Source organism: Bos taurus, chromosome 29 (genome assembly GCF_002263795.3).
Source record: "Bos taurus isolate L1 Dominette 01449 registration number 42190680 breed Hereford chromosome 29, ARS-UCD2.0, whole genome shotgun sequence".
In the NCBI taxonomy this organism is placed as follows: domain Eukaryota; kingdom Metazoa; phylum Chordata; class Mammalia; order Artiodactyla; family Bovidae; genus Bos; species Bos taurus.
In genome coordinates this window covers 38,499,112-38,571,200 of record NC_037356.1, presented here as the reverse complement: position 1 = coordinate 38,571,200, position 72,089 = coordinate 38,499,112, and the positions used below count along the sequence as shown (strand labels likewise).

The following is a 72,089-nucleotide window of genomic DNA, read 5'->3' as shown; positions in this document are numbered from 1 at the left end:
GAGTTTTCCAAATTTGCTGACATATTGAATGCAGCACATTTACAGGTTCATTCTTTAGGAATTTTAAACAGCTCAGCTGGAATTTCATCACCTTCCCTAGCTTTAGTTGTAGTGATGCTTCCTAAAGCCCACTTGACTTCATACTCCAGTATATCTGGCTTTATGTGAGTGAACCCAGCATCATCCTTATCCCGGGCATTATGACCATTTTTATACAGTTCTGTGCATTCTTGCCACCTTTTCTTAATCTCATCTTCTTCTGTTAGGTCTTTGACTTTTATGTCCTTTATTGTGCCCATCTTTGCATGACGTGTTCCTCTGGTATCTCCACTTGTTTGAAGAGTTCTATAGTCATTACAATTCTCTTGTTTTCTTCTAATTCTTGCACTATTCACTTATGAAGCCTTTCTTATCACTCTTTGCTATTCTCTGGAAGTCTGCATTCCATTTGTTATATCTTACCCTTTCTCCTTTGCCTTTCATGTCTCTTATTTTCTTAGCTATTTTTAAGGTCTCCTCAGGCAGCCACTTTGCCTCCTCACATACGTTTTTCTTGAGTACGGTTTTGATGACCACCTCCCGTACAATGTTACAAACCTCCATCCATAGTTCTTCAGGCTAACAGAGCTAATCCCTTGAATCTATTTTTCATCTCCACTATATAATCATAAGGGATTTGATTTAGGTCATAGCTGGATGTTCTAGTGGTTTACCTTACTTTCTTTAATTTAAACGTGAATATTGTTTGCTTCTGCCTAAGCATTGCTTCCAGATCACCACCTACCACTCTCAGTGGGTGTGGAACAAAAACACACAATTTGAGGACTGTTACCTTGGGTTTGTGCTTGGCTTTTCACATGCTTAGCTGTGCGAGCTTGATCAAGTCTCTTAACCTCAGTTTTCTCATCTGGAAAATGGGCCCCATGATGGTAATTCCACCTTCTAGATTGTATGTGTGCCTGTAAAGAGCAAATAACCTTGAGAGGGCTTTCTGGGTTCCTGAGTCTGGAACAAATATGAATTATTCTGCCACCTGAGAGAAGAAAGTCTTCTGTGTAGACGCTATGGCTGCCATCCCCAAGGCTAAATGTTGATTCAAGCCAAATGACATATATTTCTGAACCCTGACCCAGAACTCTGACTGAGCCCATGCTTTTTTTTTTTCTGGGCTCCCACAAGAGCTAATGATTACTGGCTCAGATTACTCCCTTCCTCAGCCTTAGCAGTCATCCTTTGCTTGTCATCTACTTATCCCCTGAAATCACACTGCAAGGAAAGTCATAAAGGCTCTTGGTCTCTTGTCAGTTTCCCACATCTCCAGCGTAGCAACAAGTAGCTGTTATGGCTACTTGTCATAGCAACAAATATGGCAACCTGCACATCCAATCTCAGCCTGTTAAATGAATCTTTCCCTATTTGGGCCTTCATGTTTAAATTACCTATAGTTGCCTTAGTAACCTCTTATGCTTGCTGTTTAATGACGAAATATATGTGGACTTGATCTAGTTTTCTTTCCCAAGCATAATTCCAACCATGCAATTAAGTAACCAAACATTTAGTCATCTAACTACCCACAGGAATTGACAAAAGCAAGCCACCCATTATGCATTTCTTGCTTGCCCCAAAACACCACTGAAGTGATCTGCTGAAAGAATGTGATACATTGGCATCTACACTCCAGAAGGGACACTTTTCCCCTGGATTTTTCTTCCATCTAGTGCAGAATGTCTACAATAAGCCTGGCCCTCCAGCAGCTTGTCACCTAATTTTTGCAGACTCAGCCCACTCCAGAAACCTTTCTAATCCCTCAGTAAAATCTAGAGAACAGACTCAGTCGAAGTTCTCACTCCTGTAGAAAACCGTTTTTTTTTTTTTTTTTTTTTAAAGAAAACAGTATTTGGTAATACATCCAAAATCTTGTGCTCCTTGCCTTGGATTCAAGGACCTGCACCAGAGGATGGGAAGCCTCCTCTTCCACCTAAATCTTTCACCACTCCCACCAGGGCCACAGGCTTGACTGGACCCCAAAACGTCTGCCTGCTCCCTGGTGTCCTCTATACCTCACTTCAGTTCAGTCTCTCAGTTCAGTTCATTTCAGTCACTCAGTCGTGTCCAACTCTTTGCGACCCCATGAATCTCAGCACCCAGGCCTTCCTGTTCATCACCAACTCCCGGAGTTCACTCAGACTCATGTCCATCGAGTCAGTGATTCCATCGAGTCAGTGATGCCATCCGTCCATCTCATCCTCTGTCGTCCCCTTCTCCTCCTGCCCCCAATCCTTCCCAGCATCAGACTCTTTTCCAATGAGTCAACTCTTCACATGAGATGGCCAAAGTACTGGAGTTTCAGCTTTAGCATCATTCCCTCCAAAGAAATCCCAGGGCTGATCTCCTTCAGAATGGACTGGTTGGATGTCCTTGCAGTCCAAGGGACTCTCAAGAGTCTTCTCCAACTCCACAGTTCAAAAGCATCAATTCTGCAGCGTTCAGCCTTCTTCACAGTCCAACTCTCACATCCATACATGACCACAGGAAAAACCATAACCTTGACTAGACGAACCTTTGTTGGCAAAGTAATGCCTCTGCTTTTGAATATGCTATCTAGGTTGGTCATAACTTTCCTTCCAAGGAGTAAGTGTCTTTTAATTTCATGGCTGCAGTCACCATCTGCAGTGATTTTGGAGCCCCCCAAAAATAAAGTCTGACACTGTTTCCACTGTTTCTCCATCTATTTCCCATGAAGTGATGGGACCGGATGCCATGATCTTCATTTTCTGAATGTTGAGGTTTAAGCCAACTTTTTCACTCTCCATTTTCCCTTTCATCAAGAGGCTTTTTGGTTCCTCTTCACTTTCTGCCATAAGGGTGGTGTCATCTGCATATCTGAAGTTATTGATATTTCTCCTGGCAATCTTGATTCCAGCTTGTGTCTCTCAGTCATGTCCAACTCTGCTATATTATGGGGTGCAGCATGCCAGGTTTCCCTGTCCATCACCAACTCCCAGAGCTTGCTCAAACTCATGTTCATCAAGTCAGTGATGCCACCCAATAATTTCATCTTCTGTCTTCCCCTTTGTCTTCTGCCTTTAATCTTTCCCTGTGTCAGGGTCTTTCCTAATGTGCCAGTTCTTCCCATTAGGTGGCGAAGTATTGGAGATTCAGCTTCAACATCGGTCCTTCCAATGAACAGTCAGGACTTATTTCCTTTAGCATGGACTGGTTTGATCTCTTTGCAGTCCAAGGGGCTCTCAAGAGTCGTCCTACACCACAGTTTAAAAGCATCAATTCTTTGTTACTCAGCTTTCTTTATGGTCCAACTCTCACATCCACTCACGATTTCTGGTAAAACTATAGCTTTGACTATACAGATCTTTTCTGGTAAATAATGTCTCTGATTTTTAGTATGCTGTCAGGTTTTTCATGGCTTTTCTTCCAAGGAGCTAGCATCTTTTTTTTTTTTTTTTTTTTCACAACTGCAGTCACTACAGTGACTTTGGAGCCCAGGAAAATAAAGTCTGTCATTGTTTTCATTGTTTTTCCAGGTATTGCCATGATGTGATGGGACTGGATGCCATGATCTTCTTTTTTTTGATCTGTACATACCACATCAATATCATTCGAAAGAAAAAGAAATGGAAAAAGGCAAAATGGTTGCCTGAGGAGGCCTTACAAATAACTTAGAAAAGAAGAGAAGCAAAAGACAAAGGAGAAAAGAAAGACATACCCATCTGAATGCAGAGTTCCAAAGAATAGCAAGAAGAGATTAAAAAAAAAAAAAAAAAGCCTTACTAAGTGATCAGTGCAATGAAATAGAGGAAAACATTAGAAAGGTAAACACCGGATATCTCTTCAAGAAAATTAGAGATAGGGAGGGAATGTTTCAGGCAAAGATGGGCACAATAAAAGAGATACATGGGATGGACCTAACAGAAGCAGAGTATATTAAGAAGAGGTTGAAAGAATATATAGAAGAACTGCACAAAAAAGATATTAATGACCCAGATAACAACGATGGTGTGATCACTCACCTAGAGCTAGAAAATCCTGAAATGAGAAGTGAAATGGATCATCAGAAGCATCACTAAGAGCAAAGCTAGTGCAGGTGATGGCATTGCAGTACAGCTATATCAGATCTTAAAAGATGATGCTGTTAAAGTGCTGCACTCAATATGCCAGCAAATGTGGAAAACTCAGCAGTGGCCACATGACTGGAAAGGTCGTTTTCCTTGCAATCCCCAAAAAGATGATTTCAAAGAATGTTCATCTACCATACAGTTGCACTCATTTCACATTCTACCGAAGTAATTTCTCCAAGCAAGTCTTCAACAGTACATGAACTGTGAAATTCCATATGGTCAAGCTGGATTTAGAAAAGGCAGAGGAACCAGAGATCAAATTGCCAACATTCGTTGGATGATAGAAAAAGCAAGAAGATTCTAGAAAAACACCTACTTCTGCTTTATTGACCATGCAAAAGCCTTTGACTATGTTGATCACAACAATCTGTGGAAAACTTACAGAGATGGGAATACCATACCATCTTACCTGCCTTTTGAGAAATCTGTATGCAGGTCAAGAAGCAACAGTTAGAACTGAACATGGAACAGTAGACTTGTTCCAATTCGGGAAAGGGGTACGTAAAGGCTGTGTATTGTCACCTTGCTAATTTAACTTATATGCAGAGTACATCAGAGTACAATGCACAACTGGATGAAGCACAAGTTGGAATCAAGATTTCTGGGAGAAATATCAATAGCCTCAGGTATGCAGAAGACACCACTCTCATGGCAGAAATTGAAGAAGAACTAAAGAGCCTCTTGATGAAAGTGAAAGAGGAGAGTGAAACATCTGGTTTAAACTTCACATTCAGAAAATGAAGATCATGGCATTTGGTCCCATCACTTCATGGCAAATAGATGGGGTAACAATGGAAACAGTGAGAGACTTTATTTTCGGGGGCTCCAAAATCACTGCAGATGATGACTGCAGCCATGAAATTAAAAGACGCTTGCTCGTTTGAAGAAAAACTATGACAAACCTATACAAATTTTTTTAAAAGTAGAGACATTACTTTGCTGAAAAATTTCAGTATAATCAAAGCTATGATTTTTCCAGTTGTCATGTATGGATGTGACAGTTGCACCATAAAGAATGGTGAGTGATAAACAATTGATGGTTTTGAACTGTGGTGTTGGACAAGACTCTTAAGTGTCCCTTGGACTGCAAGGAGATCCACCCAATCATCCTAAAGGAAATCAATCCTGAATATTCATTGGAAGGACCAATCCTGAAATTGAACCTCCAATACTTTGGCCAACTAAAGTGAAGAACTGACTCATTAGAATAGACCCTGTTACTGGGAAAGATTGAAGGCAGGAGAAAAAGAGGATGACAGAGGATGAGACAGTTGGATGGAATCACCAACTCGATGGACATGAGTTTGCCCAAGCTCCAGGAATTGGTGAAGAACAGCGAGCCCTGGCATGCTGCAGTCCATGGAGTTTCAAAGAGTCAGACATGACTGAGCGACTGAACTGAACTGAACATATCACATAGCAAATACTATTTGTAATGGGCATGTTCCTCCAGCAAGACTGGGGGCTCCCTAAGGCCCCAACACATATCCCCGATCAATCAAGTTTGCACCCATGCACAGAAGTCACTGCTTAGCATTCACAAGGCATTCAGTGAGTTCTGATTGCAGGGAGACCTCCATTTTAGTCGACATAAAGGAGTAAAGGACACATTTATCCTCCTGTCTCAAATAACTCCAAAGTAGAAAAGACAAACGAAAGAGCATTGTTTTACATCAAACATCTGGCAGCAGAGAATGGATTTCTGAGGCGGGGAGCAAACAAGGAGAGTTCTACAATTGCCCCAACTCTAGAAATAGTTTCCAGCACATACATGGAAGGTGTACCTAGGCGGAGACAAACAGTCTCCCCGAGAAAAAAAGATTTATGACTCTATATAGTTAGAGTTCACAGGAGAGAGCTACATACAGATAACTGTAGGAAGGTACAGGTGATACCCTTCCAGTTTTCTGCAGAGAGTTTATAGTACTGGTCTGAATTATAGGGAACAATCCTTGAGTCTCAAATTGCACAAGTCTAATTGTGTCCCCATCCACCAGCATGGAAATTACTAATTTTTAAAATATAAATTTATTTATTTTAATTGGAGGCTAATTACTTTACAACATTGTATTGGTTTTGCCATACATTGACATGATTCCACCACAGGTGTACACGTGTTTCTCATCCTGAACCCCCCTCCCATCTCCCTCTCTACACCATCCCTTAGGTCATTCCAGTGTACCAGCCTCAAGCATCCTGTATCATGCATTGAACCTGGACTGCTGATTTGTTTCACATATGATAATATGCATGTTTCAATGCCATTCTCCCAAATCATCCCACCCTCTCCCTCTCCCACAGAGTCCAAAAGACTGTTCTATACATCTGTGTCTCTTCTGCTGTCTCGCATACAGGGTTATCGTTACCATCTTTCTAAATTACATATATATACCTTAGTATACTGTATTGGTGTTTTTCTTTCTGGCTTGCTTCACTCTGTATAATAGGCTCCAGTTTCATCCACCTCATTAGAACAGATTCAAATGTATTCTTTTTAATGGCTGAGTAATACTCCATTGTGTATATGTACCACAGCTTTCTTATCCATTCATCTGCTGATGGGCATCTAGGTTGCTTCTGTGTCCTGGTATAAACAGCGCTGTGATGAATATTGGGGTACACATGTCTCTTTCAATTCTAGTTTCCTCAGTGTGTATGCCCAGCAGTGGGATTGCTGGGTCACAAGGCAGTTCTATTTCCAGTTTTTTAAAGAATCTCCACACTGTTCTCCATAGCGGGTGTACTAGTTTGCATTACCACCAACAGTGTAAGAGGGTTCCCTTTTCTCCACACCCTCTCCAGCATTTATTGCTTGTAGACTTTTGGATAGCAGCCATTCTGACTGGTGTGAAATGGTACCTCATTGTAGTTTTGATTTGCATTTTTCTGATAATGAGTGGTGTTGAGCATCTTTTCATGTGTTTGTTAGATTCAATGCAACCCCTATCAAGCTACCAATGGTATTTTTCACAGAACTAGACCAAATAATTTCACAATTTGTATGGAAATAAAATAAATCTTGAATAGCTAAAGCAATCTTGAGAAAGAAGAATGGAACTGGAGGAATCAACCTGCCTGACTTCAGGCTCTACTACAAAGCCACAGTCATCAAGACAGTATGGTACTGGCACAAAGTAGAAATATAGATCAATGGAACAAAATAGAAAGGCAAGAGATAAATCCACACACCTATGGACACCTTATCTTTGACAAAGGAGGCAAGAATATACAATGGAGAAAAGACAATCTCTTTAACAAGTGGTGCTGGGAAAACTGGTCAACCACTTGTAAAAGAATGAAACTAGAACACTTTCTAACACCATACACAAAAATAAACTCAAAATGGATTAAAGACCTAAACGTAAAACCAGAAACTATAAAACACCTAGAGGAGAACATAGGCAAAACACTCTCCGACATAAATCACAGCAGGATCCTCTATGACCCACCTCCCAGAATATTGGAAATAAAGGCAAAAAGAAAACAAATGGTACCTAATCAAAATGAAAAGCTTCTTCACAACAAAGGAAACTATAAGCAGGTGAAAATACAGCCTTCAGAATTGGAGAAAATAATAACAACTGATTCAACTGAAAAGAACTATTCTCAAAACTATACAAGTAACTCGTGCAGCTCAATTACAGAAAAATAAATGACTCAATAAAAAAAAATGGGCCAAAGAACTAAACAGACATTTCTCCAATGAAAATATACAGATGGCTAACAAACACGTATCTCTTTCAATTCTGGTTTCTTCGGTGTGTATGCCCAGCAGTGGGATTGCTGGGTCATATGGCAGTTCAATTTCCCGTTTTTTAAGGAATCTCCACACTGTTCTCCATAGTGGGTGTACTAGTTTGCATTCCCACCAACAGTGTAAGAGGATTCTTTTTTCTCAACACCCTATCCAGCATTTGCTGCTTGTAGACTTTAGGACAGCAGCCATTCTGACTGGCGTGAAATGGCACCTCATTGTGGTTTTGATTTGCATTACTCTGATAATGAGTGATATTAAGCATCTTTTCATGTGTTTGATAGCCATCTGTATGTCTTCTTTGGAGAAATGTCTATTTAGTTCTTTGGCCAGTTTTTTGACTGGGTCATTTATTTTCCTGGAATTGAGCTGCAGGAGTTGCTTGTATATTTTTGAAATTAATTGTGAGATGCTTCATTTGCTATTATTTTCTCCAATTCTGAAGGCTGTATTTTCACCTGCTTATAGTTTCCTTTGTTGTGAAGAAGCTTTTAATTTTAATTAGGTACCATTTGTTTTCTTTTTGCCTTTATTTCCAATATTCTGGGAGGTGGGTCATAGAGGATCCTGCTGTGATTTATGTCGGAGAGTGTTTTGCCTATGTTCTCCTCTAGGTGTTTTATAGTTCCTGGTTGTACATTTAGGTCTTTAATCCATTTTGAGTTTATTTCTGTGTATCATGTTAGAAAGTGTTCTAGTTTCATTCTTTTACAAGTGATTGACCAGTTTTCCCAGCACCACTTGTTAAAGAGATTGTGTTTTCTCCATTATATATCCTTGCCTCATTTGTCAAAGATAAGGTGTCCATAGAGGCATGGATTTATCTTTGGGCTTTCTATTTTGTTCCATTGATTTATATTTCTGTCTTTGTGCCAGTACCATACTGTCTTGATGACTGTGGCTTGTAGTAGAGCCTGAAGTCAGGCAGGTTGATTCCTCCAGTTCCATTCTTCTTTCTTAAGATTGTTTTGGCTATTCAAGATTTATTTTATTTCCATACAAATTGTGAAATTATTTGTTCTACCTCTGTGAAAAACACCGCTGGTAGCTTGAAAGGGATTGCATTGAATCTATAAATTGTTTTGAGTAGTATACTCATTTTCACTATATTGATATTTCCAATCCACGAACACAGTATATTTCTCCATCTATTAGTGTCCTCTTTGATTTTCTTCACCAGTGTTTTATAGTTTTATATATATATATATAGGTCTTTAGGTTCTTTTGGTAGATATAGTCCTAAGTATTTTATTCTTTCGTTGCAATGGTGAATGGAATTATTTCCTTAATTTCTTTCTATATTCTCATTATTAGTGTATAGGAACGCAAGGGATTTCTGTGTGTTGATTTTATATCCTGCAACTTTACTATATTCATTGATTGGCTCTAGTAATTTTTTGGTGGAGTCCTTAGGGTTTTCTATGTAGAGGATCATGTCATCTGCAAACAGTGAGAGTTTTACTTCTTTTCCAATTTGGATTCCTTTTATTTCTTTTTCTGTTCTGGTTGCTGTGGCTAATACTTCCCAAACTATGTTGAATAGTAGTGGTGAGAATTAGCACCCTTGTCTTGTTCCTGACTTTAGGGGAAATGCTTTCAATTTTTCGCCATTGAGGATAATGTTTGCTGTGGGTTTGTCATATATAGCTTTGATTATGTTGAGGTATGTTCCCTCTATTGCTGCTTTCTGGATAGTTTTTTATCATAAATGGATGTTGAATTTTGTCCAAGGCTTTCTCTGCATCTATTGAGATAATCATATGGCTTTTATTTTTCAATTTTTAAATGTGGTATATTACATTGATTGATTTGCGGATATTGAAGAATCCTTGCATCCCTGGAATAAAGCCCACTTGGTCATGATGTATGATATTTTTAATGTGTTGTTGGATTCTGATTGCTAGCATTTTGTTAAGGATTTTTGCATCTATGTTCATCAGTGATATTGGTCTGTGGTTTTCTTTTTTGTGTGTGGCATCTTTGTTAGGTGTTGGTATTAAGGTGATGGTGGCTTCATACAATGAGTTTGACAGTTTATCTTCCTCTGCAATTTTCTGGAAGAGTTTGAGTAGGATAGGTGTTAGATCTTCTCTAAATTTTTTTAAATTTTATTTTATTTTTTAACTTACAATATTGTACTGGTTTGCCATATATCAAAATGAATCCACCACAGGTATACATGTGTTCCCCATCCTGAACCCTCCTCCCTCCTCCCTCCCCATACCATCCTTCTGGGTTGTCCCAGTGTGGTAGAATTCAGCTATGAAACCATCTGGTCCTCAGCTTTTGTTTGCTGGAAGATTTCAGATTACAGTTTCAATTTCTGTGCTTGTGATGGGTCTGTTAAGATTTTCTATTTCTTCCTGGTTCAGTTTTGGAAAGTTGTACTTTTCTAAGAATTTGTCCATTTCTTCCAAGTTGTCTATTTTATTGGCATATAGTTGCTGATAGAAGTCTCTTATGATCCTTTGTATTTCTGTGTTGTCTGTTGTGATCTCTCCATTTTCATTTCTAATTTTATTGATTTGATTTTTCTCCCTTTGTTTCTTGATGAGTCTGGCTAATGGTTTGTCAGTTTTATTTATCCTCTCAAAGAACCAGCTTTTGGCTTTGTTGATTTTTGCTATGGTCTCTTTTGTTTCTTTTGTATTTATTTCTGCCTGAATTTTGAAGTCTCTTTCCTTCTACTAACACTGGTGTTCTTCATTTCTTCCTTTTCTAGTTACTTTAGGTGTAGAGTTAGGTTATTTATTTGACTTTTTCTTGTTTCTTGAGGTATGCCTGTATTGCTATGAACCTTCCCCTTAGCACTGCTTTTATAGCATCCCACAGGGTTTGAGTTGCTTTGTTTTCATTTTTATTCGTGTCTATGCATATTTTGATTTTTTTTTTTTAATTTCTTCTGTGATTTGTTGATTATGCATCAGTGTGTTGTTTAGCCTCCATATGTTGGAATTTTTAATAGTTTTCCTCCTGTGACTGAGATCTAATTTTACTGCATTGTGGTCAGAAAAGATGCTGGGAATGATTTCAATTTTTTTTTGTTTTTTCATTTACCAAGGCTAGATTTGTGGTCCAGATGTGATCTATCTTGGAAAAGGTTCCATGTGCACTTGAGAAAAAGGTGAAATTCATTGTTTTGTGGTGAAATGTCCTATAGATATCAATTAGGTCTAACTGGTCTATTGTATCATTTACAGTTTGTGTTTCCTTGTTAAATTTCTGTTTAGTTCATCTAGCCATAGGTGTGAGTAGGGTATTGAAGTCTCCCATTATTATTGTGTTAGTGTCAATTTCCCCTTTCATACTTGTTAGCATTTGTCTTACATATTGTGGTGCTCTTATGTTGGGTGCATTTATATTTATAATTGTTATATCATCTTCTTGGATTGATATTTTGATCATTATGTAGTGTTCTTCTTTGTCTCTATTCACAGCCTTTGTTTTAAAGTTTATTTTATCTGATATGAGGATTGCTACTCCTGCTTTCTTTTGGTTTCTATTTGCATGGAATATCTTTTTCCAGCCCTTCACTTTCAGTCTGTATGTGTCCCTTGTTTTGAGGTGGGTCTCTTGTAGACAACATATATAGGGGTCTTGTTTTTTTTTATCCATTCAGCCAGTTTTTGTCTTTTGTTTGGGGCTTTCAACCCATTTACATTTAAGGTAATTATTGTCAAGTATGATCCCATTGCCATTTACTTTATTGTTTTGGGTTCGAGTTTATACACCATTTAAAGTTTATACACCATTTAAGTTTCTGTGTTTCTTGTCTAGAGAAGATCCTTTGGCATTTGTTGGAGAGCTGGTTTGGTGGTGCTGAATTATCTCAGCTTTTGCTTGTCTGTAAAGCTTTTGATTTCTCCTTCATATTTGAATGAGATTCTTGCTGGGTACAGTAATCTGGGCTGTAGGTTTTTTTTTTTTCTTTCATCACGTTAAGTATGCCCTGCCATTCCCTCCTGGCCTGAAGAGTTTCTATTCAAAGTTCAGCTGTTATCCTTATGGGAATCCCCTTGTGTTCTGTTTGTTGTTTTTCTCTTGCTGCTTTTAATATTTGTTCTTTGTGTTTGATATTTGTTAATTTGATTAATATGTGTCTTGGGGTGTTTCACCTCGGTTTTATCCTGTTTTGGACTCTCTGGGTTTCTTGGACTTGTGTGATTATTTCCTTCCCCAATTTAGGGAAGTTTTCAACTATTATCTCAAGTATTTTCTCATGGTCTTTTTTTCCCCATCTTCTTCTTCTGGGGCTCGTATGATTCAAATGTTGCGGCGTTTAACATTGTCCCAGAGGTCTCTAATATTGTCCTCATTTCTTTTAATTCATTTTTTTCCCTTCTCTGTTTCATTTACTTCTACCATTCTATCTTCTACCTCACTTATCCTATCTTCTGTCGCCATTATCTACTGTTGGTTCTCTCCAGATTGTTTTTGATCTTATTTATTGCATTATTCATTACATATTGACTCTTTTTTATTTCTTCCAAGTCCTTGTTAAACCTTTCTTTCATCTTCTCAGTCCTTGTCTCCAGGCTATTTATCTGTAATTCCTTTTTGTTTTCAAGATTTTGGATCATTTTCACGATCATTATTTGGAATATTTTATTAGGTAGATTCCCTATCTCTTCCTCTTTTGTTTGGTTTGGTGGACATTTATTCTGCTCCTTTAACTGCTGGGTGTTTCTCTGCCTTTTCATCTTCTTTATATTGCTGTATTTTGGGTCGCCTTTCCATATTCTGGCAGTTTGTGGAGTTCCCTTTATTGTGGAGTTTCCTCATTGTGGGTGGGGTTGGATGGGTGTCTTGTGAAGGTTTCCTGGCTAGGGAAGCTTGTGTCAATGTTCTGGGGGGTGGAGCTGGATTTATTCTCTCTGAAGTGCAATGAAGTGTCCAGTAATGAGTTATGAGATGTCAATGGGTTTGGAGTGACTCTGGGCAGCCTGCATATTGAAGCTCAGGGCTATGTTCCTGTGTTGCTGGAGAATTTGTGTGGTATGTCTTGCTCTGGAACTTGTTGGTCCTTGGGTGGTGCTTGGTTTCAGTGTAGGTATGGAGGCGTTTAATGAGCTCCTATCGATTAATGTTCCCTGGAGTAAGGAGTTCTCTGGTGTTCTCAGGATTTGGACTTAAGCCTCCTGCCTCTGATTTTCAGTCTTATTCTTACAGTAGCCTCAAGACTTCTCCATCTATACAGCACCAATGACAAAACATCTAGGTTAAAGATGAAAATTTTCTCTACAGTAAGGGACATCCAGAGATGTTCACAGAGTTACATGGAGAAGAAAAGAGGGATGAAGGAGATAGAGGTGACCAGGAGTAGAAGAGGGGGAATCAAAAGGGGAGAGTGCAAGCTAGCCAGTAATCACTTCCCTATGTGCTCTGCACAGTCTGGATCCTTCAGAGATGTTCACAGAGTTACACATAGAAGAGAAGAGAGAGGAAGGAGGCAGAGGTGGCCAGGGGGATAAAGGGGGGAATCAAATGGAGAGAAACAGTTCCAGTCAGTAATCAGTTCCCTAAGTGCTCTCCACAGTCCGGAACACACAAAGAGATTCACAGAATTGGGTAGAGAAGAGAAGGGGTAGTGAGGAGATAGAGGCCACCTGGTGGAGAAAAAGGAGATCCAAAGGGAGAGACAGCAATCAGGTCAGTGACCTTGCTCCCAAGTAAAAATGGCTACTGAAGATTGGGTTCTTAAAGGTACAAAATTGCTAACAAATACCAAAAAGCAAAGATTAAAAATCTAGAGTAGAGGTTGGAGTTTCAAAAATACAATATTAAAGAAAAAAGAAAGTCACAAAAATATAATATATATATTTATATATTATATATTTATATACTATATATAAAATATATATATTTATGAAAAAATATATATGAAATTTGCTTCAAGAAATATGGTCTTTTTTTGTCAAAGTAATAGTAGCTTATAAAAATGAAATTTAAAGTAGTAGTAGAGGAATTAAAAATAAAAAATAAATAAATTTAAAGAATGAAAATAGTAAATATATATATAGGTCTTTCTCTGATGTTGTGGACTATGTGGGATCAGTTCACTTTCAGATAGTTCCTTGATCCAGCTTATAGTTCTCAAGATCTATAGGCCCCTTCCTATGTAGTCAGTGCTAACTGGAGGGTTTTAATCTATTGCACCTGTCACTTCCGGGTCAGTTCCCTCTGTTTTAGCTTCTTATGCTTGCTGGTCTCTTCAGTTTCTAATTTCTTCCTTGACCGAAGTGTGTGATGGTGGACAATTTATTAGGCTCACTTGTTCAGTCGTGCTGTGGGGAGGGAGGAAGGCTGCAAACAAATATCACTGGTGTGTGTGGGGAATGCTCCCAGTGTCTCAGGCACACTGGGTTTGCCCTGCTCATGGAGAGTGTGCTTTCCCTGTCTACACTGCTCAGGCTTTAGGTTGCTCTGCCAAGAACTGTCTGAGGCGGGCCCTGGGTTGCATGCACTTCCCAGGTCTAAGCCGCTCAGGTTCAGGTACTCGGGTACTCCTCAAAGTCTCAGACTTGGTTGGACCTGTGTTTTGTGCCCTTCCCAGGTCTGAGCTGCTCAGGTGACCAGGTGTTTGGCAAGCACGGTCGCTCCTACTTATCGCCTCTCCCATCCCTGCCGCTCGGTTTTTTGGGTTTACAACTGGTGCACCTTCTCGGGTGGATGTTGACTGTCCAGAGTCCTAAGATGTCTTGGTTAGCAACGAAGCCTGCTTGCATTTTGGTAGATGATGCCTCTCTGGGGCTGCAATTGCCTGCTTCTGGCTCTGGCTGCCCTAGCTCTCCTGTCTCTGGCAGGGGATGGGCCTGTCTGCAGCCAGCTACCTCTGTTCACTCCTGTGTTCTGTGAGCACACCTGGCGGTGTCTTCATTTAGGGCTTTTTCACCAGGGTAGCTACCCTGGGTCTGGTTTGTTATTTCAAGTTACTTCCCTCAGATTGCCCTTGGGGCATTCAGGCCCGATACTTACTCTAAGCAATGAAGCCCTCAACTCCCTGCAGGAGGCACCTCCCTGCCCAGCCCCTGCTTGCTAGTGGTGGATGCAGGCATCTGTGCTGCTTCTCTGCTGGGAGTTACCTTTGGGCACGTAATCTGTAGGTTTTAAATTATTTATTTATTTTTCCTCCCACTTATGTTGCCCTCTGAGGTTCCAAGGCTCACCACAGACTCACCAGTGAGATTGTTTCCTGGTGTTTGGAAACCTCTCTTTTTTAAGACTCCCTTCCCGGGACGGATCTTCATCCCTACCTCTTTTGTCTCTCTTTTTATCTTTTACATTTTTCCTACCTCCTTTCAAAGACGATGGGCTGCTTTTCTGGGTGCCTGATATCTTCTGCCTGTTGTTTTGTGGCATTTACTCAGCGTTCAAATGTTCTTTTGATGAATTTCTTGGGAAGAAAGTGGTCTCCTTGTCCTATTTCTCCACCATCTTGCAACTGCCCCTGAAATTACTCATAATTACCATGAGATCAATAGGCCCTGAAGACAATATTGCCTTGCTAGTGGGGAATAGTAAACCTGGTCTCAAAACTGGTTTCATCTCAGCTTAAAAAATGTTACAGCAAGCATTCAAAAAAGGCAATGGTTTTCCAAGAAATTAACTGTGTTTGCAAACAGTGAAAGGAATGAATTATAAAAATTAAAAAATATCCATCATCCACAGGTAAAGTGACCACATCCACAATCCAATTTAAAATTTCCATATAAATTGTGAAAGTATTTGTCCTAGGTTCATCTCAATATTGTAAGGTTATTATCTTCTGATTAAGATAAATAAATAAATTTAAAAAGAAAAAAAATCCAGATGTGTAAAGAAGCAAGAAAATATCCATAATGAGGGAAAAATCAATTAGTAAAAACACAAGTAAAATACATATTACATAATTAGCAGGGAAGGACATTAAAATGCTTACTACATCAATAATGCTTTTATTCATGAAGCTGAAGAATACTGAGTATGTTAAATATGTAAAATAGAAATGCAAAGACTGTGGGAAAAATATTAATTGTGCATCAGAGAGCTTTGAAGTAAACTTAAGGATGCTAAAATACATATAAATGGAATCCCACAGGAAGTGAAAGACAAGAGAATAGAGAAAAGAACTTCATAATTACTGGCTGAAAAATTTCCAGGTACGATGAAAGTTTGAAACCTGTTAACACAGAAGCTCAATTATTTCAAGGACAAGAAATATGACAACTATACAAAGGCACATCATAATGCATGGTTTAATACAATCAACCAAAGAAATGTAACCAGAAGGAAAAACAGACACAGTAGGACAAAAAATGGGAATGACAGCAGATTAGGCAAATGAAACAATGTTAGCCAGGGGACACTGGCACCACATCTTAAATGCTAAGAGAAATATAAATGACTCAGAATTCTATACCCAAGAAAAATACATATCTAGACTGCATCACCACCAACAGACCAATGTAATAAATGATTTTTAAAAGGTCTCAAGTCAGAAGGAATTTAAAACGAAGTGAAAATCTGGATCTATAGGGGGAATGAACAGTACCAAAATGATAAACATGTAATATGTATTAAAATGTTAATATAGGGACTTCCTTGGTGGTCCAGTGGGTAAGGATATGCTTTTCAATGCAAAGCATTTGCAAATGGCAAAGGTTTGTTCCTTTGCCAGAGAACTAAGTTCCCACATGCCACTGAGCAACTAAGCCTGTATGTCTCAAATAGAGTTTACACACTGCAAATACTGAGCTTTCCCTCCTCAAAGAGAGTCCCTACCAATAGGAAGATCCTACATACCACACTAAGACCCAGTACAGACAAAGAAATGATAAATGAATAAATAATTTAATAATTATCATAATTAATAATGATAGACTGGCAAGTTAAAGATGCATCTCATGGATCTTAAAACTACTTAAAAAACAGTTACAGTTAATAAAGTGACAAAGGATATAAAAGGGAATCAGAACAATTACTCAATCACAAAGAAGTCAGGGATAAAAAGAGACATGAAAAGAAAGAACATGGGACAAACTGAAGACAAAGAACAAGATGATAGAATTAAACCCAACTAGAGTTAACCCTTCAGATGTGAACCCAGAGTTAAGATGTAACTCAGGGCGCAGACAATAGCAGATCCCCATACACTGCACTCTGCAGCTGAAACAGAGCCTACCAGGCCCCAGGGCACAGAACAGCACCAAAAGCTTATACCAAATGGTAAATAAGAAGACTTCAATCATGCAAAGTATATTCTCTGTTTATAAAGAAATGGCATTAGAAATCAATGTTCACTGGACAGAAGAAGAATAAGGTGCTAGCATAGTGTGGACCTTCCCTCTTTTACAACTCTAATTAAGCCCAGGAAGGAGCAGATAAAAAGACAGGACTTACATCTCTTCAATACTAGACATACTTGACATACATAGACAATACTAGACATTCATGTTTGATTTTCATGGTTCAGTCTCCTCTCTCTTCTCCTCTCTTGCTCTTCCTGGGCAACAGGGACTGCTCCTCTAAACCACAGCTCAGTCACTACACACAAAGCTGGATGACATTTGCCGAGTTGTTCACATAAACCAGTGAAAACTTGTTTCCTCCTGTTTCACACTCTTGGCTCTTTTCAACCAACCACGGCTCTTGTCCTACCTCCTGGGATCCTGGTCCTCTGTCACTTGCAGCCATGTTCCCATACACCAGACCTCAATTACACCCAATGAAATTCCTATTCAGAGTGGCCATAATAGAGGCAAAAAGGGAAAGAACAGGCAGCTCCTTACACTCCTCTCTTGTTCCTTCACTACATACATTCACTGAAAACCTGTGTAGCAAGTTTGTTACATACAAACGTTCAAGTAGAAAACTTTCAAACATGTAAAAGTGCATTTGCATGTTCCATCACATCAGTTAGTTCACAGATCTGACACACATTGTCGTGGGCACATCTAAGACAAATTGGTGCTTATTTGTGTACTTTACTGTACAGAACGGTATGGAGTACAATAGTGCAGGACTTTTATTTCAAGCCTAAGCTGTCTGAAAGGAAGCATAAATGCAGTGGTAATGTAAATGGTACTACTATTCTATTTTTAAAGGTGTGCTTTGTTGCTCAGCTGTGTCTGAAATTTCAACATATTGCCTGCAGTCCTCCAGGCTCCTCTTGCCATGGGGATTCTCCAGACAAGAATACTGGAGTGGGTTGCCATGCCCTATCCAGGTACTGCAAGATTAAAAATATTTATTTTATTGTTTGTGTTTGTTTTCTATGTATTAATTGTGTGAAAAGTATCATAAAGCTATTAAACTAGAGTAATACATAGCCAACTGTCTTAGTTTGCTACCTAAGTAACTTTGCTGGATTTAGGAAGAAATTGGGATTTTTGAACACCCTTTTCAAATGTAACTTGTTCATATACAGGGGACTTACTGTTCTGCTAAACCTGTGGATCCAAAAGTGAATGCATCCCCTCCAGGTCCAAGGAAGTCACATTCTTGGTTGGGATTTTAGAAGAAATGTGAGATCTCAATAATTCTAGCCATTTCAGTCTTTTCAAAAGATCTTGATCAGGACAAACAAAGAGTAAAGTAGAAATAGTCACTGTGTTTCTACCCACTTCTACAAAGTGTTGCTAAGTTCTCAATACTGGATCTTGAAATGCTGGTGGACTAGATGGAGAAGTGATGTGAACAGAAATAAGGAAGGTGAGACAGGTAGGTCAGAATGTGAGGTAACACAGACAGATATTTAGAAGCTGAAGAATTGAGAGAGATTTGGGACCTGGGTTGGAAAAGCAGTTTTCAAAACAAATTGGATGATGTGGTATGTGTAATCCTCACTTCATTCGTTAGAAGATCTCTACTGACCAGTCTGCTTCTATTTTCTGGAGCAAAGTTCAGATCCATCTAGCTGTTTCTCATTGCTGGTCCTTTATCCTGGCTCCCACACTATGCCAAGCTGTTCACCCTATTCCATTCTTCTTTTATTTTGTTGTTGTTGTTTTTCTTTAAGGCAGACACTGCAGGCTACCTACAAAATGATCTATTTCCTGCTTCTCTTTCAAAACTGAAAATAGTTTGTTATATAGCCATGAGCCCAGTAGCTACAGGACTGCATTTCCTGCCCACCTGGGCTCTTAGTCATGAGTGGAGACTTAGAGATGCATACAGATCTGTAAGAGGGATTTCTTGCAAGATTGCTTTCAAGAAGCTGATGTAGCTGAGAGGTGTGACTCTTCCCTTCCATACTTTCTTCTTAACTGCTCCTTGGATTTTGGTTGTGATGGCTGAAACTCCTGCAGTTGTATTGGACAATTATGTATCCTTGGAGATGGATACCACCCAAGCTCTGGCTGGCCCACCTCCAGCTTTGTTTCAGTTGGAGAGAAAAATCAAGTTTATCTTGCTAAATTATAGTTGTTTTAGTTTTTTGCAATGTGCATCCAAACTAATCCTGATACTACTATGTGTTTAGTATGATATAGTCTTATTATTTTGTTGGGTTTAGTGAATATATTTATGTTTTATATTTCTCTAGTTTTTTATTTCATAAATTGATTCATCAATTTATTTTGAAGTTTTATACTTTCTTATCTTCTTTCCATTCTTGTTTACTCCATATTTGTACAGCCTGGGCCATGTCCTCTCTTATAACCTCATCCATATCTATACCTGCAGGCCAAAACAGACCAAGAGCTCTGTGGAAGGGACCAAAGAAGAATGAATACAGGGATATGAAAGAAGAGTGGTGGCCCTTGTTACTCATCATGAATGTTCTTCAGTAGGATCACATTCCCCTGCCCTTCTGTGTGCCCACCACTGCCAGGTTTGCCATGACCATGGAAGATACTTTGGCCAGTGGAATTTGAGTAGAGATGATATGTCACTTCCAAATGGAAGTATTATTTTCTGTCCCACTAGCTGGAATGCAGATGTAATGACAGGTGCTGGAGCAGCCATGTTAGACTAGAGGTAAGTAGCACAAGTGGAAGATGTGACAAGAAAGAAGTGAGCCCTCATCTCTATGGAGAGACCTGCACTAACATTATATGACAGAGAATTGAAATTGTATTGCATTTAAGACAATGTTATTTAGGTTTTGATTACAGTCTTTGAACGTGTAACCTAACACTCAGAATAACTGATCTTTGTGTTAGCCTTGTCTTGACATTAAGGTCTGAATGAGACAATATCTACGATGTATACTTACAAGTGAGTCAAGTGACAGCCCTGCCCTCTGGAAGCTGTGGTCTAGTGCAGGATTCAGAAACTCAAGCAAGAACAAAGCCACATGGCAGGACAGCTTCAAGATCCTATAGGAACCCTTGGGAGGTGAACCTCAATCAGTCCTGATCTCAGGATGTTGTTTGAAGCAGGGACAATCCTCTTTCAGTCTCCTCATAAATAGGCCATAGTGCCAAGTTTCATGTAAAAGTAATTTATTTCAAATTCCTTCCAGAGTGTTTTCCCTTTTGATCCAGTGCTTAATATATGCGTTTGAGACCTGGTTTGGGAAGATTGCAAATGCCCCAGGGCAACTAAGCCGGTGGGCAACTACTGAGCCTGAGTGCCCTAGAGCCTATGATCTACATCAAGAGAAGCACAGCATTGAAAAGCCAGTGCACTGAAATTACAGAGTAGCCCTTGCTTGCTGCAAATAGAGAAGTCCTGAGCAGCAATGAAGACTTGCTGCTGCTGCGAAGTCACTTCAGTCATGTCCACTCTGTGTGTCTCCATAGACGGCAGCCCACCAGGTTCCCGTGTCCCTGGGATTCTCCAGTTAAGAACAGTGGAGTGGGTTGCCATTTCCTTCTCCAATGCATAAAAGTGAAAAGTGAAAGTGAAGTTGCTCAGTCATGTCTGGCCCTCAGTGACCCCATGCACTGCAGCCATCCAGGCTCCTCCATTAATGGGATTTTCCAGGCAAGAGTAATGGAATGAGCTGCCATTGCTTTCTCTGCAATGAAGACCTAGTGCTGACAAAAAAAAAAACGAAAAAGAAATTCTCCCAGAGAAACCAGTGAGGTATCAGGGGAAGCAGGACATGAAAAAGGATGAAACCAGTCTGGGTCTTATATCATGCAAATCATGGAGAGGGAAGCTACAGCCTGTTTTCATAGGGAACTTGGGATATAAGTTGTGCCTGAAACGTGCCCCAACCCAAGGCTGGGAGCTGGGATTTCACTCTCCCACTAGCGCATCCCTCTCATCCTTCAACAAAACCCAGGTGGTGTCTCCAAGCCTTTGTATTAGATCCTACAAAGACAAATCAAAAGTGACACTAGAAGCAAAACACACCAAAGCTCAGGAAAATGTAACCTCAGATAATGTCTAGATTTCTGCAACCAGTCTGCCATCTTCAGCATCATATCTGAAATCCTGCGAGACTAAAGAACTCCATGGATCTATACATGTAAGCTTTTTTTTTTTTTTAATTCAGGTTTAATTTATATAGGGGTGTAGTTGATTCACAGCATTGTATTAATATTAGTTTTATGGGAAATTAATTTCCATATACATACACATGTATCCATTGTTTCTTAGATTCTTTTCCAATACAGGATATTATAGACTATTGAGCAGAATTCCTGTGCTGTACAGTAGGTCTTTGTTGATTATCTACTAAATAAAGTAGTATACATATATAAACTCAAACTCTCAATTTATCCCATTCCCACCTTTCCGCTTTTGTAACTATAATTGTTTTGATACAGGGAAGGGTCTAGGCACTTTTTGGATGAGGGTCTGTGCTTGTGAGTGTGCAGTGGTCAGGGAAATCAAGCCAGAGAGGGACTCATTTGAGATGATGGTAAAGATGATGTTGAGAAAGACCTGGCCATGCAAAAAGCTGGGAGAAAAACATTCTAGATGTGGGACGTAGACCCTGCTAAGGACCAAAGTAACCAAGTTTAATGAATGGCTACCCTTCTACTGTTAAACCTTCCTTCCATTCTTGGAACTTGGCTTATAGGTCAACCACCATGACCTCATCCCATGCTTCAGTTGTGAGTTAGCAGAAATGAGGCATTTCAGCCTTCCCAAGAAGGGAGAACCTGGGGCTATCACAAGGCTGAATATGCTCTGGACTCAGGGACATGTCCATAAACTGGCTATCACCTGGAGCATCAGGTGCTAGGGGCACCACCAATGCCTCTGACTATCTCCATATACTTCTTCTCAGGAGGAGAAACGCCAAGGAACAGATAGAGCAAGAAACAAGTAATGACTCTTTTTCATCTTGCCCTGTGTGATTCCCACGGCCCTTTGACCACACTGCTTTCTGCTCCAAACCCTTTCCTCTTTTGTTTCTTCAAAGGTGGCTTGTGAATAATATCAGCACCTTACTGTGAAGCCTGGTGGCTGGAAATGAACTCACAGTTATCTGGGACACAGAGATGTCCAACCTTGTCCTGTGTTTCTGTCCTTTTTCTCCAACCAGATTCATAAAGCACAGTCCTTACAAAATATAAAGGTGATTATAATTCTCTCATGGCCTTTGAATCTCCAAGGTCTATTTGGAGCATCAAAGATGGAACACATCCTGGCATCCAGGCTAGTCTCAGACCCTGACCTCACTCAGCCAGTGGTTCCCTGAGGAAATATAAGGCACATATCTAAGTTGCCAGAAGGCTGAGAAGAGACAACTTCTCGCTGTGAATGTAGGTTCATGTTACCCAGTCAGCCAAGGGTCTGTCTTGTGTGAATGAGGAGCAGGAGCTCTGGAGATCTGAGTTGGGAGTGAGTCAGTCACCACCTGCACGAGGGCATCCTAGGGTCACTGCAGCTGGGCCTCTCCCACTGTGCCTGGAACCCAGAAGAAACAGCCCTGAATATTGCTTTCCTGCTGCTACATGGAGTTAGGTTTGCTGATATAATCAGAACCAGACTTGAGGGGCGACGGGAAAGAAACTTCCACTCTGGTGCTTGCAGACATCTGAGAGCTACCCAGCAGTGGATGCAATTGAGCTTTCTCTCATCTTTCCTTCCTGGAAGTATCCTAGCCTGGGAACCAGAGCTCCTGGGTCCCAAGTCTTCACTAACTTACCTGCAGATAAGGTGACTCATACCCCGCAGCGTTTAGTTTCCCATCTCTTGGATGAGGGAGACTGGACTTCCTCCAGATCACTTGTTCCAGACTGAGGCTCAAAGCCAATTAGTGGACAAGTGGATCAGAGGTGGGTGTTGCTGAGGATGCTGAGGTTTCCTCTGGTGGGCAGGAGGATGTAACTGTCTGGTGATGTTCATGGGTCCTGGGCTTAGGACTGGGAGTGGTATATAACTTGGCACACAGTTGTGTGGCACCGAGGACCTTAGAGGCTTTGCCCACTGGAACTTACCATCATTTGGGTTCTGTGGGATGAGATCAGGTACTTATAAGTCAGAAGTTACCAATGGGGAAGCTTGTAGATTCCTCAGCAGAAACCCAAATTAGGCTGATGAATCATCTCTCCAAAAAAATCTGGGACCTAGATATGCCAGGACTCTTAGACAAATTTTGTAGTATTATAAATACCATTTAAAGTAGGTCATCTTTTGGATGACCTGCCATTTGCTCTCTGGCTTGGAATAATACCCACAGTTAGACTAGAATCAAAGGGCCTCTGGGGGAGGCTGTCCCTCTCCCTGTGACTCATTAGCAGTAAGTACATCTCTCTCAACTCCACATCTGGAGCAGGGATTCCAGCAGGAAGGACGTTACCTTCAATTTTAACCAGAAGACTCAAGAAGGTCTGGTCCTCAGGTGGGCCCTATTCTTTTCCCAGTGCTTCTTCCTTCCCTCCTGGGTTCTGTGCTACCTGCCCACCTCCTGGCTACTGGGTTCTGCATTCCTTCTCCCTTCACTTGTAGATATCTAGGCAGTCCCACTTGTGGCTCCCTCCCTACCCAGGCCCAATCCCTCACCTGCAGATGGCACTAAAGAAGGGAGAACCGAGACTGGTCTTCCAAGTCTTCCATTCTTTCTAAAAATGTCTGCATTCCTCCTGCTTCTGGACCCTGTCCTGATTCATCCACATCTCCAGCTAGATGACTCAGCTTAGCAGAAGAATGGAGATGCAGATGGGAGAGGGGGGCAGTAAGGGTGTCAGGTGTAGGGGACAGTTTTCAGATGACAATAGATGAGTTGGAATAAGGAGCATGTGGTCCTCCAACCATTCATACATTGGGGACCTGCCAGAATCTGTTATCTTGGGCTGCTCAGGGTATCAGTAAGACAAAAACTTCAAAATGGACTTTCTATAAACTTACTGCAAAACAATTTCAAACATTACAAATACAAGAAAGAAGAGTGTCATGAACCCTATATTTCACCATTCGGCATCAATAACTACAAAACTAACCTCTTAGTCCCACAGGCTGTCATAGACTGGAGACTAAGCAATATCGAGGTGGTGGACAAATGAGTTCCCAGGGAAGACATTCTTGACTTGTGCATCAGTCTTTCTCTTCTTGCTATGTTCTCACATGTGGTGGCTGATGGGAAGGAAGAAGAGGGAGAACAAGAGGGAAAAATAAGGAGAGGCTAATCTCATCATGAGGGACCACCTTCAATACCCCATGTCAATCTGGGTACCTCCCAAAGGCCCTACTTCCTAATACCATCATATTGGGAGTCAAGGGTAGACACAATTTAATCCAAAGCAGCTATGCAGATCTGTTTTTAAATCAAGACAGACACTCATTTCACCAAATGTACATAATGAGTATTTGTGGTAGAATAATTGGATATGAAAAAAATGCTGTTTTGTTCCCAAGAAAATTAACATTTTATATCCAGTCCATGTGCAAATTTCCCTGATTCTCAAAAAACAGATGTCTTTTCACAGTTTATTGAAGAATGTAGTCATATATTGCATTTGGTTGTTCTCCTTTAAGACAAAATAGCTGTTCCTCTCCCAATTTTAATGCCATTTATTTGTTCAGAAACAGGGAGGAAGCAGGGTGGTTTGTCTTACAGAATGTCCCACTATTGGGTTTAGAGCAGGAGTCTACAATACCAGCACAGTGGGCCGGGGCAAGTACCAGTCTTAGTCTATTAGGAATCAGACCTCCACAACAGGATCTGAGCTGCAGGCCAGTGAGTGAGGCTTCATCTGTATTATAGCTGCTCCCCATCACTCTCTCATCACCCCCAGAAGGGACAGTCTAGCTTGCTTTCCTGGAACTCTTTGTAGTTACATAACATATGCTTAATAGGAACAAAAACAGCTTAAATATTGTTGATTGTTTTCCTTCCTCAGCGCTCAGAATGGTAAGTTGGTGCCTTAGCAGTCTATCACAGTGACAAATTAGATGATGCTTATTAACATTTGGACACATTCTGCCAGCTTAAAATTCAATATTAAAAAAAAAAAAAAAAAAAAAAAACTAATGTCATGGGATCCAGCCACATCCTTCATGGCAAATAGAAGGAGAAAAGGTGGAAGCAGTGACAGATTTCTTCATCTTAGCCTCTAAAACCACTGTGGATGGTGCCTGCAGCCATGAAATCAGAAGACATTTGCTTCTTGGCAGGAAAGCTATGAGATACATAAACAGTTTGTTGAGAAGCAGAAACATCATTCTGCCCTACAAACTGGTAGATATTTGCCCTTATCATTTGGATTCCTAAACTTTCTGTCCAGTCCCCATTGGTCTTTTAAGTCCCTCAGTTTTCTTTTCCTTCCTGATTTCCAAGATTATTTTGTGCATTTCTTTACCCAATCTTGAAATCAGCCATCTCTTTAAGATTGTCAGATGGGAAATGTATTTAGAAGCTACATGTTAGACCTCAGAATAGTCACTATTATCAAGTTGTCACTGTTTCTAGGCTTTACAGTGGTCGGAGGAGAAAGTACACATTTTCATTAGAAATTAAAATAAAAACCAATATAATTAGTTGGTACAAACTTATACTTTCAATTCAAGATTTCAGACAGCAGAGTTTCAGTTAAATCTCTATGTTATGTGTGAACCTCTTTTTCTAGCCACTGAAAGGCTTACTTCAAAACATTACTTTCAATTATTTTCATACTTTTACCTGTTAACATACATATGATTCTGTCACAATAACAGAAACAATATGAGGAACAATAAGTTGTTGAATTATTGCTCCCCACAGCTGCGATGGCAGTGCAGATGCATGGCGGCTGCAATGGCAGTGCAGAAGCGTTGCAGAGAGGAACTACCCCACGTCCAAATCAGGGGCAGCAGCCGAGTGGAGCTACCCTACTTCCAAGGTAAGGAGCAGCGGCTGCACTTTGCTGGAGCAGCTGTGAAGAGATACCCCACGTCCAAGGTAAGAGAAACCCATGTAAGATGATAGGAGTTGAGAGAGCGCATCAGAGGGCAGACAGACTGAAAGCACACTCACAGACAACTAGCCAATCTGTCACATGGACCACAGCCTTGTCTAACTCAATGAAATTAAGCCATGCCATGTGGGGCCAACCAAGATGGATCAGTCATGGTGGAGAGGTGTGACAGAATGTGGTCCCTTGGAGAAGGGAATGACAAACCACTTCAGTATTCTTGCCTTAAGAACCTCATGAACAGTATGATAAGGCAAAAAGATAGGACACTGAAAGATGAACTCCCCAGGTCAGTAGTTGCCCAATATGCTACTGGAGATCAGTGGAGAAATAACTCCAGAAAGAATGAAGGGATGGAGCCAAAGTAAAGACAACACCCAGTTGAAGATGGCACTGCTGATAGAAGCCATATTCAATGCTGTGGAGAGCAATATTGCATGTTAACTTGGATTGTTAGGTCCATGAATGAAGGCAAATTGGAAGTGGTCAAACAGGAGATGACAAGAGTGAACATAGACATTTGAGGATTCAGAGAACTAAGATAGACTGGAATGGGTGAATTTAACTCAGAGGACCATTATATCTACTACTGTGGGCAGGAATCCCTTAGAAGAAATGGAGTAGACATCACAGTCAACAAAAGAGTCTGAAATGCAGTACTTGGATGCAATCTCAAAAATGACAGTATGACCTCTGTTCATTTCCAAGGCAAACCATTCAATACCATGGTAATACAAGTCTATGCCCTGATCAGTAATGCTGAAGAAGCTGAAGTTGAACAGTTCTATGAAGACCTACAAGACCTTCTAGAACTAACACCCCAAAAAGATGTAATTTTCATTATAATGGACTGGAATGCAAAAGTAGGAATCAAGAAACACCAGGAGTAACATGCAAATTTGGAATGGAATACAGAATGAAGCAGGGCAAAGGCTAATAGAGTTCTGCCAAGAAAACGCACTGGTCATAGCAAACACCCAATTCCAAAAACACAAGAGAAGACTCTACATATGGACATCACCAGATGGTCGGTATCAAAATTAGATGATTATATACTTTGCAGCCAAAGATGGAGAAGCTCTATACAATCACCAAAAACAAGACTGGGAGCTGACGGTGGCTCAGATCATGAACTCCTTATTTCCAAATTCAGACTGAAATTGAAGAAAGTGGAGAAAAGCACTAGACCATTCAGGTATGACCTAAATCAAATCCCTTTGGACTATACAGAGGAAGTGAGAAATAGATTTAAGGGACTAGATATAATAGACAGAGTGCCTGATGAACTATGGACGGAGGTTCATGACATTGTACAGAAGACAGGAATCAAGACCATCCCCAAGTAAAAGAAATGCAAAAAAGCAAAATGGCGGTCTGAGGAGGCCTTACAGATTGCTGTGAAAAAAGGGAAGCAAAAAGCAAAGGAGAAAAGCAAAGATATACCCATTTCAATGCAGAGTTCCAAAGAATAGCAAGGAGAGATAAGAAAGCCTTCCTCAGTGATCAATGCAAAGAAATAAGAGGAAAACAATAGAATGGGAAAGACTAGAGATTTCTTCAAGAAAATTAGAGATACCAAGGGAATATTTCATGCAAAGATGAGTTAAATAAAGGACAGAAATAGTACGGACCTAACAGAAGAAGAAGATATTAAGAAGAGGTGCCAAGCATATACAGAGGAACTGTGCCAAAAAGATCTTCACGACTCAGATAATCACGATGGTGTGATCACTCACCTAGAGCCAGACATCCTGGAATGTGAAGTCAAATGGGCCTTGGGAAGCATCGCTATGAACAAAGCTAGTGGAGGTGATGGGATTCAGGTGAGCTATTTCAACTCCTGATAGATGATGCTGTGAAAGTGCTGCACTCAATATGCCAGCAAATTTGGAAAACTCAGCAGTGGCCACAGGACTGGAAAAGTCCGTTTTCATTCCAATCCCAAAGAAAGGCAGTTCCAAATAATGCCCAATCTACAGCACAATTGCACTCATCTCAAATGCTAGTAAAGTAATGCTCAAAATTCTCCAAGCCAGGCTTCAGCAATATGTGACCTTTGAACATCCAGATGTTCAAGCTGGTTTTAGAAAAGGCAGAGAAACCAGGAATCAAATTGCCAACATCCACTGGATCATCAAAAAGGCAAGAAAGTTCCAGAAAAAACATCTATTTCTGCTTTATTGACTATGCCAAAGCCTTAGACTGTGTGAATCACAATAACCTGGAAAATTCTGAGAGATGGGAATACTAGACCACCTGACCTGCCTCTTGAGAAACCTGTATGCAGGTCTGGAGGCAACAGTTAGAACTGGACATAGAACAACAGACTGGTTCCAAACAGGAAAGGAGTACATCAAGGCTGTATATTGTCACCCTACTTATTTAACTTATATGCAGAGTACATCATGAAAACGCTGGGCTAGAGGAAGCACAGGTGGGAATCAAGATTGCTGGGAGAAATATAAATAACCTCAGATATGCAAATGACACCACCCTATTGCAGAAATTAAAGAAGAGTAAAGAACTTCTTGATTAAGGTCAAAGTGCAGAGTTAAAAGTTGGCTTAAAGTTCAACATTTAGAAAACTAAGATCATGGCATCCAGTCCCATCACTTCATGGCCAACAGATGGGAAAACAGTGGAGACAGTGGTTGACTTCATTTTTCTTGGCTGCAAAATCACTGCAGATGGTGATTGCAGACATGAAATTAAATGACGCTTACACCTTGGAAGGAAAGTTGAGACTAATCTAGACAGCATATTGAAAAGCAGAGACATTACTATGTCAAAAAAGGTCCGTGTAGTCAAGGCTATTGTTTTTCCAGTGGTCATGTATGGAAGTGAGAGTTGTACTATAAAGAAAGCTGAGCCCTGAAGAACTGATGCTTTTGAACCGTGGTGTTGGAGAAGACTCTTGTGTGTCTCTTGGACTACAAGGAGATCCAACCAGCCTATCCTAAAGGAAATCAGTACTGAATATTCACTGGAAGGACTTATGCTGAAGCTGAAACTCCAATAATTTGGCCACCTGATGCGAAGAGCTGACCCATATGATACAGGGAGGGAAGAGGGAGGGGGGTTAAGGATGGGAAACACGTGTATACCTGTGGCAGATACATGTTGATGTATGGCAAAACCAATACAATATTGTAAAGAATTAACCTCCAATTAAAATAAATAAATTTATATTAAAAAAAGAAAAAAAAAAAAAGAAAATTCCCTAATGTTGGGAAAGATTGAGGGCAGGAGGAGAAGGGGATGACAGAAGATGAGATGGTTGGATGGCATCACCAACTCAATGGACATGAGTACGTGTGGACTCCGGGAGTTGGTGATGGACAAGGAGGCCTTGTGTACTGCCATTCATGGGCTCACAAAGAGTTGAACACGACTTAGCAACTGAACTGAACTGAAGTTGTTGAATATAGTGTCACATTTGTTTCTTTTCTTCTTTTGGTTTTCTTTGGGTTTGTTTTTGATGGGCAGTCTTTTTGTTTTTCTTCAGAAGATATTCCCCTCTGAATGTAGAGTCATAAATCTGAATTTTAAAGCCACTTAAGTAGTGTGTTGTTATAGGTAACTAGTCAACAACTTGATGCAATTAGATTTATTAGTCTTTGTTCTCAATTTGTTCAGTTCAGTTCAGTCCTTTAGTTGTGTCCGTCACTTTGCAGTGCAATAGATGGCAGCATGCTAGGCTTCCCTATCCATCACCAACTTCTGGAGCTTGCTCACACTCATGTCCTTCGACTTGGTGATGGTATCGAACCATCTCATCTGCTGTCTTCCACTTCTCCTCTTGCCTTCAGTCTTTCCTAATACCAGGGTCTTTTCCAAAGAGTCAGCATGTTTAGTATGCATTCAGTCTCTTTTAAAATCAACCAACATGAATTAAATTTCTCTCTGTCCCCACTGCACTCCCAACTCTAGGCCAGAAACAAAAAACTGCAGAGACTGAAGGCTGAAACCAGCACATCACTGTGGAGATTTGTTCCCACTTTCTTTTCAGGAAAAAAAGAATTAGTTGCTAACATTAAAATCAGTAGATTGTACACAAATATCCAAACTTCTGATTCTCTTGAAAACATGGCCAACTGGCCTGCTTTCCAGCATGACTGAAGTGGAGGAAGGGCTGCTCCCAGTGGTAAGGCCTGTGCTGCCCAGATTCCACAATGGCCACCTAGTCTTAGTATCATATCTCCTGCCTCCTGGGGCCATGAGTTTGTGAGAACTAGATTTCTAGCTCTCTTAAGATAAAGACTACTTTTGTCTTGATCAACTTCGACTTTGAAGATTTTACCCCAGAACCTAGCGCACATTTCTTCCTCGTACAGTTGTTGGATGATCTAAAATATCTTGTGGATGCATACGACATTTCTTCCAATACTGAAACCATGCAATTGAAGTACTGCTCTGCCCTATATTTTTGATGCAGACTGGCATCATAGGGGCCCCTGATGTCTGCCATTAGACCCACTACCTAAGGCAAGGTATATTTCCCTGGGCTGTCCCTGAAGTCTTCACTTTGCCATTTGACAACTTATCCTCCTAGGAATCTCCTCTCCAATGAACACAGCAATGAATATCTCATGAAGTGGCTAGGAAGATGATATGAAACTCTGCGTGTCGAGCATGGCCCCTAGTATCCATTTTCATGATGTTCTTAGCCATTTTTTCTCCAAGTAGGCAAGATTCTCCATCTTCTTAGATGTCCATGCAGATCAGTTTGACTTTCCAACAAAGCTTCAAGGAAGAGATTATGGTTCAATTCTCTGTATTCTGAAAAGCTTCAAAGTTCACTCACCAAGGCCACTGATGAAGGTAAAGATTTTATCAAAAGCTTTTTTTTTTTTTTCCAAATCTTTTAGTGGTCTAAAAAGGAAAACTAGGGTAGCTTAGAGCATATATAATTAGGGTCTCCTGGTCACCACTACATGCTAAGAACCCAAACTTCCCTGAGTACTTGGAGCCAGGAAAGAAGCATGAAGTGGCTTGTGCTCCTGGGGCTGGTGGCCTTCTCAGAGTGCATAGTCAAGTAAGTATGGGGACTGTATGCCACATCATATTCTTTTCTCAGACTTTTCTTTTCATCTGATTTTTCTTCCACCCATCAGGTTTAGAAGGGAATGGAATATTTCCCTAAGAGTCTTAAAGTTCAACTCTTACTTACTGATAAGTAACTTACTATAGGAACTGTGGATCCCAAAGTCTTGGTGTAGATTTGCATGGTTACACAAATCTTGGGGTCCAATCATGTCATGACATATTGAAAATGCAACTCCTTGCAACTGTTCAGTGCACAGTCTAGGAATATATCAATGTGACCCTGCGGAATAGCACTTTTCTACATTTTATTCAACATGTCCTCTTTTTTCCCTGTCTACTTCAGTGTGTATATGCCTATGTCTGCATCTATGTATCACTGTCATTTATTTCACCATCTCTTTGGAAGTCACTGGGAGTGCATTTCTCTTTCTGTTGTTTCTTTTGATTTTTCATTTGACTTGTCCTTTCTCAAGCCTCTGCATTTCCATTACTTGTTCCCTATATCTTGGATTCTTCTTTCAACTCTCTCTTCTCTGACAACTTGGAGAAAGATACACTGTTTTATATCTGACAAGCAGTGTGACCACAGCCAAATCAGAAACCTCTTGCATTTCAAATTGCTCCCTTATCAAAGAGAATAAGAGTTCCCTTCTACCTCCTTCCTTGAGGTTCTATGAGAAGGATAGTGTGGGATGGCAACAGCAATGTTAATGGATGTCATTGTTGAGACTTCCTATTTATCAGGTACCTTATATCCATCATGTCTCTTATCCCCAAGATATTCTATTTGGAGGGTTTGTATTGTTACATTCCACCATTTTACCGAAGGGGAGACTGAGACACCACATGGTCATATGGCTTATCCAAGATGCAAAAAAGAACCTGTATTCAAATCTATGTCTTTGCCATGGTATAGGCATAACATTCTGATAATAATGTACCTCATAAAAATGATTAGAAAATACACAGGGCCATTACAATGACAGTTATACCTTAACACTGACAGCTAATTGTAGCATCTTCTTTGTTTTCTTTGTCAAATGCTTGGTGAAAGAATACCTCTAAGGAGACTGAAGACCATGAGGAAAACCCTCAGTGGAAAAAACATGCTGAAGGATTTCTTGAAGGAGCATCCTTACAGATGGTCCCAGATTTCTTTTCGTGGCTCAAAACTAACTATTTACCTGCTGAGAAACATCATGGATGTGAGTATTTTGGGAGGATGGTGCTCCATAATGCCCCCTTGTTCTCTAGCCAGGCATGGGGCTTATTTGGAGGTGCCAGGTGGGATGTTGAGGTTGGGGTTCCTGCAGGGGGCAGAGATACTGGAAAACAGGGACCCCAATCAGAGGAGAAGGCACTCTTATCCTCAACTATTGGTCTTGGTGACTGGGCCTGGCAATTACCAGGTGGCAGGTAAATATTCATTTCTCTGTCAAACATGTGTCATTAGTTTGATGGCGATTGTTCCTTCTGAACTACATGAGCCACTCAGCTACAGATGAAGAATCAGCCATCTCTGATCAAAAGGTAGAACCAACAGCAAAGCAATTGTGAATCCCCAGGCAGAGGAATTCAGTTTCCACAGATGCAAGAATGACAGCAGTAAAAAGTTATTGAATCTGTATTCCATGTATGGCCATAACGATCACTGTGGTCACTGTTTTGAGATTAGACAAAGGGCTTATTTTGTCTTCAAGAATGCCCATGCCAGCCTGAGAGATAGGCAAAGGGTAAATACATGTCAAATGAAAGGGTCACCTGTGTGGTGTTGATTGGATGTGGTCTGAGTTTAGAGGGAGTGGCTGGGGTTGATCAAGAAGGAGCATCTGGAGAAGGGGCTGCTAAGGCCGGGTTTGAAGAGATTACAGAGCTTCTCAAATGAAGGCACCAGGACCTCCTTGGGTGTCCAGTGGTCATAGAGGCCCAGTAGTTATGCCTCTGGGCTTCCCATGTAGGAGGTACCACTTGAACGCTTGGTCATAGAGTCAATATCCTGCCTACAATGTAGCACAGGAAAAATATATCAAATGCAGATACCTCTGTGACCAAAGCCTGTGAGCTGCACGGTGGTTAGAAAGTGATCTTAAGAGATATGTGACACCCAGAGGGAGGCAGCAGTTAGGGAATAGAGGGTAGCCAGTTCTGCACTAACCCACTCCCTCCTTCTCCCTGTAGTTGGTCTACCTGGCTAATATCACCATTGGAACACCCCCTCAGGAGTTCCAGGTTTTCCCTGACACAGGCTCATCTGACTTGTGGGTGCCCTCTGACTTTTGCACCAGCCCAGCCTGTTGTGAGTACAGACACCCCCTACCCGGACCATCCTTCACTTGCCCTGCCGCCCTGTTTCCATCCTTGGCACCTGATGACACTCATCTCTTGTGTCTACAGCTAAACACGTTAGATTCAGACATCTTCAGTCTTCCACCTTCCGGCTTACCAATAAGACCTTCAGCATCACCTATGGATCTGGGAGAATTAAAGGAGTTGTTGCTTATGACACAGTTTGGGTAACAGTGTAACAAATGCTGAGTCAGGACTGGCTATGGAGTGACCACTGCTTGCAAAACAGATGCAGGACCATCTGGCAGGACCCATCGTAGCCCAATTCCCATATATATTGGCCATCATATCCATAGGATATGTTTCTGGGGAGGCAGTGCCTGTGGGGATACAGGAGTAAACAAGTTAGTGGACCCAGAAATTTGCTTGAGGTGTGGACTTGCAGCTCCTCTGCCCATGACCAGTTCAAGGTTCATTTTGCTGGGAGAGAGGAGAAGGGATAAAAGCACACACTTTTATATTAACAGACTGTTCCAGGCACTTTCAGGTGGTAACTGGTTTAATCCTGCAACAACCCCACACAGCAGTTACTCTGATGAGCCCATGAGACATATGAGGAAACTGAAGTACAGACCACAAGGGCCTTGCTGAGGGCACACATGTGGTAAAAGGTGGAGTTAGGCTGGCTTTTCAGGGCTGAAGTTGCTGTGGGATGTTTGGGGACAGGATAAAACTGATCTGGGGATCCTGGGGGCAGTCAAGGGCTTCAGGTATCCAGAGTGGGAAACTGGGGGCTTGAGAAGTCAAGGGGCCTGATTAACTGAGTTCTCACTCTAGAGGACCCTTGAGAGTCTAATAAACCTATGGCCTGCCTCCTCCAGAATGCCCGAGTAGTTCCCCTCTCTTTCTCTCTCGTACACATTCACAGAAATATACACGTATCCCCAAAAGTGAATTCCTCAGGCAGTAGTTTCATAGACCCCGGAAGCAAGATTGTGTTTTCAGCTTCTGTCTTCCTGGAGAGATGCAGAATCCACAGTACATTACAGAGAATGCAGTCCATTCCTGTTATTAAGTCACAGTGATGCCAAAGAGAAGGCTATCTTGCTCTCATTCATTTTGTCCATAAGATGGCACCAATGGGACCTGGCCTGACTCTTGGTTGCCCCACCTGTACAGAAGCCACGAGGCCAATTTGACTCACTCAGGTGGTGTTTTTCAGAGGGTCAGATGTTTTAAAATTCACAGCCTGTATCAAGTGGAACCCAGATTCCCCTCCCAGCTTCATCTAACCATCTGTGGGTCACCAAAGATAGAGCCCAGCCTCAATTCTTCTCTGAGGATCTAATGGCAATGCACCCAGCCCAGTCCTAGCCCCACTTCACATATCTGTAAGTGGGATCACTCTTCTCTCCCACAGATTGGGGACCTTGTAAGTCCTGACCAGCCGTTCGGTCTAAGTGTGGCGGAATACGGGTTTGAAGGCAGAACTTATGATGGCATCTTGGGCTTGAACTACCCCAACATATCCTTCTCTGGAGCCATCCCCATCTTTGACAAGCTAAAGAATCAAGGTGCCATTTCTGAGCCTGTTTTTGCCTTCTACTTGAGCAAGTAAGTCTGAGATGGACAATCACTTTCTCCAAATAAGCTGTAAGTTGCTTTCAGTTGCATGAAAATTATAGAACACTTGCTAAAGAAGTATCCTGAGAGATAATCTAACCCAGGATAACTATGGCCCCTGGGCCCTACCTGGCATCACTACTGGCTTTTATAAATAAAATTTTATTGGAACACAACCCTACTCCTGGGCTCAAGATCAGTAAATTGGTCTCCAGGGGTGAGTGAGGAGGAAGGCTAATGGAAGGCAACAGGAAACAAGTTGAAGGAAAAGGCATTAGGATTTGCTTATGAATTTGATAATGAAGGAATGAGAAGGATGGTGGATATCTTTCCCTCCTCATTAGCATTTCACTGGGAGCCCAGGACCAGCTACCCAATTTGTGGAGCCAGTGAGAAATGAAAGTGTGGGACACAATAGTGTGGGTCCCCTTGTTCAAGAAATATTAAGCATTTCAAGACAGGGAGAGCAGAGTTGGGGTCCCTTCTGAGTGTGGGACCCTCTGGACAGTAGAGGTCACAGGCAAGCGGAGCCAACTGTGGGTGACCTGAACCCACACCCTTAGAACTCCCAGGCCTTGATTTTACTGAAAAATGACAAGGTTGACAAGGGGAAAGCCAAAACACTTCAGTACCCTGTCCTCTGAGGGTGTCTGAGCACTCAGGTCACAGGAGATCCAGGGCATCTTCAGAAGACATAATGGGTGGAGCCCAGCCAAGTGACTGAACTTCTAACCTCCTCTGTGCCACTCATTAGCCAGGAACAGACCTCAGTCTGGATCTCAATCGCTCCTAGACTCGATATCTGCATCTGTACATGGGGACCTTATTAGGGCCTTGGTGGGTGGACAAGCACAGCTCTCAGACTGTGCTGTTGTTACTGTCCTCCAAGGATCCCAGCCTGTCTTCTCTACAGAGACAAGTGGGAGGGCAGTGTGGTGATGTTTGGTGGGGTGGACCACCGCTACTATGAGGGAGAGCTCAACTGGGTGCCATTGATCGAAGCAGGTAGTGGAGTGTACACATGGACTGGTAAGCCTCTCCCTCTGAGGGTCAGCCCAAGTGGTGTTTCCACTACTGTACATGGACACAGGCAGACACCCACAAATACATTCTTAAACATACAGTCACACAGACATATACACCACCCACAACGACGCAGACAGACACACAGACACATGGAAACACACAAGCAGACACATATAAACCTTCACAGAGACACATAAGAACATGCATAGCTAGTCAGAGACACACAAGCACTCACAGAGACACATACAAACACACATACAAATAAACACACAAGCCCATAAATACACAAACAACCCATGGGTTCATAATACCCAGGCCTTCTGAGAAAGGCTCTGACCATGGTCCTAAAAGGGTCCAAGAGGTCTGTGCAGCTGGGAGAGGGCTGCACCCACTGTCCTGTGAGGCGTGGAGCATGGTTAGAGGACTCTACAGTGTGGTGAACAGAGGATCAGGGAGAATTTCTCCAGCCTGAACAGAGTTATGATAAGATAACCAACTGTCCAGGGCTACCTAGGACATAGGAAGTTCTCAGTACAGATAAATGTCATTTTAAAAACAGGGACAGTGAGAAAATGGGGGAAACTAGTCTTCTTAGGGAGCAGCTACCCAGCAGTGGAGAGAGGTTGGCTGCAGTCTTAAGACGTGAAAGCAACTAATAAAACAGATATTCCATGTTCTTGGGCACACAGTGGGACAGGGGCTGTAACAGAGAATCAGGAAGGTGGGATCCAGGAGTGACCTGAGGACAAGAGGCATAATTGATAGGATTCTGTGTGATACCCTCAGACAAAAGCTGACCCGTCTTTTGGAGTTTCTGTGGGCTAGTCATGTATTTCCTGGCCAGGGTCTCAGGGTCTGAGCTGGTTGTAGGAGCAGTGCTGGGAAACACCCTCTCCCAGAGGAGCCCCTCTCTCCTACCATGAGAATTTGCTGCCCCTGCAAATCTCCATCTTCACTCTGTGTGCAACCCATTATTTGTTCCCCATCACATACAGCTCTCTGGATGTTTCTTATTTATTTCTCAGTCTTTGTTCATTCATTGAACAGACAAGCATTGAGCATTCACTGTGTGCCAGGCACTTTAGGGATGCAAGGAGATTAAAACTCGCCCTCACACTTAAAAAGGCAGATGTACATGAAGTGACTCGCCCACATAGTGAATTATGACTTTGGTACATGCTAGACATGAGGAGGAGAAGGCAATGGCAACCCACTCCAGTACTCTTGCCTGGAAAATCCCAGTGATGGCGGAGCCTGGTGGGCTGCCCTCTATGAGTTCTCCAAGAGTCAGACACGACTGAAGTGAGTCAGCAGCAGCAACAGCAGCAGACATGAGGAAGGGTCTACAGAGAGACCAAGACATAAACACTGGGGGAAAGACTTCCCGAAAACAATACAATTAAGGTGGAACCTGGAAGATGAGAAGAAATTTGCTAGTCAAAGTGCAGTGGAGTCTTCTAGGAAGGAAGACCAGCCTGTGTCAAGGTACAAAATATCCTGGTCCATTCAAGTACTGCATTCGAGGATGTCAAGAAAGGTGCTGTGTTGAGAGCAAAGGAAAAGAGGGCAAGAGGTGAAGGGCTGTTTAGGAGACAGTCAGGAAGGGGGCAATTCTGGGGAGAATCTGAGTGACCTTGATGCCCTCTTTCTTCCATTGTCTCTCAGCATCTCCATGAAAAGAAAGATTATTGCTTTTTCTGACGGCTGTGAGGCCCTTGTGGACACTGGGACATCACATATCGAAGCCCCAGGAAGACTGGTCAGTAACATACAGAAGCTCATCGGTGCCAGGCTATGGGGTTTCAAGGTGAAGGGTCATGCCCCAGGGTTACTTCCAGTCTCCAAACACAACAAGGAACTCCAGGGCCAATCTCTCACCCTCTCTCTCTAACTGCACTACGTTTATTGTTATGTGGTCAATACCCTTCCCTCTATTATCTTCACCATCAATGGTGTCAACTACCCAGTGCCAGCTCCGAGCCTATATCCTCAAGGTGAGGGGACAATATTGAGGGTTGGTTCTCAAACTGGAGCTTGTAAGAACTCTTGGGCTACTGCTGGGAGGAGGGCGCCCTCTGGAGGCCATGTCACCCCATTGCAGATGCTGCTGAGCCCTGTGGCTGGGCTGGTGCCTCCCACAAAACCAATCACTTGAAAGTAAAGGGCATTGTGGGACACTGATCTTCCTGAAATAAATGTGGAGATACCATACCATATGGCACACTGGGAGTAAGGCAGAGGGGAACACTAAGGTCCTCAGTGCTCAAAGAGCTTCAATTCAATCTGAACCCGTAGGTGCATGAACATGGAATTCAGCACTAGCAGTCCCTGACATAGGCCATATTACAAGGAGAATGGCTGGGGAGAGTCCCAGTGTGATGTCCCAGCATAAGTTCACAGTCTCCCTTCCCTTCTCAAACTTTCCTGGTTTGAATGATAAATTATATGGTCAGCCTAGTTCTCAGCTGCATCTTCCCCTTGCTCTGGCCAGGTGCTTCATTTGTGAGTTGGGGTACCTGTCCCTTCTGTGGGGAGGTTGGATGCTAATGTGAATAAAGGGTGAACAGTGACTGCTCAGCCCACGCACAGGGTGGAGGCTTCATATCAGCTCCCTGCGAGAGTTCAGAGCAGGCTGATGGGCTCAAAGAAGGCTTTGAGGAAGAGAGTGAATTTCAGGAATTCTAAAACCACAAACTCATTGAGCCATATGGAGGGTTGCTTGGTTCTAGGCAAAACTGCACTGGATTCCATGCAAATGGAATCTCAAGGTGGTCTGCACTGGGACACTGGGGACTTACTAGGGGTGATGAGGGCTACGGACTGACCTGTGGGGCTGGGAAACCAGAGTACCTTACCCACCCAAGCCTGGAGGGCCAAAGAGGGTGAGAGTGGGCCGAAGGAGGCTTCTCAGATTTTCTGTCCTTTATTGTGCCCATCTTTGCATAAAGTGTTCCTCTGGCAGCTCCAATTTTCCTGAAGTGATTTATAATCTTTACAATTCTATTATTTTCCTCTAATTCTTGCAGTGTGCACTTACGAAGACTTTCTTATCTCTCCTTGATATTCTCTGGAAGTCTGCATGCCACTGAGTATATCTTTCCCTTTCTCCCTTGCCTTTCACTTCTCTTATTTCCTCAGCTGTTTTTAAGCCTCCTCAGGCAACCCCTTTTCCTTCTCACATTGTTTTCCTGGGGATGGTTTTGGTGACCACCTCCCATGCAATGTAACAAACCTACATCCTAGTTCTTCAGGCTACCAGACCTAATCCCTTTAATCTATTTTTAATCTCCACTATAAAATCATAAGGGATTTGATTTAGGTTATAGCTTAATGATCTACTGGTTTTCCTTAGTTACTTCAATTTAAGCCTGAATACTGCTTGCTTCTGCCTAAGCATTGGTGCCAGATGACCACCCACCACTCCCAGTGGGTGTGGAGCAAAAACATACAATTTGAGGACTGTTACCCTCGGTTTGTGCTTGGCCTTTCACGTACTTAGCTGTGTGAGCTTGATCAAAGTCACTTAACCTCAGTTTTCTCATCTGGAAAATGGGCACCATGATGATAGTTCCACCTTCTAGATTGCGTGTGTGCCTGCAGAGAGCAAGTGGCCCCAAGAGGACTTTCTGGGTTCCTGAGTCTGGAACAAATATGAATTATTCTGCCACCTGGGGAGAAGGAAATCTTCTGTTTAGAGGTTATGGCTGCCATCCCCAAGGCTAGCTATTGATTCAAGCCAAATGACATCTCTCTCTGAACCATGACACAGAACTCTGACTGAGCTGATGCTCCCACAGAGCTAATGATTACTGGCTCAGATTATTCCCATCCTCAGCCTTACCAGTCAGCCTTTCTTTGTTAACTACTTCTAGTCTGAAATCACTCTGCAAGGAGAGTTGTAAGGCTTTTGGTCTCTTTTCAGTTTCCCACATCTCCAGCATAGCAACAAGTAGCTGTGATGGCTTCTTGTCATAGTAACAACTATGGCAACTGGTACAGTCCAGTCTCAGCCTGCTAAATGAAACTGTCCCCATGAAAGGTTGTTGTTGAATCATGACACCAGGATTCTTGGCTCCGAAGGAGAATTCCATCTGGGGCCAGAGACGAGGCTTGATCACTCAGAGCTTTTGTGTAATAAAGTTTTATTAAAGTATAAAGGAGATAGAGAAAGCTTCTGACATAGGCATCAGAAGGGGGCAGAAAGAGTGCCCCCTGCTAGTCTTCAGCTGGATGTTATATAGTCACTAGCAGTCTGTTAATGACAGAAAGGAATGTCTTAAAACTCTGAAGGCCCCTCACCCATAAGATGCATTCTATGATAACTTGGCACCAAATGGTTCATCTTGGGCCATAAAATGATTAACTTGAATCTTGAAGAAGGGCAGATCACCATACAAATAATTTCATTTACATAGATTAGAGGAACAATATCTGAGTGTAACATACTGGTTTGCCAAGTAGGTTCTGAGCCAAAAGGCGGAACCTACTTGAAGACAGAGTTTGGGGTAAATGTATGGTACATTAGCATAGCTTAAGACAAACATTTCCATAAGAAAAAGACATTGGTTATCTCTAGGTTTGAGAACAGTTAACTTCAGGTGATACCAGGTGTCATTATGGCAACACAGTATTTTAAGAGAAACCTCCTTTTGAATTTGTATAGAGAAGGAAAAAATATCGCTAGTTTGTTTCCTCCTGCTGCTTAAGAGAGATAAAAATGTCTGACACTTGCAGGCTATTTCCTCCCTTTGGAGACCCCTGGCCTTCCTGCCTGTTACCCTCTCACCCATTTATCCCCTCACGTTTAAAGTAACTACCATTGCCTTAGAAACCTTCCTATGATTGCTGTTTAAGGACAAAATATGTGTGGAGTTGATCTAGTTTTCTTTCCCAAGCATGATTCCAACTATGCAATGAAGTAACCAGACATTTAGTTATCTAAATACCAACAGGAATGGAGAAAAGCAAAACACCCAACCTACATTTCTAGCTTGCCCCAAAACAATATTAAAGTGATCTGCTGAAATAATGTGATACACTGGCATGTACACACTAGAAGGGACACTTTTTCTGAATTCATTTTCCACCTAGTGCAAAATATCTACCACAAGCCTCGCCCTCCAGCAGCTGGTCACCTGGTTTTTGCAGTCTCAGCCCGACCCCAATCCCTTTTAAATCCCTCAGTAAAATCTAGAGAACAAACTCAGTCAAAGCTCTCTCTCCTGCAGAAAACAGGTTTTTGGTTTTTTTAGAAAACAATGTTTGGTAACACATTCAAAATCTTGTGCTCCTTGCCTTGAATTCAAGGACCTGCACCAGAGGATAGGAAGCCTCCCCTTCCACCTAAATCTTTCTCCACTCCAACCAGGACCAGAGCCTTCAGTGGTCTCTGTGTCTTCATTGGTATTGTTCATTTGCTAAGTCATGTCTGACTCTTTGTGATTACATGTTCGGCAAAAAAGCAGGCTTCCCTGTCTTTCACTCTTTTGAGGAGTTTCTTTAAAGTCATGTCCTTTGAGTTTGTGATGCCATCTCACAACCTCATTCTTTTACTCCCTCTCCTTCTGCCCACAGTCTTTCCCAGCATCAGGGTCTCTTCCAATGAGCTGGATCTTCACATTAGATGGTCTAAGTGTTGGAGCTTCATCTTCAGCATCAGTCCTTCCATTGAACATTGCTCTACCACTTCCAAAACAAAACTCTTTTTTCCAAACACCTAACAATATTGAGCATTGATAAAGTTTAGTAGAACAAGGATCTTGTCCTCTGGGAAATCCCAGCACTGCCGCCCTGCCTTTCTCTTACCATTCTCTCCACCTGGCATAGAATTGCTTCCCTAGAGCTTCTCCAGCTTGAAATGGCCTGCTGACCCAAAATTGTCAGCTATCCAGGAATTTTTCCTTCCTCCTTCCTTAAAGACTTCTGCCTGCTCCCTGATTGTCCTCTGTACATTAGTTCAGTTCAGTCTCTCAGTCATGTCCAACTCTTTGTTATATCATGGGGTGCAGCACGCCAGGTTTCCCTGTCCATCACCAGCTCCCGGAGCTTGCTCAAACTCATGTTCATCAAGTTGATGATGCCACCCAACAATTTTGTCTTCTGTTTTCCCCTTTGCCTCCTGCCTTTAATCTTTCCCAGCATCGGGGTCTTTTATAATGAGTTAGTTCTACCCATCAATTGGCCAAAGTAATGGAGGTTAAGCTTCAGCATCAGCCCTTCCAATGAATATTCAAGACTGATTTCCTTTAGGATGGACTGATTGGATCTCCATTGCAGTCCAAGGGACTCTCAAGAATCTTGTCCAACATCACAGTTCAAAAGCATCAATTCTTTGGTGCTCAACTTTTTTTATGGTCCCAACTCTCACATCCACACATGACTTCTGGAAAAACCATAGGTTTGATGATACAGACCTTTGTTGGTAAAGTAATGTCTCTGATTTTTAGTATGTTGTCAAGGTTTTTCATAGCTGTTCTTCCAAGGACCAAGTGTCTTTTTTTTTTTTTTTCCACAGCTGCAGTCACCATCTGCAGTGATTTTGGAGTCCAGGGAAATAAAGTCTGTCACTGCTTTCATTGTTTATCCATGTATTTTCCATGAAATAATGGATCTGGATGCAGTGATCTTTGTTTTTTGATCTGTATGTACCTCATGAAGACCATCCTCAAGAGAATGAAATGGAAAAAGGCAAAATGGTTGTCTGAGGATGCCTTAGAAATAACTTAGAAAAGAAGAGAAGCAAAAGGCAAAAGAGAAAAGAAACACATACCAATCTGAATGCAGAGTTCCAAAGATAGCAACAACAGATTTAAAAAAAGCCTTCCTAAGTGATCAGTGCAAAGATATAGAGGAAAACATAGAATGGGAAAGACCAGAGATCTGCTCAAGAAAATTAGAGGTAGGGAAGGATCATTTCATGCAAAGATGGGCCAAATAAAAGACAGAAATGGCATGGAAATAAAAGAAGCAGAATATATTAAGAAGAAGTTGAAAGAATATATAGAAGAACTATACAAAAAGGATATTAATGACCCAGATAACCACGATGGTGTGATCACTCACCTAGAGCTAGACATCCTGAAATGTGAAGTCAAGAGGGCCTTAAGAAGCCTCACTATGAGTAAAGCTAGTGGAGCTGATGGAATTGTAACTGAGCTATTTCAAAACCTAAAAGATGATGCTGTTAAGGTGCTGCACTTAATATGCTAGCCAATTTGGAAAACTCAGCAGTGGCAATCCCAAATAAAGGCTATTTCAAAGAATGTTCAATTACCACACAGTTGCACTCATCTCACATACTACCAAAGTAATTTCTCCAAGCAAGTCTTCAACAGTACATGAACTGTGAATTTCCATATGTTCAGGCTGGAATTAGAAAAGGCAGAGGAACCAGAGATGAAATTGCCATCATTCGTTGGATCATAGAAAAAGCAAGAGAATTCCAGAAATTCTCTTTATTGACCATGCAAAAGCCTTTGACAGTACGGATCACAACAAACTGTGGAAATCTTACAGAGATGGGAATACCAGACCATCTTACCTGCCTTCTGAGAAATCTGTATGCACATCAAGAAGCAACAGTTAGAGCTGAACATGGAACAGCAGACTGGTTCCAAATCAGGAAAGGAGTAATTAAAGGCTGTATACTGTCACTCTGCTTATTTAAATTATATGCTGATCACATCCTGCGAAATGTCCAACTGGATGAAGCACAAACTGGAATCATTGTTGCTGGGAGAAATATCAATAACCTCAAATATGCAGATGACACCACCCTCATGGCAGAACATGAAGAGATACTAAAGAGCCTCTTGATGAAAGTGAAAGAGGAGAGTGAAATATCTGACTTAAACTCCACATTCACAAAATGAAGATCATGGCATATGGTCCCATCACTTCATGGCAAATAGACGGGGAAACAATGGAAACAGTGAGAGACTTTATTTTTGGGAACTCCAAAACCACTGCAAATGATGACTGCAGCCATGAAATTAAAAGATGCTTGCTTGTTTGAAGAAAATCTATGACAAGCCTAGCAGCATTCTTAAAAGCAGAGACATTACTTTGTTGAAAAAGTTCAGTATTAACAAAGCTATGATTTTTTCCAGTTGTCATATATGGATGTGACAGTTGGAGCAAAAAGAACAGTGAGAAATGAAGAACTGAAGGTTTTGAACTGTGGTGTTGGACAAGAATCTTGAGTGTCCCTTGGACTACAAGGAGATCCACCCAGTCATGCTAAAGGAAATCAATCCTGAATATTAATTGGAAGGACCAATGCTGAAGCTGAAACTCCAATACTTTAGCCAACTGATGTGAAGAACTTACTCATTAGAAAAGACCCTATTACTGGGAAAGATTGAAGGCAGCAGGAAAAGAGGATGACAGAGAGTGAGATGGTTGGATGGCATCACTGACTCGATGACATGAGTTTGAGCAAGATCCAGGAGTTGGTGAAGGAGAGAGAAGCCTGGCATTCTGTAGTCCATGGGTTGCAAAGAGTCGGACATGACTGAGTGACTGAACTGAGCTGAACATACCCCATAGCAAATGCTAGTTGTAATTGTCAAGTTTCTCCAGCAAGACAGGGCTCCCCAAAGCCCCAACACATATCCCTAGTTAGTCTGCATCCATGCACAGAAGTCACTGCCTAGCATTCACAAGGCATTCAGTGAGTTCTGATTTCAGGGGGACCTCCATTTTTGTAGACATAGAGGAGCAAAGGACACATTTATCCTCCTGTCATAAACAACTTGAAAGTAGAAGACATAAATGAAAGAGCAGTTTTTTACATCAAATGTCAGGCAGCAGAAAATGGATTCCTGAGGCGGGGAGCAAGCAAGGTGAGTTCTACAATTGCCCCAACTCTATAAATAGTTTCCAACACATACATGGATGGGCTATCTAAGCACAGACAAACAGTCTCCCCAAGAAGACAGATTTGAGACTCTAGATAGTTAGAGTTCATAGGAGAGAGCTACACACAGAGAACTGTGCAAGTGTACAGGTGATACCCTTCCAGTTTTCAGCAGAGAGTTGATAGTACTGATCAGGATTACAGGGAACAATACTTGAGTCTCAAATTGCACCAAGTCTAATGGTGTCCCCACCCACCAGCATGGAAATTACTCATAATTCCCATGACATCAGTATAGTCCTGAAGACAATATTGCCTTACTAGTGGGGAATACTAAACATGGTCTAAAGGCTGGTATTATATCAGCTAAAAAACCTGAACAGCAAGCCTTCAAAAAATACAATTGTTCCCAAGAAATTAAGTGTTTGCAAACAGTGCCAGGAATAGTTTATAAAAATTAAGAATATCCAGCATCCAAAGGGAAAAAATTACCATATCTAATATCCATTTAAAATTTCCATATGAATTGTGAAAATATTTGTCCTAGGTAAATCAAAATATTGTAAAGTAATTATCCTCTAATTAAGGTAAATACATAAATTTCAAAAGAAAAAAATTTTTCCAATGTGTAAAGAAGCAAGAAAATATCCATAATGAAGGAAAAATCAATTAGTAAAAACACAGTTAAAATATACATCACATAATTAGCAGGAAGGACATTAAAATGCTTTCTAGAATAATAATCTTTACATTTATGAAGCTGAAGAATATTGAGTGTGTTAAATAGAGACATGGAAAATAGGAATGAAAAGACTGTGGGAAAAATTAATTGTGCATCACAGAAATTTGAAACAACTTTAAGAATACTGAAATATATGTAAATGGAACCCCACAGGAAGTGAAAGAAGGAGAATGGAGAAAAGAACTTCATAATTACTGGCTGAAAAATTTCCAGATACGATGAAAGCTTTAAACGCATTAACACAGAAGTTCAATTAATTCAAAGACAAGAAATAGGACAACTATTCAAAGGTGCATGATAATTCATTGTTTAAAACAATCAACCAAAGAAATGTAACCAGAATGAAAAACAGACACAGTAGAACAAAAAATGGGAAAGAGAGCAGATTAGGCATATGAAACAATGTTAGCCAGAGGACACTGGCACCACATCTTAAAATGCTGAGAAATATAATTGACTCAGAATTCTATACCCAAAAAAAATACATATTAAAAACAAGATAAAATACTTTCTCAGACTTGAACAACTATGAGACTGCATCACCACCAACAGACCAATGTAAAAAGAAATGTTTTTTAAAAGGTCTCAAATGTGAGATTGCCATAATTCTAGCCATATCAGTCCTTCAAAAGACCTTGATCAGGAGAAACTAATATTAAAATAGAAATAGTCATTGTGTTTGTACCCACTTCTAGAAATTATTGCTAACTCCTTCAGTACTGTATCTTGCAATGCTGGTGGACTAGATGGAGAAGTGATGTGAACAGAAATAAGGAAGGTGAGACAGGTAGGTCAGAATGTGAGATAACAAAGACAAGATATTTAGAAGCTGAAGAATTGAGAGAGATTTGGGATCTGGGTTGGAAAAGCAGTTTTCAAAAAAAATTGGGTCATGTGGTGCATATAATCCTCACTTCAGTCCTTAGAAGATCTCTACTGACCAGTCTGCCTCTTTTATCTTGAGCACAGTTCAGGTCCATCTAGCTGTTTCTCATTGCTGTTCCTTCCTCCTGGCTCCCACACTGTGCCCAGCCATTCAACCTAATCCATTCAGAAAAGGTTTGTTCTTTAAGGCAGACACTGCAGGCTACCTACATAATGATCTATTATCTGTTACTCTTTCAAAACTGAAAATAGGTTGTTATATAGCCATGAGCCCAGTAGCTACAGGACTGCATTTCCTGCCCACCCATGCTCTTAGTCATGACAGGTAACTTAGAGATGCAAGGAGATCAGTAAGATGGATTCCTGGAAGCCTGCTTTCAAGGAGCTGATTTAGCTGAGAGATGGGGCTCTTCCCTTCCCCACCTACTTCCTAACTGTTGTCTGGATTTTAGTTTTGTTGGCTGGAACTCCTGCAGTTGTATTAGACAATCGTGTAACCTTGGAAATGGATAGCACCCAAGCTCTGGCTGGCCCACCTCCAGCTTTGTTCCAGTGAGAGAGAAAAATCAAATTTATCTTTCTAAAGTTATAGTTGTTTTAGTTTTTTGCAATGTGCATCCAAACTTAATCCTGATACTACTCTGTGTTTAATATGATACAGCCTTATTATTTTGTTGGGTTTAGTGAATATATTTATATTTTACATTTCTCTAATTTTTATTTTAATAATTGATTCATCAACCATTATACCTAAACTGTATAAATGCAAAATTATTATTTTAACCATGCTTTCCTTTAGATTTTGCATTTTTATAATTTCTTTTTTTAATTTATTTTATTTATTTATTTATTTACTTTATTTTACTTTACAATACTGTATTGGTTTTGCCATACATCAACATGAATCCGCCACAGGTGTACATGTGTTCCCAATCCTGAACCCCCCTCCCACCTCCCTCCCCATACCATCTCTCTGGGTCATCCCAGTGCACCAGGGCCAAGCATCCTGAATCCTGCATCGAATCTAGACTGATGATTGATTTCTTATATGATATTACGCATGTTTCAATGCCATTCTCTCAAATCATCCCACCCTCTCCTTCTCCAACAGAATCCAAAAAACTGTTCTATACATCTGTGTCTCTTTTGCTGTCCCACAATAATAGTGAGAGACTTTAATACCCCACTCACACCTATGGATAGATCAACTAAACAGAAAATTAACAAAGAAACACAGACTTTAAATGATACAATAGTCCAGTTAGACCTAATTGATATCTATAGGATGTTTCACCCCAAAACAATGAATTTCTCCTTTTTCTCAAGGGCTCACAGAACCTTCTCCAGGATAGATCACATCCTGGGCCATAAATCTAGCCTTGGTAAATTCAAAAAAATTTAAATCATTCCAAGCATCTTTTCTGACCATAATGCAGTAAGATTAGATCTCATTTTTATACTTTCTTATCTTCTTTCCTTTCTTGTTTTCTCCATATTTGTACAGCCTGGGCCATCCCCTCTCATAACCTCATCTATATCCATATTTGGAGGCCAAAACAGACCAAGAGCTGTGTGGGAAGAATCTAAGAAGAATGAATTACAGGCACATGAATGAAAGTTGGTGGCCCTTGCTACTCATCATGAATGTTCTTCAGTAGGATCACGTTCCCCTGCCCTTCTGTGTGCCCACCACCCCCAGGTTTGCCATGACCACGGAAGATTCTTCGGCCAGTGGAATTTTAGTATAGGTGATATGTTAGTTCCAAATGGAAGTATTATTTTCTGTCCCACGAGCTGGAATGCACATGTAATGAGAGGAGCCTGGAACAGCCATGTTAGACCAGAGGTAAGTAGCACAGGTAGAAGATGTGACAAGAAAGAAGTGGGCCCCCATCTCTATGGAGAGATCTGCACTAAGATTATATGAAAGAGAATTGAAATTGTATTGTATTTAAGACAATGTTATTTAGGGTTTGATTGCAGTCGTTGTTGAACCTGTAACCTAACACTCAGAATAACTGATTTTTGTGTTAGCATTTTCTTGACATTAGGGTCTGAATGAGACAATATCTACTAACGTATACTTAGAAGTGAGTCAAGTGACAGCCCTGCCCTCTGGAAGCTGCAGTCTAGTGTGGGATTCGGAAACTCAAGCAAGAACAAAGCCACATGGCAGGACAGTTTCAAGATCCTGTAGGAACCCTTGGGAGGAGAACCTCAATCAGTCCTGATCTCAGGAGGTTGCTTGAAATAGAGACAATCCTCTATGTTTCTCCTCATAAATAGGCCATGGTGCCAAGTTTCATGTAAAAGTGATTTATTTCAAATTCCTTCCAGAGTATTTTCCCTTTTGATCCAGTGCTTAAGATATGCGTTTGAGTCCTGGTTTGGGAAGATTGTAAATGCCCCAGGGGAACTAAGCCAGTGGGCCACAACTACTGAGCCTGAGTGCCTAGACCCTGTGATTTACATTAAGAGAAGCACAGGATTGAAAAGACAGTGCACTGCAATTACAGAGTAGCCCCTGCTCGCTGATAATAGAGAAGTCCTGAGCAGCAATGAAAACTTAGTGAAGCGAAAATGTTTTTAAAAAAATTCCTCCAATTAAAATAAATAAATATATATTAAAATATTCTCCCAGAGAAACCAGTGAGGTCTCAGGGGAAGCAGGACATGAAAAAGGATGAAACCAGTCTTGGTCTGATACCATGCAAATCATCGAGAGGGAAGCTACAGCCTGTTTTCATAGGGAAATTGGGATGTATGTTTTGCCTCAAACTTGCCCCAGGGCAGGCTGCTGCTGCTGCTGCTAAATCACTTCAGTTGTGTCCGACTCTGTGTGACCCCATAGACGGCAGCCCACCAGGCTCCCCCATCCCTGGGATTCTCCAGGCAAGAACACTGGAGCGGGTTGTCATTTCCTTCTCCAATGCATGAAAGTGAAAAGTGAAAATGAAGTTGCTCAGTCATGTCTGACTCTTAACGACCCCATGGACTGCAGCCTACCAGGCTCCTCCATCCACGGGATTTTCCAGGCAAGAGTACTGGAGTGGGGTGCCAAGGCCTTCTCCGCAATGCCTTCTCCGCAATGCAGGGTGCCATTGCCTTCTCCGCAATGCAGAGCTGGGATTTCACTCTCCCACTAGCGCCTCCCTCTCATGCTTCAACTAACACCCAGCTGGTGGCTCCAAGCCCTTGTATTAGATCCTCCAAAGAGAAATCAAAGGTGACACTAGAAGCAAAAGACAGCAAAGCTCAGGAAAATGTAACCTCAGAAAATGTCTAGATTTCTGCACCCGTTCTGCCATATCCAGCATCATATCTGAAATCCTGAGAGTCTAAGGAACTCCATTGGTCTCTACATGTAAGCACTTAAAAAAAATCAACTTTTAATCTATATAGGAGTATAGTTTATTTACAGCATTATGTTAATGTTAATTGTATGAGAAATTTATTCCATTATACATAGACATGTATCCATTCTTTCCTAGATTCTTTTCCCATATAGGATATTACAGACTATTGAGCAGAATTCTTGTGCTGTACAGTAGGTCTTTGTTGATTATCTGTTAAATAAAATAGTATACATATATTAATCTCAGACTCTCAATTTATCCCTCTTCCTCCTTTCCACATTGGTAACTATAATTACTGTTTTGATGGAGGGGGTGTCTAGGCACTTGTTGGATCAGGGTCTGTTTTTGTGAGAGTGCAGTGGCCAGGGAAAGCAAGCCTGAGAGAGATTCATTTGAGATAATGCTAAATGTTGTGAAGGACCTGGCCATGCAAAATCCTGGGAGAAAAACATTCTAGATGTGGGAAGTAGCCCCTGCTAAGGACCAAGCTAACCAAGTTTAATGAATGGCTACCCTTCCACTGTCAACCTTTATTCCATGGTTGGAACTTGGCCTACAGGTCAACCACCATGAGCTCATCCCATGCTTCAGTTGTGAGGTAGCAGAAATGAGGCATTTCAGCCTTCCCAAGAAAGGAGAATCTGAGTCTATCACGAGGCTGAATATGCTCTGGACTCAGGGACGTGTCCACAAACTGGTTATCACCAGGAGCATCAGGTGCCAGGGGCACCACCAATGCCTCTGACTATCTCCATGTACTTGTTCTTAGGAGTAGAAACGCCAAGTAACAGATAGAGCAAAAAAACAAGTAATGACTCTTGTTTCATCTTGCCCTGTGTGAATCCCATGGCCCTTTGACCACACTGCTCTCTGCCCAAAAACTCTTTCCTATTTTGCTTCCTCAAAAGTGGCTTGTGAATTACATCAGCACCTGACTGTGAAGCCTGGTGGATGGAACTCAACTCACAATCATCTGGGACCCAGAGATGTCCAGCCTTGTCCTGAGTTTGTGTCCTTTTTCTCCAACCAGATTCATAAACCAAAGTCCCTACAAAATATAAGGGTGATTGTAACTCTTTCAAGGCTTTTGAATCTCCAAGGTCTATTTGGAGCATCAAAGAGGGAACACATTCCCCTGCATCCAGGCTAGTCTCAGACCTTAGCCTCCCTCAGCCAGGGGTTCCCTGAGGAAACATAAGACGTTTATCTAAGATGCCCGAAGGCTGAGAAGAGAATCCTTCTCACTCTTAATGCAGGTTTATGTTATCCAGTCACCCAAAGATCTGTGTTGTCTGAATGAGGAGCGGGAGCTCTGAGGATTCTGAGTTGCAAGTGAGTCAGTCACCACATCAGGACTGCCTCCTGGGGTCACTACAGCTGGGGCTCCCCCACTGTGCCTGGAATCCAAAAGAAACTGCCCTGAATATTGCTTTCCTGCTGCTACATGGAGGCAGGTCTGCTGATAAAATGGGAACCAGAGTTGAGGGGCAATGGGAAAGGAACTTCTACTCTGGTGCCTGCAGATATCTGAGAGGTGCCCATCAGTGGATGCAATGGAGTTTTCTCTCATTTTTCCCTTTCTGGAAGTCTCCTGGCCTAAGAACCAGAGTTACTGGGTTGCAAGTATTCACTAACTTACCTGCAGCTTTAGAGTGAGTCATACCACCCAGGGTTCAGCTTCCCATCTCTTGGATGACAGAGACTGGACTTGCTCCAGAATACTTGTTCCAGACTGAAGCCCAGTGCCAATCAGTGGACAAGAGGCACAGAGGTGCGTGTTGCTGAGGATGCTGAGGTTGCCTCTGGTGGGCAGGGGGCTGTAACTGTCTGGTGATGTTCATGGGTCCTGGGCTCAGAACTGAGAGTGGTAGACCACTTGGCACACAGCTGCTGTGACACCGAGGACCTTAGAGGCCTTGCCCCCTCAAAATTGCCATCATTTGGATTCTGTGGGATGAGGTCAGGTACTTAAAAGTCAGATGTTACCCATGGGGAAGTTTGTAGATTCCTCAGCAGAAACCCAAATTAGGCTGATGAATCATCTCTGCTAAAAAACTCAGAGAACTATATATGCCAGGACTCTTAGACAAATTAGGTAGTATTTTAAATACCATTAAAGTAGGTCATCTTTTGGATAACCTGCCATTTGCTCTCTGGCTTGGGATGACACCCACAGTTAGAGTGGAATCAATGGGCTTTGGGGGATGTGGTCCCTCTCCCTGTGACTCAGTAGGAGTGAGTGCAGCTCTCTCCCCTCCACATCTGGTGCAGGAATTCCAGCAGGAAGGACATGACCTCCAAGTTTAACGAGAAGACTCAGGTAGTTACGGCCCTAAGGTAGGTGCTATTCTTTTCCCAGTGCTTCTTCCTTCCCTCCTGGGTCCTGTGAAAGCTGCCCACCTCCTGGTTATTGGGTTCTGAATTCCTCCTCCCTTCTCTTGCAAATATCCATGCAGTCCCACTTGTGGCTTCCTCTCTACCCAGGCCCAATCCCTCACATGCAGATGGCACTAAAGAAGGGAAAACCAAGATGGGTCTGCCCAGTTCATTCTTTCTAAAAATGTCTGCATTCCTTCTGCTTCCAGACCCTGTCCTGAATCATTAACATCTCCAGCTAGATGACTCAGCCTAGCAGGATAATGTAATGCAGATGGTGGGGGGCGGTAAAGTTGTCAGGTGTGTGGGATGGTGTTCAGATGACAAGAGATGAGTTGGAGTAAGGAACATGTTGTCCTCCAAACACTCATTCATTGGGGACCTGCCTGAATCTGCTATCTTGGGCTCCTCAGGGTATCTCTAAGACAGAAATTAAAAAAAAAGACTTTCTGTAAACTTCTTACTACAAAATGGTTTCAAACATAAAAAATATAATAAAGAAGAGTATCATAAACCCTATATTTTACCATTTGGCATCAGTAACTACAAAACTAACCTCTTAGTCCCACGGGTTGTCATAGACTGAAGACTATGCAGCATCAAGGTGATGGCCAATTAATATCCCAGTGAAGACATTCTTGACTTGAATCAGTCTTTCTCTTCTTGCTATCTTCTCACATGTGATGGTTGAAGGGAACAAGAAGAGGGAGAATAAGAGAGAAAAATAGGGAGAGGCTAATCCCATCATGAGGGACCACCATCAAAATCCCATGTCAACCTGGGTACCTCCCAAAGGTCCTACTTCCTAATACCATCACTCCATTGGGATTCAAGGGTGGACACAATTCAATCCATAACAACTATGCAGATCTGTTTTTAAATCAAGACAGACACTCATTTCATTCTCTTTTACTTCTTATTCATTTTTCCTGAAGTATTTTAGGGACAAGATGAACAATTGACAAAATGTACATAATGAGTATTTGGGGTAGAATAATGGGATGTTAAAAAAATGCTGTTTGTTCCCAAAAAATTAACATTTAATATGCAGTCCATTTGCAAATCTTCCTGATTCTCAAAAAGCAGATGTCTTTTCACAGTTTATTGAAAGAATGTACTCATATGTTGCACTTGGTTGTTCTCGTTTAAGATGAAATAACTGTTCCTCTTACAATTTTAATGCCATTCATTTGTTCAGAAACTGGGAGGAAGCAGGGTGGTTTTTCTTATAGAATGTCCCACTATTGGGTTTAGAGCAGGAGTTCACAATACCTGCACAGTTGGTCAAGACCAGTACCAGTCCTTGGTCTATTAGGAACCAGACCTCCATAGCAGGAGGTGAGCTGCAGGGCAGTGAGTTGGCTTCATCTATATTGTAGCTGCTCCCCATCACTCTCTCATCACCCCTAGAAGAGACAGTCTAGCTTGTTTTCCTGGAACGGTTTGTAGTTACATAACCTATGGTTAATAGAAACAAAAATAGCTTAAATATTGATGATTATTTTCCTTTCTCAGTGCTCAGAATGATGAGTTGGTGCCCTAGCAATCTATCACAGTGACAAATTGGATGTTGCCTGTTAACATTTGGACATATTTGGCCAGCTTAAAATTAAATATTAAAAACCTAAGATCACGGGATTCAGCCCCATCCTTCATGGCAAATAGAAGGAGAAAGGGTAGAAGCAGTGACAGATTTCTTCATCTTAGCCTCTAAAACCACTGTGGATGGTGACTGCAGCCATGAAATCAGAAGGCATTTGCTTCCTGGCAGGAAAGCTATGAGAAACATAGTGTGTTGAGAAGCAGAAACATCATTCTGCCCAACAAACTGGTAGATGTTTGGCTTTTCATTTGGAGACCTAAACTTTCTGTCCATTCCCCATTGGTCTTTGAAGTCCCTTAGCTTTCTGATCCTTCACGATTCCCAAGATTACTTTGTGCATTTCTATACCCAGTCCTGAAATCAGCCATCTCTTTAAGAATCCATGCATAGTCTGATGGGAAATGCATTTAGAAGCTACACGTTAGACCTCAGAATAGTCACTGTTATCAAGTTGTCATTGCTTGTAGGCTTTACATTGGTCAGAGTAGGAAAGACACATTTTCCTTTAAAAAATTAAATTAAAAGGAATATAATTAGTTGGTACAAACTTATGCTTTCAGTTCAAGGTTTAAGACAGCAGGGTTTTAATTAAAGTTATTTATGTTATGAGTGAACCTCTTTTTCTAGCCACTGAAAGGCTTACATCAGAACATTAGTTTTAATTCTTGTGTTGCTTTTACCTGTTAACATATATATGATTCTGTCACAATAACAGAAGCAATATGAGGAATAATAAGTTTTTGAATATAGTTTCAGATTTCTTTCCTGTATTTCTTTTGATTTTTTTTGGTTTTGTTTTGGATGGGCAGTATTTTTGTTTTTCCTTAGAAGATATTCCACTCTGAATGTAGTCATAATTGTGAATTTTAAAGCCACTTAAGTAATGTGTTGTTATAGGCAGCTAGTCACGACTTGATGCAATTCGATTTATCAGTCTTTGTTCTCAATTTGTTCAGTTCAGTTCAGTCCTTCAGTCGTGTCGGTCTCTTTGCAACGCCATGGACTGCAGCATGCCAGGCTTCCCTATCCATCACCAATCCTGGAGCTTACTCAAGCTCATGTCCATCGACTTGGTGATGCCATCCAACCATTTCATCCTGTCTTCCCCTTCTCTTCCTGCCTTCAATCTTTCCTAATATCAGGGTCTTTTCCAATGAGTGAATTCTTCCCATTAGGTGGGCAAAGAATTGGAGCTTGAACTTCAGCATCAGTTTTTCCAGTGAATATTCAAGAATCATTTGTTTAGGATGGGCTGGTTTGATCTCCTTGCATTCCAAGGGACTCTCAAGAGTCTTTTCCAACACCATAGTTCAAAGGGCATATATTTGTGTCATTTGTCAGTTATGTCATAGTCCCCTTGTTGGGATTTAACCACCAGAACTGAATTTAAACAATGTGCAAAAATGAGTGTTATGACACAGTGCCCCATCTACACACATCTGGTGACTAGGAGAGGCTCCTGTTGTATTCAAGGGGCAGTCATTGATAGATCTCATGCAGGAATAGGCCCTGGGAGTCCTGGATGAGTCATTCAATAAGATTGTCTTTGCTTGGCTGCCACTGTTGTTTTGTCTTCTTTGATTGGGAAGACATTTCAAAATTGTCTTTTTTGTATATTTGATTTGGCAGACAAAATTTTTCACAGCATAGACCCTATGAGGAAATTATATCAGAAATATATCTATTTATCTTCAGCAGTTAAACTCGTTGGTTTGTATGTCCCTGATGATATTTCCTTATAAATAGAAAGGAAACACACATGTTCAGTATGCATTCAATCTCTTTGTAAATCAACCAACATGAATTAAATTCCTCTCTGTCCCCACTGCACTCCCAACTCTAGGCGAGAAATAAAAACCTGCAGAGACTGAAGGCTGATTCAAGCACATCACTGTGGAGATTTCATTCCCACTGTTGTTTACTCCCCCCCCCCACCCTTTGGGAAAAAAAATTAGCTGCTAATATTAAAATCAGTACATTGTACATAAATATGCAACTTCTGACTGATCTTGAAAACATGGTCAACTGGTCTGCTTTCCAGCATGGTTGAAGTGTAGGAAAGCCTGCTTCCAGTGCTGTGCTGGGAGGGTTCTGTGCTGCCCAGGGCCTCCTGGGGCCATGAGTTTGTGAGAACTAGACTATCTTAAGATAAAGCCTACTTTTGTCTTGATCAACTTTGACTTTGAAGCCTTTAACCCAGAACCCAGAACACATTATTTACTTGTACATTTTGGATGATATAAAATACCTTGTGGATGCATATGACATTTCTTCCAATACTGAAACCATACAATTGAAGTACTACTCTGCCCTAAATCTTTGATGCAGACTGACATCATAGACTGCCCCTGATATCTGCCATTAGACCCACTACCTAAAGCCTGTTGTATGTCCCTGGGCTGTCCCTGAAGTCTTCACTTCGCAATTTGACAACTTATCCTCCTAGCAATCTCCTCTCCAATGAGGACAGCAACGCATTGTCAGGGTCCAGCCTCAGTAGAGTCCAGGGATACCTTCAGGATGAACAGGTCAGTGAAAGATGACACGGGGAGACCAAGCTTAGGTGAAGTGGGGTCTGCAGCTTTATTTTTAAAAGGAGCTTTTATACCCTGAGTTACACATTTCCAAAAGTGAAAGATGCAGAGTCATGCAGAGTCAGCTCAACATTCCATCAGTTTTGACCTTTATCGAAACCAGGATGTTTTCTACATACCTTTCCATTTACAAGGGTCTTATGTTATGTACATTATCTTTTGGCCCGGAGGCCTGTTGACATTTTATGACACTTTTCTGGTAAAGGTTGGTCAACCAGAAAACTTGTTTTCCCTTAAAGTGTTTTTTCTTTATTTTTTCAATCTGTGTCAGCCTCAGAAAGTACTAAATAAAGTTACATTCTTATGGAGCAAAGGTGCAGTGGGTTACAACAACAACAACAAAAAGAACTTATTAACTCAAAGGTCTAATGTTGTTAATGCCAAGGCTACTACTTGTTTTTCCTACATTCTAACTATATTAACTAATGCACTCCCAGGCACACAATGGATAAGTGATATGGAAACTTGGCAGCAAGCATTGGCTCAACAATGAAACCCTTCACCAGTACTATTCTAATAATTTTTCACCCCCCAAAGGGCTCTATGCCCATTAGGACTTTTAGAATGCTCAGGCTTCCCATGCCTTTTATGGTTGGGAAGTTGTGAACAATCATGTGAGTTAGTTGCAAGAGTATGGATAAACCCGCCAAGCAAGCTAAAATGCCAACAGAGGGGTTTGAATTAAAATATTCCTTTCATGCCCAAGAGACTTATTAACTAGAGCCCTAAGTTGATTTTCTTCAGAGAAAGGTGGTCAGGGATGCTGCTACTGCTAAGTCGCTTCAGTCGTGTCTGACTCTGTGCGACTCCATAGATGGCAGCCCACCAGGCTCCCCTGTCCCTGGGATTCTCCAGGCAAGAACACTGGGGTGGAGTGCCATTTCCTTCTCCAATGCATGAAAGTGAAAAGTGAAAGGGAACTCACTCAGTCCTGTCTAACTCTAGCGACCCCATGGACTGTAGCCTACCAGGCTCCTCCATCCATGGGATTTTCCAGGCAAGAGTACTGGAGTGGGGTGCCATTGGTCAGGGATAGCCCCCTGTTAATGTCAGAAGAGTTGGTGAAAGGCATAATATAGTAAACAGTAGACAGACAGACTTTGGTTTCAGGGTAGCTGCTCGAGCAGGTCAACGGAGTCCCTCGAGTCTTCATCAGCCTTGCCTGTCAGGTCTCTTCCACATGACCTTGTCATGGGTGGGATCTCCTGTGCTGGCTCCCGGCAATGCATATCTCATGAAGTGGCTAGGAAGATGACATGAAACCATGAATGTCAAGCATGGTCCTTAGTATCCATTTTCATGATGTTCTTAGCAGTTTTTTTCTCCAGGAAGGCAAGGTTCTCCATCTTCTTAGATGTCCATACAGATCAGTTTGATTTTCCAACCAACCTTCAAGGAAGAGATTGCAGTTGAATTCTCTGTATTCTGAGAAGCTTCAAAGTCCACTTACCAAGGACACTAATGAAGGAGAGATTTTGTCGAGACCTTTGTGTTTTTTTCAGACCTATTTTTGGCCTAAAGGCCTAAACTTCAGCATGTTAGAGCATATATAATTAGGGACTCTGGGTCACCACTACATGCTAAGAACCTGAACTTTCCTGAGTACTTGGAGCCAGGAGAGAAGCATGAAGTGGCTTGCGCTCCTCAACCTGGTAGCCTTCTCAGATTGCAGGGTCATGTAAGTATGGAGACTGTAAGCCACATCATATTCATTTCTGTGATTTTTCTTTTCATCTGATTATTATATTTATCCGTTTTAGAAGGGAATGGAATATTTCCTTGACAATCTTAAAGTTCAACCTTTACTTATTGATAAGTACGTTGCTATAGGAACTGTGGGTCCCAAGGGTCTTGGTGTAGATTTGCATAACTGCACAACTCTTGGGGTCCAGTCATGTCATGACCTGTTGAAATTGGAACTCCTTGCAATTGTTCAGTGCACAGTCAATGCAGATGTAGGTGTGGTCCTGTGGAATAGCACTTTTCTACATTTTATTTAGCATGTTCTATTTGTTCCCTCTCTATTTCAGTGTGTATATGTCTATGTCTGCATCTCTGTATCACTGTCATTTATCTCTCCGTCTCTTCGGAAGGCTCTGAGTGTATTTCTCTCTGTGTTGTTTTATTTTAACTTTTCATTTGACTCATCTTTCCTTCTCAAGCCTCTACATTTCTATAACTTGTTCCCTATCTCCTGGATTCTTTTTTCAACTATCTCTTCTCTTTCACCTTGGAGAAACATTGGGAGAGCTACTTATACACTGTTTTATATCTGACAAGCAGTGTGACCACAGCCAATTCACAAGCCTCTTGCATTTCTAATTCCTCCCTTGTAAAAAAGGATAGGAATCCCCCTTCTGCCTCCTTTCCTGAGCTTCTATGAGAAGGATACAGTGGAATGGCAACAGCAATGCTAGTGGCTGTCATTGTTGAGACTTCCTATTTATCAGGCACCTTATATCCATCACTTCACTATCCCCAAGATATCCTATTTGGAGGGTTTGAATCATTACATTCCACTATTTTACCAAAGGGGAGACTGAGAACCCACATGGTCATATGGCTTACCCAGCATTACAGAACAGAATCTTTATTCAAACCTATGTCTTTGGGTTCAGCAATACGTGAACCATCAACTTTCAGATGTTCAAGCTTGTTTTAGAAAAGGCAGAAGAACCAGAGATCAAATTGCCAACATCTGCTGGATTATGGAAAAAGCAAGACAGTTCCAGAAAAACATCTATTTCTGCTTTATTGACTATGCCAAAGCCTTTGACTGTGTGGATCACAATAAACTGTGGAAAATTCTGAAAGAAATGGGAATACAAGACCACCTGACCTGCCTCTTGAGAAACCTATATGCAGGTCAGGAAGCAACAGTTAGAACTGGACAGGGAAAAACAGACTGGTTCCAAATAAGAAAAGGAGTACGTCAAGGCTGTATATTATCACCCTGCTTATTTAACTTATATGTAGAGTACATCATGAGAAACGCTGGGCTGGAAGAAGCACAAGCTGGAATCAAGATTGCCGGGAGAAATATCAAGAACCTCAGATATGCAGATGACACCACCCTTATGGCAGAAAGTGAAAAGGAACTAAAAAGCCTCTTGATGAAGGTGAAAGTGGAGAGTCAAAAAGTTGGCTTAAAGCTCAGTATTCAGAAAATGAAGATCATGGCGTCTGGTCCCATGGGAAATAGATGGGGAAACAGTGGAAACAGTGTCAGACTTTATTTTTGGGGGCTCCAAAATCACTGCAGATGGTGACTGCAGCCTTGAAATTAAAAAAAAAAAAGACACTTACTCCTTGGAAGAAAAATTATGACCAACCTAGATAGCATACTGAAAAGCAGAGACATTACTTTGCCAACAAAGGTCCATCTAGTCAAGGCTATGGTTTTTCCAGTGGTCATGTATGGATGTGAGAGTTGGACTGTGAAGAAAGCTGAGTGCCAAAGAATTGATGCTTTTGAACTGTGGTGTTGGAGAAGACACATGAGAGTCCTTTGGACAGCAAGGAGATCCAACCAGTCCATTCTGAAGGAGATCAGCTGTGGAATATCTTTGGAGGGAATGATGCTGAAGCTGAAACTCCAGTACTTTGGTCACCTCATGCAAAGAGTTGACTCATTGGAAAAGACTCTGAAGCTGGGAGGGATCGGGAGCAGGAGGAGAAGGGGACAACAGAGGATGAGATGGCTGGATGACATCACTGACTTGATGGATGTGAGTTTGAGTGAACTCCGGGAGTTGGTAATGGACAGGGAGGCTTGGCATGTTTCATGGGGTCACAAATAGTCAGACATGACTGAGTGACTGAACTGAAATGATGCATAAAATTCTGATAATAAGTTGAATTATAAAAATGATTAGAAAATCCACAGTGCCATTGCAATGACAGTTATACCTTGACACTGACATCTAATTGTAGCATCTTCTTTGTTTTCTTTGTCAAATGTTCAGTGAAAAAATACCTCTAAGGAAAGTGAAGACCATGAGAAATACCTTCAGTGAAAAAAACATGCTGAACAATTTCCTCAAGGAACATGCTTACAAACTGTCTCAGATTTCTTCTCGTGGCTCAAATATAATTATTCACCCCCTAAAGAACATCACGGATATGAATGTTTTGGGAGGATGGTGCTCCAAAGCATCCCCTGGTGCTCTAGCCTCCCACTGGGGCTCAACTGGAGATGCCAGGTGGGAGGCTGTCACTGGGGCTCCTGCAGGAGCAGAAGCACTGGGCCAAAGAGGCCCCACGCAGAGGAGAAGGCACTATCATCCTCAACTCTTGTCTTGGTGACTGGGCCCAGAAATTACCAGGTGGCAAGTAAACATCCATTTCTGTGTCAAAGATGTGTCATTAGTTTGAGGGAGATTGTTCCTTTTGAGCAGAAGGCAATGACAACCCACTACAGTCCTCTTGCCTGGAAAAACCCAAGAACAGAGAGGCCTGGTAAGCTGCAGTCCATGGGGTTGCTAAGAGTTGGACATGACTGAGTGACTTCACTTTCAATTTTCAGTTTCCTGAATTGGAGAAGGGAATTGCAACCCACTCCAGTGTTCTTGCTTGGAGAATCTCAGGGATGGTGGAGCCTGGTGGGCTGCTGTCTATGTGGTTGCACAGAATCGGACACGACTGAAGCAAGTTAGCAAAGCAGCAGCAGCAGCAGTTCCTTCTGAACTAAGGGAGTGAACTAGTTACAGATGAAGAGTGAACCATCTCTGATCAGAAGATAGAACCAACTGCAAAGCAATTGTGAATAACCAGACAGAGGAATTCAGTTTCCACAGATGCAAGAACCACAGCAGTAAAAAGTTACTGAACCCGTATTCTGTGTAAGGCCATAAGAATCTCACATAGTGGTTACTGTTTTTTGATTAGAAAAAGGACTTATTTTGTCTTCAAGAATGCCCATGCCAGCCTCAGAGATAGGCAAAGAGTAAATACATGTCAAATGAAAGGGTCACTTGTGTGGTGTTGATTGGATGTGGTCTAAGTTTAGAGGGAGTGGCTGGGGTTGATCAAGAAGGACCTCCTGGAGAAGGGGGTGCAAAGGCTGGGTTTGAAGAGACTACAGAGTTTCTCAAATGAAGGCACCAGGACTTCCCTGGGTGTCCAATGGTTCTGGATGCCCCGTGGTTATGCCTCTGAGCTTCCAGTGCAAGAGGTACCACTTCAATGCCTGGTCATAGAATCAATATCCTGCATACAATGTAGCATAGGAAAAAAAAAAAATCAAATGCAAGCACCTCTGTGATCAAAGGCTGTGAGCTTCACAGTGGTTGGAAAGTGATCTCAAGAGATATATAGCACCCAGAGGGAGACATCAGTGTGGGAATAGAGGGTAGCCAGTTCTTCACTAATCCACTCCCTCCTTCTATCTGTAGATGCTCTACATGGGTAACATCACCATTGGAACATCCCCTCAGGAATTCCAGGTTATCTTTGACACAGGCTCATCTGACTTGTGGGTGCCCTCCCTCTTTTGCCCCAGTCCAGCCTGTTGTGAGTACAGACACCCTGTACCCGGACCATCCTTCACTTGCCCTGCCACCTTGTTTCCACCCTTGGCACCTGATGACACTCATCTCTTGTGTCTGCAGCTACACAAGTTAGGTTCAGACATTACAAGTCTTCCACCTTCCGGCCTACCCAAAAGACCTTCTGGATAGCCTATGGATCTGGGAGCTTGAAGGGATTTCTTACTTATAACACTGTTCGGGTAACATGTAAAAAGAAGCTGAGTCAGGACTGGCTATGGAGTGACCCCTGCTTGAAAAACAGATGCAGGACCATCTGGCAGGACCCTTCCTAGCCTAACTCCCATAGGTATTGACCATCTTATCCACAGGATCCTGTCCCTGGGGAGGCAGTGCCCATGGTGACACACAAGCAAACAGATTAGCTAACCCAGAGAGTGACTTGAGGTATGGACTTGCAGCTCCTCTGCCCATGAGCAGTTCAAGACTCATTTTGCTGGGACCGAGAAAAGGGGAAAAAAAAAATCACCTACTTTTATATTCACAGACTGTTCCAGGCAGTTTCAAGTAGTACTTGGTTTAATCCTGCAACAGCCCCACACAGCAGGTGGTTTGATTAGCTCATGAGACATATAAGGAAACTGAGGTGCAGACAGCAAGGGCCTTGCTGAAGTCACACATGTTGTAAACGGTGGAGATGGGTTGGCTTTTCAGGACTGAAATTGCTGTAGGGTGTTTAGGGACAGGATAAAACTGATCTGGGGATCCTTGGGGCAGTCAAGGGCTTCAGGTATCCATAGTGGAAACTGGAGGCCGGAGATGTCAAGGGGCCTGATAAATGAGTTTTCACTCTAGGTGCCTTTGAGAGTCTCATAAAACGTATGGCCTGCCTCCCCAAAGTACTTGAGTAGTTCCCCTCTCTCACTTTCTCTCTCATACACACTCACACAAATACACACATATCTCCAAAAGTTAATATCCCAGGCAGCAATTTCTTGATACCTGCAAGAAAGACTATGTTTTTGGCTTCTGTCTTCCTGGACAGATGCAGAATTCACAGTACCTTACAGAGAATTCACTCCATTCCTGTTATTAGGTCACAGTGTTGACAGAAAAGGCTACCTTGCTCTCGACTCATTTTGTCCACAAGGGGGCACTAATAGGTCCTGGCCTGACTCTAGGTTACCCCACCTGTACAGAAGCCACAAGGCCAATTTGACTCACTCAGGTGGTGTTTTTCAGAGGGGCAGATGTTTTAAAATTTACAGCCTCTCACAAATGACACACAAATTTTCCTTCCAGCATGGTCTAACCGTTTGAGGTCCACTAAAAACACAGCCCAGCCTCAATTCTTCTCTGAGGACATAATGGCAATGTACCCAGCCCAGTCCTAGCCCCACTTCTTGTATCTGTAAGTGGGAACACCCTTCTTTCCCACAGATAAGGGACCTTGTAAGTACTGACTAGCTGTTCGGTCTAAGCGTTGTGGAATACGAGTGTGAGGGTGTACCTTTTGATGGCATCTTGGGCATACCAGACCACCTGACCTGCCTCCTGAGAAACCTGTATGCAGGTCAGGAACAACAGTTAGAACTGGACATGGAACAACAGACTGGTTCCAAATAGGAAAAGGAGTACGTCAAGGCTGTATATTGTCACCCTGCTTATTTAATTTATATGCAGAGTACATCATGAGAAACCCTTGGCTGGAAGAAGCACAAGCTGGAATCAAGATTGTTGGGAGAAATACCAATAACCTCAGATATGCAGATGACACCACCTTTATGGCAGAAAGTGAAGAGGAACAAAAGAGCCTCTTGATGAAGGTGAAAATGGAGAGGGAAAAAGTTGGCTTAAAGCTCAGCATTTAGAAAACGAAGATCATGGCATCTGGTCCTATCATTTCATGGGAAATAGATGGGGAAACAGTAGAAACAGTGTCAGACCTTATTTTTTGGGGCTCCAAAATTACTGAAGCCATGAAATTAAAAGATGCTTACTCTTTGGAAGAAAAGTTATGACCAACCTAGACAGCATATTGAAAAGCAGAGACATTACTTTGCCGACAAAGGTCCGTCTAGTCAAGGCTATGGTTTTTCCAGTGGTCATGTATGGATGTGAGAGTTGGACTGTGAAGAAAGCTGAGTGTCGAAGAATTGATGCTTTTGAACTGTGGTGTTGGAGAAGACTCTTGAGAGTCCCTTGGACTACAAGGAGATCCAAGCAGTCCATTCTGAAGGAGATCAGCCCTGGGATATCTTTGGAGGGAATAATGCTGAAGCTGAAACTCCAGTACTTTGGCCACCTCATGCAAAGAGTTGACTCATTGGAAAAGACTCTGATGCTGGGAGTGAATGGGGGTAGGAGGAGAAGGGGACGACAGAGAATAAGATGGCTGGATGGCATCACTGACTCGATGGACGTGAGTCTGAGTGAACTCCGGGAGTTGGTGATGGACAGGGAGGCCTGGCATGCTGCGATTTATGGGGTCTCAAAGAGTCGGACACGACTGTGTGACTGAACTGAACTGAACTGGGCTTGAACTACCCCAACATATACGTCTTTGGAGCTATCCCCATCTTTGACAACCTGAAGAATCAAGGTGACATTTCTGAGCCTGTTTTTGCCTTCTACTTGAGCAAGTAAGTCTGAGATGGACACTCCCTTTCTCCAAATTAGCTATAAGATGCTTTCAGTTGCACGAAAATTATTGAACACTTGATAAAGAAGAATCCTGAGAGATAATATAACCCAGGATAAACATAGCCCCAGGGCTTTACCTGGCTTCACCACTGGTTTTATTGGAACACAACCCTGTTCCTGGGCTCAAGACCAGTAACTTGGTCTAGGGGGTTGAGTGAGGAGGAAGACTAATGGAAGGCCACCTGAAAGAATTTGGAGGAAAAAGCAGTATGATTTGCTTATGAATTTGATCAGGAAGGAAGGAGAAGGATGGTGGATATCTTTCCTTCCTCATTAGCATTCCACTGGGAGCCCTGGCCAGCAACCTAATTTTCAGGAGCCAGTGAAAAATTAAAGTGTGGGATACAAAACAAAAATGTGGGACCTCTTGTTCAAGAAATACAAGGTATTTCAAGACAGGCAGAGCAGAGGTGGGGTGCCTTCTGAATGTGGCGCCCTTTGAACAGTAGAGGTCATAGGCCAGCAGAGCGAAATCTGGTTGTCCTGAACCCATACCATTAGAACTCCCAGGCTTTGATTTTCCTTAAAAATGACAAGCTGGACAAGGAGAAAGCCAATATGCTTCAGCACCGTGTCCTCTGAGTGTGTCTGAGCACTCAGGTCACAGAAGGTAGGGCATCTTCAGAAGATAGAGTGGGTGGAGCCCAGCCAGGTGACTCAGCTTCTATCCTCCTCTGTGCCACTAATTAGCCAGTAACCGACCTTGGTCTAGATCTCAATAGCTCCTAGCCTCGATTTCTGCATCTGTACACGGGGACCTTTATTAAGGCCTTGATAAGTGGACCATCACAGCTCTCAGACAGTGCTGTTATTACTGTCCTCCAAGGATCCCCCCTCTCTTCTCTCTTCACATGCAGGTGAAAGGCGGTGAGGTGATGTTTGGTGGGGTGGATAAATCCTACTACAAGGGAGCACTCAACTGGGTACCATTGATCCAAACGGGTGACTGGAGTGTACACATGGACCAGTAAGCCTCTCCCTCTGAGGGTCAGCTCAAGTGATGCTCCCGCTACTGTACATGGACACAGGCAGACACACACAAATGCATTCTCAGACACACAGTCACACAGACATATACACCACCCACAACGACACTGACACACAGACACATTGAAGGACACAAGCAGACACATATAAACCTACACAGAGACACATAAAAACATGCATAGCTAGTCAGAGACACACAAGCACTCACAGAGACACATACAAACACACATAAAAACACATATACAAACAAACACACATGCAGATAGATATTCAAATAACCCATGGGTTCATAATCCCCAGGCCTTCTGACCAGGGCTCTACCAGGTTCCTAAAAGGGTCTGGAGAGGTCTGTGCAGCTGGGAGAGGATTGCACCCACTGCCCTGTGAGGCGTGGAGCATGGCTAGAGGACTCTACAGTGTGATGAACAGAGGATCAGGGAGAATTTCTCCAGCCTGAAGAGAGGTATAAGATGAGCAACTGTCCGTAGCTATCTTCAGCCAAGGAAGTTCTCAGTACAGATAAATGTCAGTTAAAAAACAGGGAACATCCTGAACAAATCACGAGAACTGGTCTCCTAAGGGAGCAACTACTAACAAGTGTAAAGAGATTTGCTGGAGTCTTAAGATGTGAAAGCAACAAATAAAAAAGATACCCCAAGTTCATGGGCACACAGTGGGGCAGGGGCTATAACAGAATCAGGAAGGTGGAATCCAGGAGTGACCTGAGAACAAGAGGCATAATTGATAGGATTCTGTGTGATACCCTCAGGCAAAAGCTGACCCATTAGTTCTTTGGCACATTTTTTGAATGTGTTGTTTATTTTTTTTAGAATTGAGCTGCAGGAGTTGCTTGTATATTTTTGAGATTAATTATTTGTCAGTTGCTTCATTTGTTAACATTTCCTCCCATTCTGAATGCAGTCTTTTCACCTTGCTTATAGTTTCCTTTGTTGTGCGGAAGCTGTCAATTTTGATTAGGTCCCATTTGTTTTCTTTTTGCTTTTATTTCCAATATTCTGGGAAGTGGGTCATAGAGGATCCTGCTGTGATTTGTGTCGGAGAGTTTTTAGCTATGTTCTACTCTAGGAGTTTTATAGTTTTCTGGTTGTACGTTTAGATCTTTAATCCATTTTGAGTTTATTTTTGTGTATGGTGTTAGAAAGTATTCTAGTTCCATTCTTTTACAAGTCATTGGCCAGTTTTCCCAGCACCACTTGTTAAAGAGATTGTCGTTTTTCCATTGTATATTCTTGCCTCCTTTGTCAAAGATAAGTTGTTCATAGGTGCGTGGATTTATCTCTAGGCTTTCTATTTTGTTCTGTTGATCTATATTTCTGTCTTTGTGCCAGTACCATACTGTCTTGATGACTGTGTCTTTGTAGTAGAGCCTGAAGTCAGGCAGGTTGATTCCTCCAGTTCCATTCTTCTTTCTCAAGATTGCTTTGGATATTCGAGGTTTTTTGTATTTCCATACAAATTGTGAAATTATTTGTTCTAGCTCTGTGAAAAATACCACTGGTAGCTTGGTAGGGTTTCCATTGGATCTATAGATTGCTTTGGGTAGTATAGTCACTTTCACCACATTGATTTTTCTGATCCATGAACAAGGTATATTTCACTATCTATTAGTGTCCTCTTTGATTTCTTTCACCAGTGTTTTATAGTTTTCTATATATAGGTCTTTAGTTTCTTTCAGTAGATATAGTCTTAAGTATTTTAATCTTTCATTGCAATGGTGAATGGAATTGTTTCATTAATTTCTCTGTTTTCTCAGTATTAGTGTATAGGAATTCAAGGGATTTCTGTGTGTTGATTTTGTATCCTGCAACTTTACCATATTCATTGTTGAGTTTTAGTAATTTTCTGGTGGTGACTTTAAGGTTTTCTATGTAGAGGATCATGTCCTCTACAAACAGTGAGAGTTTTACTTTTTCTTTTCCAATTTGGATTCTGTTTATTTCTTTTTCTGCTCTGATTTCTGTGGTCAATACTGCCCAAACTATGTTTAATAATTGTGGTGAGAATGAGCACCCTTGTCTTGTTCATGACTTTAGGGGAAATGCTTTCAATTTTTCACCATTGAGGGTAATGTTTGCAGTGGGTTTGTCATATATAGCTTTTTTATGTTGAGGTATGTTCCTTCTAGTCCTGCTTTCTGGAGAGTTTTTATCATAAACGGATTTTGAATTTTGTCAAAGACTTTCTCTGCAACTATTGAGATAATCATATGGCTTTTATTTTTCAATTTGTTAATATGGTGCATTACATTGATTGATTTTTGGATGTTGAAGAATCCTTGCATCCCTGGGATAAAGCCCACTTGGTCATGATGTATGATCTTTTCAATATGTTGTTGGATTCTGATTGCTAGAATTTTGTTAAGGATTTTTGCATCTGTTTTCATCAGTGATATTGGCCTGTAGTTTTCTTTTTTAAGGCATCTTTGTCAGGGGTTGGTAGTAAGATAATGGTGGCCTCATAGAATGAGTTTGTAAGTTTACAATTGTCTGAAATTTTCTGGAAGAGCTTGAGTAGGATAGGTGTTAGCGCTTCTCTAAATTTTTGGTAGAATTCAGCTATGAAGCCATCTGGTCCTGAGCTTTTGTTTGCTGGAAAATTTCTGATTACAGTTTCAATTTCCATGCTTGTGATGGGTCCGTTAAGATTTTCTATTTCTTTCTGGTTCAGTTTTGGAAAGTTGTACTTTTCTAAGAATTTGTCCATTTCTTCCAAGTAGTCCATTTTATTGGCATATAATTGCTGATAGTAGTCTCTTATGATCCTTTGTATTTCTGTGTTGTTGTTGTGATCTCTCCATTTTCATTTCTAATTTTATTGATTTGATTTTTCTCCCTTTGTTTCTCTATGAGTCTGGCTAATTGTTTGTCAATTTTATTTATCCTGTCAAAAAATCAGCTTTTGCCTTTGTTGATTTTTGCTATGGTCTTTTTTGTTTCTTTTGCATTTATTTCTGCCCAAATTTTGAAGATTTCTTCCCTTATATTAACACTGGGGCTCTTCATTTCTTCCTTTTCTAGTTGCTTTAGGTGTAGAACTAGGATATTTATTTGACTTTTTTCTTGTTTATTGAGGTATGCCGTATTGCTCTGAACCTTCCCCCCTTAGCACTGCTTTTACAGTGTCCCACAGGGTTTGGGTTGTTTTGTTTTCATTTTCATTCGTTTCTATGCATATTTTGATTTTGTTTTTGATTTCTTCTGTGACTTGTTGGTTATTCATCACTGTGTTGTTTAGCTTCCATATGTTGGAATTTTTATTAGTTTTCCTCCTGTAATTTAGATCTAATCTTACTGAATTGTGGTCAGAAAAGAAGCTTGGAATTATTTCATATTTTTTTAATTTACCAAGGCTAGATTTATGGCCCAGGATTTGATCTTTCTTGGAGAAGGTTCTGTGTGTACTTGAGAAAAAGGTGAAGTTCATTGTTTTGGGGTGAAATGTCCTATAGATATCAATTAGGTCTAACAGGTCTATTGTATCATTTAAAGTTTGTGTTTCCTTGTTAATTTTCAGTTTAGTTGATCTAGCCATAGGTGTGAGTGGGGTATTAAAGTCTCCCACTATTATTGTGTGTCAGAGTCCAGCTCCAGCAGCCAGGGAATCATCCTGAAGGGGTGAGCGGTGTCAGCAGAGGACGATGTAGCCTGTGACTCAAAGCACGGAACTACATGTTTATTTCAAGCTTCAGGTTTTCTTTTATACTTTCACCAAAGCATTAGGTCAGAGGTTTGACATTTTTAGTTTCCCCCACCCAGATTTATTGTCTCCACAGATCATTGTTGTCTTACAAACAGAGTTCCTGCTTTAGCGATTCTTTCAGAATCCACTTTACTATCTATTATCTACTTTCTCTTAAGTGTCCTATACTTAACTTGTGATTACGTTGTAACTCATGCCACATTCTTCAGTTTATTTCTTGTCTTTCTAAATCCTGTTTTCCCCTAGCATCTTAAGATCATTATCTCCTAAAAAGGCTTCTAGCTATTCTTAATTATTCCTAAGCCCTAAACTCAGCAAACTTCTTTAGCTATAAATATTTTCCTCACAAACAGGTCTCAGAAAACAATCCTTCCCATGGCCTCAAGCTGCGGCCTATGGGCTCATCCTGGAACATTCTTTGTAAAGATCCTTGAACAAATGGCAATGGTAACTTTATAGATTACTTTCTAGGCACAACTGCAGAAGGCTTTGTGCTTTCTCATGTTTCTCTCAAGAACAATAAGCCCCTTAACATTCTTTTCAGTCAACTCAACGGGAGAAAGGAAAGAACAAGTCAGAATCACAAGACCTAACTCCTTCATCCCGGTTCCATGCCTGAGGAATGAAGAGAGGGTGTTGAGCCCGTGCCTCCATTTTGTCAGTCATGCCTAACGTGGCTCCCGACAATTGTGTTATTGTTAATTTCTCCTTTCATACTTGTTAGCATTTGTCTTACATATTGCAGTGCTCCTAGGTTGGGTGCCTTTATATTTATAACTGTTATATCTTCTTCTTGGATGGATATTTTGATCATTATATAGTGTCCTTCTTTGTCTCTTTTCACAGCCTTTGTTTTAAAGTCTATTTTATCTGATATGAGTATTGCTACTCCTGCTTTCTTTTGGTCTCTATTTGCATGGAATATCTTTTTCCAGCCCTTCACTTTCAGTCTGTATGTGTCCCTTGTTTCAAAATAGTTCTCTTGTAGACAACATATATAGGGGTCTTGTTTCTGTTTCCATTCAGCCAGTCTTTGCCTTTTGTTTGGGGCATTCAACCCATTTATATTTAAAGGTAGTTGTTGATAAGTATGATCCCATTGTTATTTACTTTATTGTTTTGGATTTGAGTTTCTACACCCTTTATGTGTTCCTGTCTAGACAAGATCCTTTAGCATTTATTTGAGAGCTGGTTTGGTGGTGCAGAATCCTCTCAGCTTTTGCTCATCTGTAAAGCTTTTGATTTCTCCTTCATATTTGAATGAGATCCTTGCTGGGTACAGTAATCTGGGCTGTAGGGTTTTTTCTTTCATCACTTTAAGTATGCCCTGCCATTCCCTCCTGGAGTAAAGAGTTTCTATTGAAAGATAAACTGTTATCCTTATGGGAATCCACTTGTATGCTATTTGTTGTTTTTCCCTTGCTGCTTTCAATATTTGTTCTTTGTGTTTGATCTTTGTTAATTTGATTAACATGTGTCTTGGGGTGTTTGCCCTTGGGTTTATCCTATTTGGGACTCTCTGGATTTCTTGAAGTACGTGCTTATTTCCTTCCCAAATTTAGGGAAGTTTTCAACTGTTATCTCAAGTATTTTCTCAAGGTCTTTCTTTTTGTCTTCTTCTTCTGGGACTCCTATGATTCTTATATTGGGGCGTTTAACATTGTCCCCGAGGTCTCTGAGATTGTCCTCATTTCTTTTAATTTGTTTTTATTTTTCCTCTCTGTTTCATTGATTTCTACCATTCTATCTCTTACCTCCCTTATCCTATCTTCTGCCTACATTATTCTACTGTTGGTTTCCTCCAGAGTGTTTGTGATCTCATTTATTGCATTATTCATTATATATTGGCTCTTTTTTAAATTTCTTCTATGTCGTTGTTAAACCTTTCTTGCAACTTCTCAATCCTTGTCTCCAGGCTATTTATCTGTATTTCCTTATTGTTTTCAAGATTTTGGATCATTTTCACTATCATTATTTGGAATTCTTTATCAGGTAGATTCCCTATCTCTTCCTCTTTTGTTTGTTTTGGTGGACATTTATTCTGTTCCTTTACCTGCTGGGTATTTCTCTGCCTCTTCTTCTTGTTTATATTGCTATGTTTGTGGTCACCTTTCTGTATTCTTGCATTTTGTGGAGTTCTCTTTATTGTGGAGTGTTCTCACTGTGGGTGGGTTTGGACGGGTGGCTTGTCAAGGTTTCCTGGTTGGGCAAGCTTGTGTTGGTGTTCTTGTGGGTGGATCTGGATTTCTTCCCTCTGTAGTGCAATGAAGTGTCCAGTAATGAGTTATGAGATGTCAACGGGCTTGGAGTGACTTTGGGCAGCCTGTATGTTGAAGCTCAGGGCTACGTTCCTGTGTTTCTGGAGAATTTGCATGGTATGTCTTTCTCTGGAACTGTTGGCCCTTGGGTGGTGCTTGGTTTCAATGTAGGTATGGAGGAGTTTGATGAGTTCCTATTGATTAGTGTTCCCTAGAGTCAGAAGTTCTCTGGTGTTGTCAGGATTTGGAGTTAAGCCTCCCGCCTCTGCATTTCAGTCTTATTCTTAAAATAGCCTCAAGACTTCTCCATCTATACAGCACCAATGATAAAACATCTAGGTTAAAGATTAAAAGTTTCTCCACAGTGAGGGACATCCAG

The 72,089-nt window shown here is 41.4% G+C and overlaps 2 pseudogenes; both read left to right on the top strand.

Moving 5' to 3' along the window:
* The first annotated feature begins 31,144 nt into the window (after positions 1-31,144).
* Positions 31,145-38,828, top strand: LOC784991 (pregnancy-associated glycoprotein 1-like; annotated as a pseudogene).
* Positions 38,829-58,181: 19,353 nt separating this feature from the next.
* Positions 58,182-65,716, top strand: LOC100138279 (pregnancy-associated glycoprotein 1-like; annotated as a pseudogene).
* Positions 65,717-72,089: the final 6,373 nt, after the last annotated feature.